At 42.9% G+C, this 72,089-nt stretch overlaps 1 protein-coding gene across 1 annotated transcript; it reads left to right on the top strand.

Annotated features, from left to right (window-relative positions):
* Positions 1–21,318: 21,318 nt before the first annotated feature.
* ercc6 (excision repair cross-complementation group 6) lies at positions 21,319–70,329 on the top strand. The gene is made up of 24 exons (XM_084153120.1): positions 21,319–21,555; positions 22,239–22,453; positions 22,540–22,768; positions 23,173–23,293; positions 23,541–23,646; positions 26,740–26,909; positions 26,987–27,094; positions 27,252–27,697; positions 40,438–40,569; positions 41,133–41,291; positions 46,010–46,145; positions 49,249–49,422; positions 49,658–49,834; positions 51,036–51,152; positions 54,056–54,151; positions 57,150–57,368; positions 57,538–57,648; positions 58,050–58,169; positions 58,377–58,471; positions 65,227–65,372; positions 65,468–66,142; positions 66,513–66,681; positions 67,448–67,526; positions 69,764–70,329. Exons 2-24 carry the CDS (start codon positions 22,249–22,251, stop codon positions 70,199–70,201), a joined length of 4,428 nt encoding a protein of 1,475 aa, XP_084009246.1. The 5' UTR covers positions 21,319–21,555; positions 22,239–22,248; the 3' UTR covers positions 70,202–70,329.
* The last annotated feature ends 1,760 nt before the right edge of the window (positions 70,330–72,089 follow it).

Here is a 72,089-nt window from a genome sequence, read left to right as displayed (position 1 = left end):
TATACAGTACCAGTCAAAGGTATGGACAGACCTACTCATTCAAGGGTTTTTCTTTATTTTTACTATTTTCTACATTGTAGAATAATAGTGAAGACATCAAAACTATGAAATAGCACATATGGAATCAAGTAGTAACAAATCAAAATATATTTTATATTTCAGATTATTCAAATAGCCACCCTTTGCCTTGATGACAGCTTTGCACACTCTTGGCATTATCTCAACCAGCTTCATGAGGTAGTTACCTGGAATGCATTTCAATTAACAGGTGTGCCTTCTTAAAAGTTAATTTGTCTAATTTATTTCCTTCTTAATATGTTTGAGCCAATCAGTTGTGTTGTGACAAGGTAGGGGGGTATACAGAAGATAGCCCTATTCGGTAAAAGACCAAGTCCATATTATGGAAAGAACAGCTCAAATGAGCAAAGAGAAACAACAGTCCATCATTACTTTAAGACATGAACGTCAGTCAATACGGAAAAGTTCAAGAACTTTGAAAGTTTATTGAAGTGTAGTCGCAAAAACCATCAAGCGCTGTGATGAAACTGGCTCTCATGAGGACTGCTACAGGAATGGAAGACCCAGACTTACCTCTGCTGCAGAGGATATGTTCATTAGAGATACCAGCCTCAGAAATTGCAGCCCAAATAAATGCTTCACAGAGTTCAAGTAACAGACCCATCTCAACATCAACTGTTCAGAGGGGACTGTGTGAATCAGGCCTTCATGGTCAAATTGCTGCAAAGAAACCACTACTAAAGGACACCAATAAGAAGAAGAGACCTGCTTGGGCCAAGAAACATGAGCAATGGACATTAGACTGGTGGAAATTTGTCCTTTGGTCTGGAGTCCAAATTTGAGATTTTTGGTTCCAACCGCCGTGTCTTTCTGAGACGCGGTGTGGGTGAACAGATGATCTCTGCATGTGTAGTTCCCACCATGAAGCATGGAGGAGGAGGTGTTATGGTGTGGGGGTGCTTTGCTGGTGACACTGTTGGTGATATATTTAGAATTCAAGGCACACTAACCAGCATGGCTACCACAGCATTCTGCAGCGATACGCCATCCCATCTGGCTTGGGCTTAGTGGGACTATCATTAGAGGACAGGACAATGACCCAAAACCATTAACAGGACAATGACCCAAAACACACCTCCAGGCTATGTAAGGGCTATTTGACCCAGAAGGAGAGTGATGGAGTGCTGCATCAGATGACCTGGCCTCCACAATCGCCCGAACTCAACCCAATTGAGATGGTTTGGGATGAGTCGGACCGCAAAGTGAAGGTTGAAGCTGGTTGAGAGAATGCCAAGAGTGTGCAAAGCTGTCATCAAGGCAAGGGATGGCTACTTTGAAGAATCTAAATAAAAATATATATATTTTGATTTGTTTGACACTTTTTTGGTTACTAGATGATTCCATAGTTTTGATGTCTTCACTATTATTCTACAATGTAAAAAATATTAAAAATAAAGAAAAACCCTTGAATGAGTAGGTGTGTCCAAACTTTTGACTGGTAATGTATGTTGAATCAGGGACCACGCTGTTGCAGAAATTCACACACGCATACGCACACGCACACGCACATACACATACACACAATCAGGCACACGTTCTTGCATACCCACACAAATGCTCGTGCACACACACACGCACACACACACACACTCAGTCTCATTTGTAGAAATAGAGCCATACTTCAGTGGTGTGTGTCTTGGTACTCTAAAACATCTTATTTCAAACAGGGATAATTCTCTGCTCTAATAGAAATCTGGACCATTCTATAAACATAATGGCCCAGTCAGAAATGGCTCACTGTTAAACTGGTGAGTGTGTGTTCATTGTCGTTTTCCACTGCGGACCACATGGTTGTGATTAAACCCAGAATAAACACACAAACAATAGAGCAGTTCTATTGAATTGTGTTCCAGGCAGTTCTGTTGGGCAGAGTAAATACCTAACATATCTACAACACCACTCAGCTACAACACACAAACCACCAGAGAAATGACTGAGACCGTTTCAAAGACTACAGACGACTCACTTGAAAAGTCCAAACTCGTTAAGAAACATAACTGGATGAATATAACAGCTATCTAATTTGACAGTCCAAATCTTTGAGGAGATGACAGTGCATGCTTATGCAGTATAGATCAAAGGTACCGGCCGCACATGGAGATCTCATGTGTCATTGAGTGTGACTTGTGTGTCACTGAATATTGATTAATGTTGATTGGTAGAGAGAGCTCTGTTGACAAGCTAAATCTTGTCGGCAGAAGAATAGACCACATTGTGAGTACTGATGTGGGTCCAGAGAAAGCACTGTTTGCAGAATGAATACTGTCCATCTCTCTTTCACACAGACACGTGCACACACAAGCACACACACACACACACACACACGTGCACACACACACACACACGACCATGTTGTTGAATGTTTACCTGAACCTGAAAAGACTGACTTGTGGATATATATATATATTTAATCAGTTCTTTATGGATTATATCTGTCCATCTCTCTTTCTGTGGTTTATTTAAATAAGCAGAGGAAGTCTCAGCAGACTAAAAGGGTTATCCCACTATGGTCCAAGGGCCCGAGGATGGGTTTCTAATAAGCTAACAAATGGAATTGTTTTAAGATGGTCATACCAAGCTATTCTATTTAGAATTTCAGGACCCCTGTAGGTATAAAAAAAAACATAAAAAATGTATTTGATGAAACATTGAATTTGGCCTTACAGCTATTAACCCATAGAAAGACATTGAATAACAGATTCATACATGGAAAAACAGATAGTCCAAAAATAAATCAAAAGGACGTGTCTGTCCTATATTTGAGAGATATAAGTAAGCTCAGGAAAAAAAGATGTATTATTTCTACGTGGAATTATCTGTATACCTTTGACATGGAAATGCCCCATTCACTTCCATTCATTTTTCGGCCCGGTACAGGGTTACCTACAGATGAGTCCCGTGACACTTGTGAGAGTCTCATCTTTCCCAAGAGGGGTCATATTAGTTGGTAGCCCAAGCCATTCAGACGCTACAGACGTTTTTGTGAGAAAACTGATTTTTGGGATGTCTCCTGGTTTGACAAAAAACAGATGCGGTAGGTCGACATCGGCGGATGCGGTGGATTGAGATGCTTAAACAGATGGATTTTGATGGGGATAGTACTTTTAGAGAGTACTCATGTTACTGTCCCCACTACAACAACAAAATACTTAAATACATGTAATTTTGTCCTTTAAACATTTAATTAAAATACTGTAGAATTAAATTCATTCATATGTCTGGGGGCGGGGGGGCCGAGGAGAGGGTTGGGAAACCTTGCTATGGAGGACTGCTCCTACTGGGGAGTGCCAATATGGCCGACCAGTGGCTTCAAAGCCTCTCAGTGGCCAATACCTAGCATCAGCAATTCAGGGTTTATATAAATCATTGGATCATCCCTGCTTCTGTGTCCATGGGGAATTATTCACGCATGCACACACCACTATCAGTATGGTATAAAACAAATGGCTCTCCTGAGTCATACATCATGTAGGCAGGTAGAGGGCGCTACAACAGCGGTTGTTTCTCTCCTCCCTAGTGACCCTCTCCCATCCTCTCTCATCCCCTTCTCCTCCCTCCTGCCAGACAGCCTACATTTCTCCTACAGGAACACACTAAAAAAAAATAACAGGAGGACAGAACACTGCTGCTGTGTGACTAACAGGAGGTGAGTTCATCCAGGTCAGAGCTATAGAGAGTTACAGGAGGGGAAAGGTGAAACAAACAACAGGAATATGTAAGGTTTCAAACAGGGCATTTTGGGGTGATAGATAACAACTACAGTACAAGCACGAACATAAAGGTGTGTGTGTGTTTCTATGGGTGCGTACAGTGCCTTTGGAAAGTATTCAGACCCCTTGACTTTTTCCACATTTTGTTACGTTACAGCCTTCTTCTGAAATTGATTAAATAGTTTTTCCCCCCTCATCAATCTACACACAATACCCCATAATGACAAAGCAAAAATAGGTTTTTAGACATTTCTGCAGATTTATTAAAAATAAAAAACGGATATATCACATTTACATAAGTATTCAGACACTTTACTCAGTATTTTGTTGAAGCACCTTTGGCAGCGATTACAGCCTCGAGTCTTATTGGGTGTGACGCTTCAAGCTTGGTACACCTGTATTTGGGGAGTTTATCCCATTCTTCTCTGCAGATGCTTTTAAGCTCTGTCAGGTTGGATGGGGAGCGTCGATGCACAGCTATTTTCAGGTCTCTCCAGAGATGTTTGATCGGGTTCAATTCCGGGCTCTGGCTGGGCCACTCAAGGACATTCAGAGACTTGTCCTGAAGCCACTCCTGCGTTGTCTTGGCTGTGTTCTGAGGGTCTTTGTGAACCTTTGGTCCAGTCTGAGGTCCTGAGCACTCTGGAGCAGGTTTTCATCAAGGATCTCTCTGTACTTTGCTCCGTTCATCATTCCCTCGATCCTGACTAGTCTCCCAGTCCCTGCTGCTGAAAAACATCCCCACAGCATGATGCTGCCACCACCATACTTCACCGTAGGGATGGTGCCAGGTTTCCTCCAGACATGGCGCTTGGCATTCAGGCCATAGAGTTCAGTCTTGGTTTCATTAGACCAGAGAATCTTGTCTTTAGGTGCCTTTTGGCAAACTCCAAGCGGGCTGTCATGTGCCTTTTATTGAGGAGTAGCTTCCGTCTGGCCACTCTACCATAAAGGCCTGATTGGTGGAGTGCTGCAGAGATGTTGTCCTTCTGGAAGTTTCTCCCATCTCCACAGAGGAACTCTGGAGCTCTGTCAGAGTGAACATCGGGTTCTTGGTCACCTCCCTGACCAAGGCCCTTCTCCCCCGATTACGCAGTTTGGCCGGGCGGCCAGCTCTAGGACGAGTCTTGGTGGTTCCAGACTTCTTCCGTTTAAGAATGATGGAGGCCACTGTGTTCTTGGGGACCTTCAATGCTGCAGAAATGTTTTGGTACCCTTCCCCAGATCTGTGCCTCGACACAATCCTGTCTCTGTGCTCTACAGACAATTCCTTCGACCTCATGGCTTGGTTTTTGCTCTGACATGCACTGTCAACTGTGGGACCTTATATAGACAGGTGTGTGCCTCTCCAAATCATGTCCAATCAATTGAATTTACCACAGGTGGACTCTAATCAAGTTGTAGATACATCTTAAGGATGATCAATGGAAACAGGGTACACCTGAGCAAAAGTTTATAAAAACCTGTTTTCGCTTTGTCATTATGGGGTATTGTGTGTAGATTGATGAGGAAAAAAATTAATTTAATCAATTTTAGAATGAGGCTGTAAAGTGACAAAATTTGGAAAAAGTCAAGGGGTCTGAATACTTTCTGAATGCATTGTTGTGTGTGTGTGTGTGTGTGTGTGTGTGTGTGTGTGTGTGTGTGTGTGTGTGTGTGTGTGTGTGTGCTTGTGTATACTGTGGAGGGAAAAAAGTATTTAGTCAGCCACGAATTGTGCAAGTTCTCCCACTTAAAAAGATGAGAGAGGCCTGTAATTTTCATCATAGGTACACGTCATCTATGACAGACAAAATGAGGAAAAAAATTCTAGAAAATCACATTGTTGGATTTTTAATGAATTTATTTGCAAATTATGGTGGAAAATAAGTATTTGGTCAATAACAAAAGTTTCTCAATACTTTGTTATATACCCTTTGTTGGCAATGACACAGGTCAAACGTTTTCTGTATGTCTTCACAAGGTTTTCACACACTGTTGCTGGTATTTTGGCCCATTCCTCCATGCAGATCTCCTCTAGAGCAGTGATGTTTTGGGGCTGTCGCTGGGCAACACAGACTTTCAACTCCCTCCAAAGATTTTCTATGGGGTTGAGATCTGGAGACTGGCTAGGCCACTCCAGGACCTTGAAATGCTTCTTACGAAGCCACTCCTTCGTTGCCCGGGCGGTGTGTTTGGGATCATTGTCATGCTGAAAGACCCAGCCACGTTTCATCTTCAATGCCCTTGCTGATGGAAGGAGGTTTTCACTCAAAATCTCACGATACATGGCCCCATTCATTCTTTCCTTTACACGGATCAGTCGTCCTGGTCCCTTTGCAGAAAAACAGCCCCAAAGCATGATGTTTCTACCCCCATGCTTCACAGTAGGTATGGTGTTCTTTGGATGCAACTCAGCATTCTTTGTCCTCCAAACACGACGAGTTGAGTTTTTACCAAAAAGTTTTATTTTGGTTTCATCTGACCATATGACATTCTCCCAATCCTCTTCTGGATCATCCAAATGCACTCTAGCAAACTTCAGACGGGCCTGGACATGTACTGGCTTAAGCAGGGGGACACGTCTTGCACTGCAGGATTTGAGTCCCTGGCGGCGTAGTGTGTTACTGATGGTAGGCTTTGTTACTTTGGTCCCAGCTCTCTGCAGGTCATTCACTAGGTCCCCCCGTATGGTTCTGGGATTTTTGCTCACCGTTCTTGTGATCATTTTGACCCCACGGGGTGAGATCTTGCGTGGAGCCCCAGATCGAGGGAGATTATCAGTGGTCTTGTATGACTTCCATTTCCTAATAATTGCTCCCACAGTTGATTTCTTCAAACCAAGCTGCTTGCCTATTGCAGATTCAGTCTTCCCAGCCTGGTGCAGGTCTACAATTTTGTTTCTGGTGTCCTTTGACAGCTCTTTGGTCTTGGCCATAGTGGAGTTTGGAGTGTGACTGTTTGAGGTTGTGGACAGGTGTCTTTTATACTGATAACAAGTTCAAACAGGTGCCATTAATACAGGTAACGAGTGGAGGACAGAGGAGCCTCTTAAAGAAGAAGTTACAGGTCTGTGAGAGCCAGAAATCTTGCTTGTTTGTAGGTGACCAAATACTTATTTTCCACCATAATTTGCAAATAAATTCATTAAAAATCCTACAATGTGATTTTCTGGAAAAAGAATTCTCAATTTGTCTGTCATAGTTGACGTGTACCTATGATGAAAATGACAGGCCTCTCTCATCTTTTTAAGTGGGAGAACTTGCACAATTGGTGGCTGACTAAATACTTTTTTCCCCCACTGTACAGGCTGTTGTATGGCTGGTGAAATGTGCAGAACATTAATCAGCTATGCCTGCCCCATACGTAAGGCCCTCTTTGAGTTGTTGCTGGTGCCGCTTTACTTTCTTGACTGTGTCATGGGACCTGCGCCTACGCTTGGCACACTCCATTGAAGCAGCATCAGCTCTCACAACACGCCTCGCATCCTCCTCTCTGATCGCTTCCAGTGTCATCAAAATGCTGTCAAGCCACAATTTGTCCATTAAGATCTTGTCTCATCGCTGCAACTCTCCAACGGAAACATGACCCGCCAAGCCACGCTTCTTAACACCTGCTCGCTTAACCCGGAAGCAAGCCGCACCAATGTGTCAGAGGAAACACTGTTCAACTGACGATCAAAGTCAGCTTGCAGGTGCCTGGCCCGCCACAAGGAGTCGCTAGAGCACAATGAGCCAAGTAAGCCCCCCCGGCCAAACCCTCCCCTAACCCGGACGACGCTGGGCCAATTGTGCGCCGCCCTATGGGACTCCCAGTCATGGCCGGTTGTGACACAGCCTGGGATCGAACCCCAGGCTGTAGTGACGCCGCAACACTGCGATGCAGTGCCTTAGACCGCTGCGCCACTCGGGAGGCCCTGTCCATCACATTTGATATAGCAGCGGCTCCCTCATTGAACGTGGCTATTGCCATACTGGCTGCTGTGTCAATGCAGCTTTTGCCCACGAATACTGTTTTGGGGCATCGCGACCATATTACAGAGTTCAGACATTAATTTGCATTCTGGGTTCCTCCGTGCTGCATTCTTTTGAGGAGGTTATCATTTGACATCCTATGACATGATATACAGGTACCATTTTCTGTGCAATCTCTCTATTAAAAAGTGTATGGCCTCCATGGTTTTTGTGACTGGGTGGATCTTTACCATTTTCTAGGGCTCGCTGGTACCAGCACCAAGATGACGAGCATCTACCGTGATTAGGGATTTTGTCTGTTGACATGGAATGGAAAAGACCAGCCCAGATACCATTCTTCATGCCCTCTACATCACCCTCGTTATCAATAATTGCCCCCCTGTAATAGTTTTGCAGACTCTTACATTTTTGTGTAGTGAGTTTCCCTACACCTCTCCCCACAAGATGTTTCTCTGAACTAAGTTTGCGAAGTGCTGTTCCCATCCTCTTGTGGGCATGATTGATGCATTCTAGTTTCCCAATCTCAATGCCTGGGTAGGGATCTAATTTGACAACTGCCTTGTATGTAGTACTGTCACCATCTGAAAGCATTTCGGTGTAACGAAAGCGGTGGCGACTGACTGATCTGTCCCACATTCGTTTAGTTGCTTCCTGCTGCATTGCTTTGCTTGAACCTGAGAGGTTTTGAGCGCAGTCATCTGGATGTGAATCCTTCCATTCCCTGAACTCCTTCGCAGTATTTCCACTTTTCCTTTTCATCACACATGCATGGCAGTATGAAGACAACACCTCATAGTCTATCACTAGACCTGTTGCAATGTCTATGCACACCCCTGTCCCGTAGTTGGAAGTGAATCCTCTCTTGTGCCAAGTGAAAGGAAAGGAAAAGGAAAGGGGGATACCTAGTCAGTTGTACAACTGAATGCATTCAACTGAAATGTGTCTTCCGCATTTTTACCTTGTCAGCTCGGGGATTTGATCCAGCAACCTTTGATGGCATCCTCCTTCAGCAACTCTGCTATGTCTGGGTCTATATCTGCGTATGCTCTTCTAATTAGCTTTGCAGCTCTCTCCATTGACTGTAGCCCTCTCTGAATCTCTGCAACTAAAGTGGGGGGGAAAAGTACTTATGATGTCTGTCGACATTACAGATAACTGCAGGACTAAATATCAGCATGTTACCCTATGTAAATATTAGCATATCAGCATGTATTTACTTTATGTAAAGCACATTTCTCAGTAATCACAGTAGACTACAGCCTTATGATACTGTAGGCCTATGTGACAGTCTCGTTGTATAGTTATGTTTTCCTATCACTCATTCCTATATTCACTTTGAATACATTTGCTGGAGCAAGAAAATACATATTATGTATACACAGCAAGTCACCTGACAATAATGGGCTACTCCCTTTTTATTTACCTGTCACTCTCCTGTCATGTCTCTGATATGAGCTCAGATGCAAGGATGGAATCCCTAGTACTTTGCTTATTTTCTTTAGAGCTGCATAACCAAGTCCAAGTTCGTGGGCTAGGAGAACCATCCTCACATTTATATAAAATACCACATATCCCCTGGAGCACTGCTGCAGTCTGGAGGAAGTGTAAACACTCCTCCTAAATCAGGGGTGTCAAACGTCCGGCCCGCGGGCCGGATCAGGCCCGCAAACGGGTTTAATCCGGCCCGCGAGATGATTTTGTAAAGTATAAAAATGCACTGCAATTTTTCAATAAAATAAACTGCTGTTCCAATTGCGTCCACTGGATGGCGCAATAGCAATTGTGTTAAGCAAGCAAACTGTTTATACCGGGGCAGAGCAAGTAGGTCAAGTCTGTGTTTACTCACAGCCGAGACATCAGTGACGCTGCAGTGAAAGCTAGCTACCTCATTGCTAATGAAATCGCAGTGGCTTCAAAACCATTTAGTGAGGGTGAATTTGTAAAAACATGCATGATGAAGGCAGCGGAGATTGTGTGCCCTGAAAAGCGTCAGGCTTTTGTAAATATCAGCCTGACAAGAAACACAGTTGCAGACAGGATTTCCGATCTTTCAGTGGATTTGGACAGCCAGTTGAAGCAAAAAGTAAAGTCATTTATTGCGTTTTCGGTTGCAATTGATGAAAGCACGGACATTACAGATGTTGCACAACTGGCCATTTTCATCCACGGAGTTGATGACACATTGACCGTCACCGAGGAGTTCGTGGAGTTGGTGCCGATGACAGATACAACGACAGCAGCTGATATTTTTACCGCACTCGCCGGCGCGCTGGACAGGGTCGGAGTGGACTGGTCCCGTGCTGTCAGCCTGGCTACAGATGGTGCGCCCTCAATGATCGAGAAAAAAGCAGGCGTTGTGACAAAGTTCAGAGAGAAAGTGCAATCTGCAAATGGAGGACGTGATTTTTTGACTTTTCACTGTATTTTGGACCAGGAGGCTTTGTGTTGCAAGTCATTAAAGATGGATAACGTCATGAAGGTGGTCATCCAAACTGTTAATTTCATCCGATCCAGAAGCCTGAATCACCGTCAGTTTGACAGCCTTCTCAGAGAGAAAGACCACATCTATGGCCTGCCATACCACACTGAGGTAAGATGGTTAAGCCGAGGTGCTGAGGCGTTTCTTTGATTTACGAGAAGAAATTGAACAGTTCATGGAAGAAAAGGGCAAACCAGTGGTAGAATTCCATTCCGCAGAATGGATGCAGGACCTTGCATTTATGGTGGATGTTACAGAGCACCTGAATAACTTGAACAAACAGCTGCAAGGGCGCAACAAAGTTGTCATGCAGTATTATGACAGCATACGTTCTTTCAAGTTGAAGCTGTCATTGTGGGAGACGCAACTTGCCGGTGGTGATGCAGCTCACTTCCCCTGTCTGAAAAATGTGTGCGCGACCCAACATGTGGCAGACATGAAGCGGTTCAAATATAAAATAACGGGACTGTTACGGGAGTTTGAGCAACGCTTTCAGATTTTTGGTGAACTGGAGAAAGACTTCAACGTTTTTTGCTCGCCATTCACCGTGAATCCCTTTGATCTGCCCGTCAGCATCCAACTTGAAATAATAGACTTGCAGTGTGACTCGGATTTGAAGGGCAAATTTGCCGCAGCTGGCTTGGACACATTAAATCAGAATCTCTTGCCAGGTTATCCCAACTTGACAGCCCTCGCTGCAAAACTGTTGTGCATGTTTGGAACCACATATCTTTGTGAGCAAGTTTTCTCTGTAATGAGCATAAATAAAACAAAGCTGCGCTCAAGGCTCACGCACAAGCACTTGAATCACATCCTGAAGTTGGCTGCCACTCAGGATGTGACGCCTGATATTGATGCGCTGGTGAAAGCTAAAAGATGCCAGGTATCAGGAGTCAAATAAACTATGCAACCCCACTTAAAGTGCTACATGAGACACCCTGATATAGTTCTGTGATCTGTGATATACTTCTGTGAATCACTGAGGCATTGTGTGTTTGTGTGTTCTTTGTCCTCAGAACTTTCAAATAACTTGAGGTGTTTTATGATTAATAGTGATGTTGTGCTTTTGGACACACTGTCCTCAGGCTCCAGCTTTATGTTTATATGTTTTTATGTTGATGTGCTATTGTTTTTAATTGATTTTATTTTCTTTGTATATTTAACCTATTCTTGACTCTGTGGTTCTTGCACTTGTTTGGGGAACAGGATTTCATTCTTTTTATCTACATTTCTGCCTGAGAAATGACCCCCTGATATAGTTCTGTGATCTGTGAAACAGTTCTGTTAATCACTGAGGCATTGTGTGTTTGTGTTCTTTTTCTTTAGAATGTTCAAATAAACTTGACGTGTTTTATGATTAATAGTGATGTTGTGCTTGTACTATTTTGGACACACTGTCCTCAGGCTCCAGCTTTATGTTGTATGTTGATCGTATTAAAACAAAGAAAACAATCTGAAGTTGTTGTTTTTAAGTTATATATACCATGATTTTTCCGGTCCGGCCCACTTGGGAATAGATTTTCCTCCATGTGGCCCCTGAGCTAAAATGAGTTTGACACCCCTGTCCTAAATGCATCACGATCACCTTCACAGTGTGCACATTCTATCATGACAGAATTACAGAATCCCTGGTTGGTGGTTTTCAGTCCAGTGTTTAGACACTTAGGGCAAATCAAATCATGTACAAGTTGGTTTATTTGTTACATGGAATAAAAGCCACTGTTGGCTGGCTGGCTGCTGTCTGGTTGATCTCTGCTAGCGGTCGTCTTCATCTCAACTAATTTGTGTCTCGACGCGCTGCTGCCGGCTTCCTCCTTTTCCTCCTCTACCTGTACTGCCACTGCCTCGATGGGCTGATCAGGCTAATTTTTTCTTTCATTCACTGCTTTTCTCGCATTGGCTAACTGAGTTTGCCTATTTTTATTCACATACTGTAGGCATTTTCTTCAAGATTTACTCATTTTTTTGTCTCTCTTTACGGGGATTCTTCGCGGGAGATATTTTCAAACGAGGAAGTGCTGTGCGGCACGTGAGGCATTTTAACCAATCAGGTTGCCGGAAAGGGCCTTTAAATGCTAGTAACCAATCGGATGTCAGGAAATTACTCATCTTTCAGCACGAAACACTACGTCTACAAAGGATATAGCCATGTATGGACTAACTAACGATATGCTCCGGAAAACAAGCTTTTGGATGATATATGATTCAACATGGAGAGTTTTAAAAAAAGTGGTTGAAGTTATACATGAAACATGCTAACAAGAATTACATTTATGCTAGGTGTAGTTGATGCAGTTGGGATAAAATTATACAAATCAAGTATTTATTTAAATTATTGCCGATTTATTTTTTACATTTTATGAAAGTATGGAAGTTATAGTTGCAAAATATCCCAAAAATGACAGATGGAAGCAAAATCACATGTTTTGCCTGTGGTGCCTGGCCTTAATTCAATAGGATGTCTGTGGGCCTAATCGTAAAGATTTGTCATTTAACTTTTATAATGTATTACCTTTTATTGTGGCATAAACACAACCAGTCATGATGTTTTCATCTGATTATCAAACAGTCACTTCAAAGGCTCTTTTACTATGCTACCTGTGAGTATAGTATATTTTTCTGGTTTTTTTAAGTTTGGGCGGGTTGGTTTAGTTATCAGTTGAGTTAAATGTAGCTCAGTACAAATATCTTTCAGTCTATCTGATACTGGCATCAACCAATCCAGGTTAAGATCACCCAATATTAATAATTCAGATTGACCATAGTTAGACAGCAAGTCAGACAATTTGCTAAGAGCAATTCGGAGGGCCAAGGGAGGTTGATAAACTCCCACTAACGTTAGTTGGGCATTATTACCAAGGCCCACATTTAGGAAAAGACATTCAAATTGCTTGGGGACAGAGGTGATAATACACACAGCAACATTCAAGTTGTTCTTTATGAATATGGCGACACCCCCACCTCTGCCAGCTCTGTCAGATCTATAAACATTTATCCATTCAGAGACACCTCAGAATCTGGCACATACTTTTTTAACCAAGTCTCAGTAATTGTCAAAATTACCGCGTTAGTTTGAGGAGCCAGAATTACAATAAGATCCATTTTCTAAATGAAACTTCTGACATTTACAACAATCAGTCCAAGGCCACAGCTGCGGGATTTCAGATCAGACAGAGTCTCTAACACAAACAGTAAGTAACCCTCTGTATGAAATAGCATGGGGTTGGCTTGAAATGGTATAGATGCAGGATTGCTTAGAACTGTGACATTTGGTCTATGCCTCGAATGAGGACGTAGATTAATATAAGACTCAATGAGGGTTACCTATTTCGGGCAAGGACTGATATCCCATCACTTTTTTAGTACCTTTTCAATGTTAGCACTCACCATCCAAGCTCCTCTCCTGTTCGGGTGCAGGTCGTCATTTATAAAGGAACCTATCCAACCCTGTTAAAGAACAACCCTAAAAATATATGGAAGTGAGAGGGGCATGTATGCTATTGTCAACATTTCATGCCCACCCTAGCCAGCCCTCCCCTGCCTCTGAGGAAGCCCCCTGCATCCCCTCTTGGCCCGCCCACACCATATCCTTCTCCTTCACTCCTATCTCTAAATAATATATCCTGAGCAGCCTGCAAGGGATTGAAGTGAAGAAGCATCCTGTAGCCGATGGAATCGAGCCCTTCTTCCTAAGAATATCTGCACCTATCATCTCCTCCCCACTCTCTCATCTCCTCAACCTATCCCTGGAGTCTGCCTCCATCCCCAAAAACTGGAAATCTGCATATGTTCACTCACTGTTCATGTGGTGACATTACTGATCCCATCTGCTACTGGCCTTTATCTATTCTTCCCTGCCTCTTCAAACTCCTGGAGCAGATAGTGAACACCCAGTTTACCCAGCTTACCCACTACCTGAGCCATAACAACATCCTCTCCAAGTTCCAGACTGGTTTCTGAAAAGGTCACAGCTGCATAGCTGCCACAACCAAGGTTCTCAATTACATCTTCTCCTCCCTGGACAAAAAGCATACCTCTCCAAAGCATTTGATACACTCCATTCTCATCATTCATCTCAAAGACATCAGCCTCTCTTACAGCCCCCTCTGCTGGTTATCCAACTACTTCACAAACATGTAAGCTTAAATTGTTGTCCAAAAGGTTTTGAAGAAAATAAAATGTTAAATCATGTTAATAAAACCTGTCTAGGTATTCATTTTATCTTACATAGGGTGTATTAAATACAATCAGAAGTCTCTAAACTGTGGCCTCTCTCTCTCAATCTCTCGCTCTCTCGCTCTATCTCTCTACAAATAATCATTATTCATTGACGGCCTCAGTGAGTCCTTGGTTGGGGAAGTTGTTGTATGTCTAATTGTTAAAGGTCTGTAGGTTTGTAATGCTGGGTAGTGTGTGTGTCTGTGTGTGTGTTTGTGTGTGCGCGCTGTAGCAGAACCTACATTGTGATATTTGTACATTGTACCAAACCATTAAACTATTCAACTACTAAATTAACCTTTAGCATTAAACTGGGCTCTGAGCTCAGCATGTTAAACATCCACATATACATGTAGGCCCTGTCCCCCAAACCCCCGTCCGTCCGTCCGTCCGTCCTCTCTCTCTCTCTCTCTCTCTCTCTCTCTCTCTCTCTCTCTCTCTCTCTCTCTCTCTCTCTCTCTCTCTCTCTCTCTCTCTCTCTCTCTCTCTCTCTCTCTCTCTCTCTCTCTGCCTATGGTTGTAATTCAGGGTAGTGAAGGCCCCAATATTGAGGACAAAGGGATATAAGCATGACAGATGTAAGGCCTTAGCTGGGACCTGACCTCAGCAGGTCATGTCCATCAAGCATCCTCATATACATTTTAACTTTCCCAAACCCCTTTACACCTCTTCAGCCCCCCCCTTAATTTAAGAGGGTCTAATTGTTAAGAAGATGTCTGCTTGGGGGATTCAGGATAGTCATTTCCTCAACGGTCTTAATAACATTACATTTTGGGGAATATTTAATTACTATATCATAGTTACTGAGATACATTCACAAACACAGGCACAAACAGGCCTAAAATGTTACACCCTTTTAACCCCTAGAGTCAATTTCCGTGGCCCTGCGGAAATCTACTTAACATAATAAATCATTCCCAATCAAAATCTGTCAGTTTAAGCTAGATATATCAGTTTTTTGCATTGGATGCGTCCCAATCCCACGTGTCCGCCGATGCATCTGCTGTGAAAAGTGGCAGAGCTAGAGCGGTGTTTGTCAGACCATGAGACATCCCGACAATCTGTCTTCTCACAAAATCATCTGTAGCATCTGAACAGCCCCCACAAGTATCTTGGGACACGTCTGAAGTCGGTACAGACCCCTTGTAATAGATAACCTGTTATTATTGCGGGTTACCCTGAGTTTCCTCAAGTAGTACTCAAGTCCTTGATTTATGAACAACCTGACGAGGCATCATCCAACAATTCAAAATCTCGATAAATCAGACGTCAGTCACATTTAAATATATTGAATGACCCTGCTGATCATGAACGTTTGAATGTCTTGAATAATGAGAAGGCCTCAATGGTCACATCTACTCTTAAATCTGCACCCAGCGCAGCCAGAAGAGGGCTAGCAACCCCTCGGAGCCTGGTTCCTCTCTTGGCTTAATCCTAGGTTTCTGTCTTCTAGGGAGTGTTTTCTAGAAACTGTGCTTCTGCATATGCATTGATTGCTCTTAGGGTTTTAGACTGGGTATCTGTAAAACACTTTGTGACTGCTGATGCAAAAATAGGTTTTATTTATTTATTATTAATTTTATTATGTTACAGGTGAGACATACCCAGAAATTGTCAACGTCTTGTCAAGTGCTTAAAACCGGGCCTTATGGATAAACCCCCAAAACGATTACATGAGCTTGGAGGAGTGAGTGATATTGAAAAAAAATATGATGTTTGTCCCCCCTTTGCTATTATAACAGCCTCCACTCTTCTGGGAAGGCTTTCCACTAGAACATTGCTGCGGGAACTTGCTTCCATTCAGCCACAAGAGCATTAGTGAGGTCGGGCACTGATGTTGGGCGATTAGGCCTGGCTCACAGTCGACGTTCCAATTCATCCCAAAGGTGTTCGATGGGGTTGAGGTCAGGGCACTGTGCAGGCAAGTCAAGTTCTTCCACACCGATTTCGACAAACCATTTCTGTATGGACCTCGCTTTGTGCACGGGGACATTGTCATACTGAAACAGGAAAGGGCCTTCCCCAAACTGTTGCCAAAGTTGGAAGCACAGAATTGTCTAGAATGTCATTGTATTATGTAGCATTAAGATTTCCCTTCAGTGGAACTAAGAGGCCTAGCCCGAACCATGAAAAACAGCCCCAGACCATGATTCCTCCTCCACCAAACTTTACAGTTGGCACTATGCATTGGGGCAGGTAGCGTTCTCCTGGCATCTGCCAAACCCAGACTGGGCCGTCAGACTGCCAGATGGTGAAGCGTGATTCATCACTGCAGAGAACGCATTTCCACTGCCCCAGATTCCAATGGCGGCGAGCTTTACACTACTCCAACCGACGCTTGGCATTGCGCATGGTGATCTTAGGCTTGTGTGCGGCTGCTCGGCCATGTAAACCCACTCCATGAAGCTCCTGACGAACAGTTATTGTGCTGACGTTGCTTCCAGAGGCAGTTTGGAACTCGGTAGTGAGTGTTGCAACCGAGGACAGACAATTTCTACACGCTTCAGCACTCAGCAGTCCCTTTCTATGAGCTTGTGTGGCCTACCACTTCGCGGCTGAGCCGTTGTTGCTCCTAGACAATTTCACTTCACAATAACAGCACTTAGAGTTGACTGGGTTAGGCCAGGGGTGTCCACTTACTTTTGTATATATAGTGTAATAAGAAGATCAAATAGAATCTAAGAGGGAATAATGTATTGTCTACAAACAGTTTGAAATAAAAACAATGGATATTGCTCAATGGATAAATAGCCATAATTTAAAAGAAAACATAAATGTCAATGAAAACAATTAATACATAGCAGTCTTAGATAATATATATATATATATATATATATATATATATATATATATATATATATATATATATATATATATATATATACACTGCTCAAAAAACTAAAGGGAACACTTAAACAACACATCCTAGATCTGAATGAATGAAATAATCTTATTAACTACTTTTTTCTTTACATAGTTGAATGTGCTGACAACAAAATCACACAAAAATTATCAATGGAAATCAAATATATCAACCCATGGAGGTCTGGATTTGGATTCACCCTCAAAATTAAAGTGGAAAACCACACTACAGGCTGATCCAACTTTGATGTAATGTCCTTAAAACAAGTCAAAATGAGGCTCAGTAGTGTGTGTGGCCTCCACGTGCCTGTATGACCTCCCTACAACGCCTGGGCATTCTCCTGATGAGGTGGCGGATGGTCTCCTGAGGGATCTCCTCCCAGACCTGGACTAAAGCATCCGCCAACTCCTGGACAGTCTGTGGTGCAACGTGGCGTTGGTGGATGGAGCGAGACATGATGTCCCAGATGTGCTCAATTGGATTCAGGTCTGGGGAACGGGCGGGCCAGTCCATAGCATCAATGCCTTCCTCTTGCAGGAACTGCTGACACACTCCAGCCACATGAGGTCTAGCATTGTCTTGCATCAGGAGGAACCCAGGGCCAACCGCACCAGCATATGGTCTCACAAGGGGTCTGAGGATCTCATCTCGGTACCAAATGGCAGTCAGGCTACCTCTGGCGAGCACATGGAGGGCTGTGCGGCCCCCTAAAGAAATGCCACCCAACACCATGACTGACCCACCGCCAAACCGGTCATGCTGGAGGATGTTGCAGGCAGCAGAACGTTCTCCACGGCGTCTCCAGACTCTGTCACGTCTGTCACATGTGCTCAGTGTGAACGTGCTTTCATCTGTGAAGAGCACAGGGCACCAGTGGTGAATTTGCCAATCTTGGTGTTCTCTGGCAAATGCCAAACGTCCTGCACGGTGTTGGGCTGTAAGCACAACCCCCACCTGTGGACGTCGGGCCCTCATACCACCCTCATGGAGTCTGTTTCTGACCGTTTGAGCAGACACATGCACATTTGTGGCCTGCTGGAGGTCATTTTGCAGGGCTCTGGCAGTGCTCCTCCTGCTCCTCCTTGCACAAAGGCGGAGGTAGCGGTCCTGCTGCTGGGTTGTTGCCCTCCTACGGCCTCCTCCACGTCTCCTGATGTACTGGCCTGTCTCCTGGTAGCGCCTCCATGCTCTGGACACTACGCTGACAGACACAGCAAACCTTCTTGCCACAGCTCGCATTGATGTGCCATCCTGGATGAGCTGCACTACCTGAGCCACTTGTGTGGGTTGTAGACTCCATCTCATGCTACCACTAGAGTGAAAGCACCGCCAGCATTCAAAAGTGACCAAAACATCAGCCAGGAAGCATAGGAACTGAGAAGTGGTCTGTGGTCACCACCTGCAGAACCACTTCTTTATTGGGGGTGTCTTGCTAATTGCCTATAATTTCCACCTGTTGTCTGAAATGTATTGTCAATCAGTGTTGCTTCCTAAGTGGACAGTTTGATTTCAGAGAAGTGTGATTGACTTGGAGTTACATTGTGTTGTTTAAGTGTTCCCTTAATTTTTTTGAGCAGTGTATATATATATATATATATATATATATATATATACTACCGTTCAAAAGTTTGGGTCACTTAGAAATGTCCTTGTTTTCAAAAGAAAATCCATTTTTTTGTCCATTAAAATAACATCAAATTGATCAGAAATACAGTGTAGACATTGTTAATGTTGTAAATGGCTATTGTAGTTGGAAATGGCTGATTTTTAATGGAATATCTACATAGGCGTACAGAGGCCCATTATCAGCAACCATCAGTCCTGTGTTCCAATGGCACTTTGTGTGTGCTAATCCAAGTTTATCATTTTAAAAGGCTAATTGATCATTAGAAAACCCTTTTGCAATTATGTTAGCACAGCTGAAAACTGTTGTGCTGATTAAAGAAGCGCTAAAACTGGCCTTCTTGAGACTAGTTGAGTATCTGGAGCATCAGCAATTGTGGGTTCGATTACAGGCTCAAAATGGCCAGAAACAAATAACTTTCTTCTGAAACTCGTCAGTCTATTCTTGTTCTGAGAAATGAAGGCTATTCCATGCGAGAAATTGCCAAGAAACTGAATATCTCGTACAACGCTGTGGACTACTCCCTTCACAAAACAGCGCAAACTGGCTCTAACCAGAATAGAAAGAGGAGTGGGAGGCCCCGGTGCACAACTGAGCAAGAGGACAAATACATTAGAGTGTCTATTTTGAGAAACAGGTGTCTCACAGGTCCTCAACTGGCAGCTTCATTAAATAGTATCCGCAAAACACCAGTCTCAACGTCAACAGTGTGGAGGCGACTCCGGGATGCTGACCTTCTAGTTGCAAAGAAAAAGCCATATCTCAGACTGCCCATCTTAATCTTTTATTTTTATTGGCCAGTCTGAGATATGGCTTTTTCTGTGCGAGACTTGACGTCAGGAGAGTTATAGGGCACTGTGTTACGTGATGGTGTTCCATCCTTTCAGGCTGTTGGCCTGAGGTAGGACTAAATAGATTTAAGTAGTGGAGTAGGGTGGTGGGTTTTTAGTGTAGGGATAGATGGTAGGGTATTTGTAGAATTTGTAAAATGTTTTTATTTTTATTTATTTAAGCAAAATATAAGGGAGTTATACTCCAGTCGAGTAGGTGGCGGGAGGTCATGAGAGGAAGATGGCGGAAGTGGTTGATGAGTTCGAATTAAGCAGCGCGTTGAGTAAATTTGGTGAAGATGAATGTTCTGAATGGACAACAGTAATATCAAAAACTGGAACAAAAAGGAAATTGTCTAAAATTGGAGTGGAGGATACGTGTGTGAATGATAATGAATCGCTTCTTGTTGGGATGCGTTTGTTGAGTAAGGATGCATATGTGGGAAACCCGTTTGAGGTGTCGAAAGTGGTGAATCATGCGCTGGGAAAAGTCTGTCAGAGTGACCAGGAGTGGTCTTCTTTTGATTAATTGTAGTTCTGAAGAACAGAGGAAGATTTCAGTGAGCCTCAAAAGAATCCGGACAACAGAAGTTTTGTGTTTTGAACTTCGGAGTAGACCACCTGTCAAAGGAGTCATCTCAGGGGTGACGACGGATGTTCAGGTTGAATACCTGAAGAGAATTTCTGGTGTGGTTGGTGCCCGGTGTCTGACCCACAGGGTGAATGTAAAAAAAGAAGAAAGTTGGTCCTGTTGTTTTTTGATAAATAGCATCTACCTACGCATGTGAAGCTTGGTTATGTAAGATACGCCATAAGAGTTTCGTCCCCAAACCACTGCAGTGTAAAAATTGTAAAGGATTTGGCCATGTTTCAAGTGTGTGCAGACGAACAGAGTATACTGAAGAACCGGTGTTGCAATTGTGGTGAGGATTATGATCCTGAGTTCCTGGAGTGCCCTGTAAGGGTGAAGGAGATTGAGGTGGCAAAAGTTAGAGCGGTCAATCGAATCTCCTATGCGGAGATGATCAAAAGAATTGAGAAAACAAGTGATGCCAGTGAAGAGATGGTAGTGGATGCACCACAGCCTGTAGTAAATGTTTGCTTCCAGACAAAAGATACCCTGTGTGTTAAAAAGGTGGATTTTGTTGCGTTCCTTGCCACAGTTATAAACTGTACAGCACAAGTCTCAAAGAAGTTGAATAAACTATACATTATTGTGGCTGTAGCAGAAAAGTTTTTGGGACTCAAGGATTTTACATCGGAAGACTTGCAAGGGGTACTGGTGCTGGAAGACCCGCCCTCCCATGTTCCCCTTGAGCCTGTGTAGGGTTCAGATCTGTTTTTTGTTTGTTTTTTGACAGAAAAGTTGTTTTGATTTTGGGTTGTTTTTTTGGTAGTTCAGTTTTTTTGGGGAATCCTGTTTCCATCCCGCATAGCAGGTGGCTGGATGCACATTAAATGGTGTAATCGCCAATATACCATAGAAGAAGAAGAAGAAAAAGAAGAGTAGGTGGCGGTAATGCAAAATGTATTGGATGCCAACCGCCGTTAAACCTCATTGAAGAAGAAGAAGAAGAAGAAGAAGAAGAAGAAGAAGAAGAATTTTAAAAAAGAAAGAAAAAAATGTATCTTCTTAAAATGTGATTTTAAACCTTACCTTAAATTAAGATTTAAAAAAGCAAATTTTTGTTTTCATACATTTGTACGATATAGCCAATTTTGACTTTGTGGCTGTGCTATCTAGTGGAAACCATCACAATAGGAGTAGCCAGCTAGCTATGTTGTGTAATTTCGCGTTTTGTAAGTATCATAGCTAGGCTAAAGACATTAACGTTAACATTACTTTTTGTATTTCACAATGTAAATGTAATGTAAGTGGTTAAATGGGCGAACTTTGAGACGTTATCTCAGCCTCGTTTTTTGATAGAGACTTAAAGAAGCCAGCTAGCTAGCTAACGTTAACCATCATAATCTTTGTTGATACTAGACTCTTATCTGTCGACAACGTGTCCGACACAACTATCTAGCTAATTCGATAGCTACTAGCTCGGGAATGCTAGCTAGTAAGGTTCTGACTTGTAGTTTCTCAATAAAACAAGATTGAACTGCTAACGTTAGTGATACTAGCTAGCAAACGTTACATAGCTAGCTAGTTAGCTAACGTTCAAATTATTAATCTGTAATCTAGCTAATGTTAGCTAGTGGTATAACTACAGCATCTAGAGAGAGCTAAATGGACTCTGGTCAAATCAAATCATGACATTCCATTTAGTTAGCTAGCTAATGTTAGTTCTACTAGCTACTGGTAAGTGTGTAACTTAGAGCTGAACTAGTCTTCAAAATAGATAGATAGATAGGTAGCTCTTTAATCTGTAGCTATGGCTATATGTTACACTGCAATATCTGTTGACATCTCTTTCCCCGTGTTTATCTGTGTGTTTGCACTGCAGTTGAATCAGATGGTTTCATCTTTCTGTCTCAAGATGTAACAGGATGCCAGTAGAAGGTAGTGAGGACCAGGTTCCTCCCCTCTCCAGCCCGGCGAGTGCTGCTCTCACCTCGGGAGGAATGGACGAGGATGGGGCCAACAGAGGAACCGCTGGACGCTCAATCTCCATCACTGGGACCAGCCAGGGGGACACTGAGCAGCCTGCCATGGCCTGCCCAGATAGCACTGGATCTGGGGAGGGCAGCAGTGGTAAGAATACGGATAGTCTGGGTTCATAAACCCCTCTGTTGTTCTTAGTGACAGTGACCATGTGTGTGTCTGTACTCTGTTCTTAGGCAGTAAGAAGTCTGGAGCCCTGCTACACATTGACCGCCAGCGTATCCAGGCTGTGAGTGCCAGCTCTGGGGCTGAAGAGCTGCAGGGTCTGGGCGTCGCTGTGTACGACCAGGATGTGTTGGAGCAGGGGGTCTTGCAGCAGGTGGACCAGGCCATACAGGAGGCCAGCCAGGCTGCAGCCAAGGCTGAGGCAGGGACGGAGTACCAGTCTGTACTGGACGATGTGAGGTATGGAGGGGTATGGCCAGGCTGGGTGAAGGGGAATCTAATAATAATAATAATAATTAGTCATTTAGCAGACGCTCTTATCCAGAGCGACTTACAGGAGTAATTAGGGTTAAGTGCCTTGCTCAAGGGCACATCGACAGATTTTTCACCTAGTCGTCTCGGGGATTAGAACCAGAGACCTTTCGGTTACTGGCACAACGCTCTTAACCACTAAGCTACCTGCCGCCAATCGCAATCTAGCTAGGTCTAAGGGTTAGAACTGGGTTGGTAGAGCAGTAGAGTACAGGAGAGGTGCTGGGGTATAATTGTAGTTGGAGAAGGTATCGGTCAGGCTGCACCTGTGTCAGTTCTGTACAGCTGTACTTATGTATGTATGTGTGCATGCATGTTTGTGTGTGTTCCAGGTCGTGTATGGCAGCTCTGAAGCACATTAATAAGATCATAGAGCAGCTGACTCCCTACGCTGACTCCAGTAAAGACATTAACAGGAAGATTGAGTCTGTCAGACGGCAGAAGGAGAACAAGGTGAGAAAAACTGCTGTAAGGAATGCTGCTGTGCTATGCTAGCCATGATCCACTGCTCATCAGTGGATTAGCTCTTGTTAAGTTACTAGTGTCCGCTTGTTGCAGAACCTCTTGTGGCCAGCACTTTCTGACACTTTATTTGATGCTCCCCCTGTCCTGTATAAGTGATGATGGTGCTAGTTATGATGAAGATTTTGTTGTTGGTGATGATGATGATATTCACAATGAAGATGATGTCTCTCTGCAGGAGAAGCAGTTGAAGAAGATCAGAGCAAAGCAGAGGAGACTACAGGCCATCCTGGGGGGAGAGGACACACAGAAGATAGAGGCTGAGATACTGCTGGAGGATGAAGGTGAGTTAATTCTCACTAGAGGGATCTTTTTGCCCTGTCCCATTCTCTGCAAATTCTCCGCACTCTATGGTCTCTAAATCTGGGTGTTCCGGTAATCCCTAAAAAAAAAAAAAAGGAGCCCGTTTTGCTCTCTACCAGTGCACTCGTTAGACCGCATGCATTGCACTCAGAAACACGTCAACAAAGTGTGGGAGTACTCAGTCGTTAGGGTTGAGGAAAATCTCTACAATGGGACAGGTCATGAGTGTGTGTGTATCCTACATAGAAGTTAAACTGGGGAGTCGAGAGAACTGGAAGCGGAACTTTTTGTCAGCGTCGACAGAGTGCAAGCCACTTTGTTCTCTGGCGTGAGCTACGTGTCAGAATCTTGAAAATAGAACAAGAGTGTAATTTTACACTTGAGCATCACAAGCCTCTCATGGAGCCGGCGAGTTTACGCCCAGGTTTCATTGAAATGAATAGGAGCATTTCGCGCTCTGCAAAATGTAAGCATCCGGTGTAGCAGGCCAGTTACTATTGTATGTTCTAACAAAGGGCGGCTCATTCACTTTGGGCCTTATCTCAAACATATACACACACACAAATCAAAGTCTGTTGGTCGCACACAGATTTGCATGTGTTATTGCAGGTGCAGTGAAATGCTTGTGTTTCTAGCTCCAAGAGTGCAGTAATACCTAGCAATACAAAACAATACAGACATAATCCAAGAAGTAAGAAAATAAGACATCACTTATTCAAGGGTTTTTCTTTATTTTTACTATTTTCTACATTGTAGAAATAATAGTGAAGACATCAAAACTATGAAATAACACATGTAATCATGTAGTAACAAAAAAAGTGTTAAACAAAAAAATATTTTATATTTCTTCAAATAGCCACCCTTTGCCTTGATGACAGCTTTGCACACACTTGGCATTCTCTCAACCAGCTTCATGAGGTAGTCACCTGGAATGCATTTCAATTAACAGGTGTGCCTTCTTAAAAGTTAGTTTGTGGAATTTATTTCCTTCTTAATGCGTTTGAGCCAATCAGTTGTGTTGTGACAAGGTAGGGGGGTATACAGAAGATGACCCTATTTGGTAAAATACCAAGTCCATATTATGGCAAGAACAGCTCAAATAAGCAAAGAGAAACAACAGTCAATCATTACTTTAAGACATGAAGGTCAGTCAATACGGAACATTTCAAGAACTTTGAAAGTTTCTTCAAGTGCAGTCGCAAAAACCATCAAGCGCTATGATGAAATTGGCTCTCATGAGGACCGCAACAGGAATGGAAGACCCAGAGTTAACTCTGCTGCAGAGGATAAGTTCAAGTAACAGACACATCTCAACATCAGCTGTTCAGAAGAGACTGTGTGAATCAGGCCTTCATGGTCGAATTGCTTTAAAGAAACCACTACTAAAGGACACCAATAATAAGAAGAGACTTGCTTGGGCCAAGAAACACGAGCAATGGACATTAGACCAGTGGAAATGTGTCCTTTTTGGAACCACCAAGACTCTTCCGAGAGCTGGCCGCCCAGCCAGACTGAGCAATCGGGGGAGAAGTGCCTTGGTCAGGGAGGTGACCAAGAACCCGACGGTCACTCTGACAGAGCTCCAGAGTTCCTCTGTGGAGATGGGAGAACCTTCCAGAAGGACAACCATCTCTGCAGCACTCCACCAATCAGGCCTTTATGGTAGAGTGGCGAGACGGAAGCCACTCCTCAGTAAAAGGCACATGACCACCCGCTTGGAGTTTGCCAAAAGGCACTTAAAGGACTCTCTGACCATGAGAAACAAGATTCTCTGGTCTGATGAAACCAAGATTGAAGTCTTTGGCCTAAATGCCAAGCGTCACGTCTGGAGGAAACCTGGCACCATCCCTACAGTGAAGCGTGGTGGCAGCATCATACCGTGGGGATGTTTTTAAGCGACAGGGACTGGGAGTCTAGTCAGGATCGAGGGACAGATGAACAGAGCAAAGTACAGAGAGATCCTTGATGAAAACCTGCTCAGGACCTCAGACTGGGGCGAAGGGTCATTTTCCAACAGGACAACAATCCTAAGTACACAGCCAAGACAACGCAGGATGGCTTCGGGACAAGTCTCTGAATGTCCTTGAGTGGCCCAGCCAGAATCCGGTCTTGAACCCGATCAAACATCTCTGGAGAGACCTGCAAATACCTGTGCTCCCCATCCAACCTGAGGATCTGCTGAGAAGAATGGGAGACACTCCCCAAACAATTTAATCAATTTTAGAATAAGGCTGTAACAAAATGTGGAAAAATTAAGGGGTCTGAATACTTTCCGAATGAACTGTATATATCACACAGTGCGTTCGGAAAGTATTCAGACCCCTTTTTCCACATTTTGTTACTTTTCCCTCCCTGTGTAATGATCATACTGTTTAATCAGTTTCTTGATATGCCACACTTTTCAGGTGGATGGATTATCTTGGCAAAGGAGAAATGCTCACTAACAGGGATGTAAACACATTTGGGAGAAATAAGCTTTTTGTGCGTATGGAACATTTCTGTGATTTTTTTATTTCAGCTCATGAAACATGGGACCAACACTTTACATTACATTTACATTTTAGTTATTTAGCAGACACTCTTATCCAGAGAGATTTACAGGAGCAATTAGGGTTAAGTGCCTTGCTCAAGGGCACAGACAGATTTTCCACCTAGTCGGCTATGGGGATTAGAACCAGCGACCTTTCGGTTACTGGCACAAAGCTCTTAACCAGTAAGCTACCTGCGCTGTTGCATTTATATTTTTGTTCAGTGTAGTTTAAAGATGTGGTTTGCAGTATTGCTTCTTCATCCTTTAATGTATTTCATGTGAATCTGGTAATGTTTTTTTTCCCGCCTGTTTAGAGAAATCAGCCATTGAAATCGCTTGCATTATTTACCATAAATTAGTGTTTATATTTTTGTTCAGTGTATCTATAATGGTGTGTATGTACAGTATATGAATAGAAAATGTGTACAGCAGTAGTTATATAGGATGAGCCATGACTAGAATACAGTATATACATATCAAGTGGGTAAAACAGTATGTAAACATTTATTAAAATATCAATATCGAACCTATTTTGTTCTAACAGAGCCCGGCCCATCTACTCTGGGCAGTATGCTAATGCCGGCCCAGGAGACGGAGTGGGAGGAGCTAATCCGGACGGGTCACATGACGCCGTTTGGAACGAGGGTCCCTCGGAAGCAGGAGAAGAAGGAACCACGCAAGTTCATGCTGTCTGAAAACTCTGGCTTCGACGCTGTAGGTGGATACTTTTTTCATTGATTGGTTGATTGGTTGATGGGTTGGTTGATGTGTTTATTATTGTTATTCTTCAGTACCTGGCAGACCAAGCTAAGATGGCGGTGGACAGGAAGAGACCTGCACCCCTGAAGCAGAAGAAGAAGACTGCTGTGGGCGAGGGAGGAAAAAAGACCAACGGAGCGGTGGGTGATGTGTGTGTGTGTGTGTGTGTGGAGATGTAGGTACCATCAATTCCAGAATCTGTGACTCTATGGCTACTTATGGTGAAAAGCGTTATTATATCTTAATGCATTTCATGATTATTATTATGACTATGCTTATCATTCATACCATTACTAGGCTCTCCCCTCCAACTCTGTGGATAAGAAGCTCCAGAAGCGAATGCATAAGCTGCAGAGGACCGCTCTGAAGGCCCACCCTAAGGCCCAGGCTAAGAGGGTCATGCTGATCCCCAAGCCCAGGAGGAAGCATCAAGCTGGGGGAGATGAGACGGACAGCGAGGGGTCTGAGTACCTGCCCAGTGATGATCTGATGGACCCCGAGAGAGAAGAGAGGGAGGACCGAGATGAGGGCTGGGGAGAGGAGGATGAGGTGGAGTACTATGAGTTGAAGCCCTACAGGAAGAAGAGTGAAGGAAAAGGGGGGAAGAAGGGGAAAAGGGGAGAGCGTGACGAGGAGGAGTATTACCCCGACAGCTCAGACGAAGACGAGGGTTCAGGGAAAAAGGGAAAAGAGAAGATGAACAAAGACGATGGAGATGTGGAGTTCTACAAACAGAGGATACGGTAAAAAAAACACGCCTTCACAAACAGAGTTTATGGTAAACACGCACTTTCTACCTGTAAATGTACCTTATCAGCATCCAGGCTGCCAACATTGGAACATTCCTATGAAAACACATTCAAACATAGAAGAGCTGGGCAGGGCAGATTGCCCCATCTAAGTAACATTGGTAGTAGTGGAAAAACTGATGTTAAAGGTGTAGCCTAATCACTAGTAGGTTAGTCCTTACCTCTTAATTGCCCCCAGGGGCATAGGTTAAATTAAATCAATTGAATTGAATTTCAAGGGAAATTAAAACGACAGGACTAACCTACTATTGACTAGCTACTCCTTTAACATCAGTGTTATTGTAATGTAGGCCTAATTGGGAGGGAGGTTTTGGAGAGACACAGACACACCTTTGGTTCACCTGGCTGTATAATCATCAGAATAGAGCCTAGGCCGTGTTGTGTACTCACTTATAGGTTACTACTGCTGGGTTGCACTGTTAATGCTGTAGTCAGTATATCCTGCTGGTGTGAGGATGGGAAGTGTTTTGGGGATATCTAGTCCCAGATGAGATTGGCAGCTGTTTCTTGACTAAGCACTTTGTCTCTATTCTACTCTCTCCCTCCTAATTATCCTCCTGTGTGTGTGTGTGTGTGTGTGTGTGTGTGCGCGTGCGTGCGTGCGTGCGCCTGCTCTAATACACTAATTCTACTACAGCACACTAGGCCGATTTATATGATTAAATCGAATTTCGTGAAAATTGACATTGACAATATATCGTAACGTTCAAGATGAAGATATATTGTGACGTGCAAGACGATATGTCATGATGTGCAAGACTATACTCTATTTCAACTTTTCAAATCAAAACGGTGTAGTTTTATCAGTTAGGCCAGGGGTGTCAAACTCATTTTAGCTCAGGGGCCACATGGAGGAAAATCTATTCCCAAGTGGGCCGGACCGGAAAAATCATGGTATATATAACTTAAAAACAACAACTTCAGATTGTTTTCTTTGTTTTAATACGATCAACATACAACATAAAGCTGGAGCCTGAGGACAGTGTGTCCAAAATAGTACAAGCACAACATCACTATTAATCATAAAACACGTCAAGTTTATTTGAAAATTCTAAAGAAAAAGAACACACAAACACACAATGCCTCAGTGATTAACAGAACTGTTTCACAGATCACAGAACTATATCAGGGTGTCATTTCTCAGGCAGAAATGTAGATAAAAAATAATGAAATCCTGTTCCCCAAACAAGTGCAAGAACCACAGAGTCAAGAATAGGTTAAATATACAAATAAAATCAATTAAAAACAATAGCACATCAACATAAAAACATATAAACATAAATCTGAAAGCGTTGCTCAAACTCCCGTAACAGTCCCGTTATTTTATCTTTGAACCGCTTCATGTCTGCCACATGTTGGGTCGCGCACACATTTTTCAGACAGGGGAAGTGAGCTGCATCACCACCGGCAAGTTGCGTCTCCCACAATGACAGCTTCAACTTGAAAGAACGTATGCTGTCATAATACTGCGTGACAACTTTGTTGCGCCCTTGCAGCTGTTTGTTCAAGTTATTCAGGTGCTCTGTAACATCCACCATAAATGCAAGGTCCTGCATCCATTCTGCGGAATGAAATTCTAACACTGGTTTGCCCTTTTCTTCCATGAACTGTTCAATTTCTTCTCGTAAATCAAAGAAACGCCTCAGCACAGCACCTCGGCTTAACCATCTTACCTCAGTGTGGTATGGCAGGCCATAGATGTGGTCTTTCTCTCTGAGAAGGCTGTCAAACTGACGGTGATTCAGGCTTCTGGATCGGATGAAATTAACAGTTTGGATGACCACCTTCATGACGTTATCCATCTTTTAATGACTTGCAACACAAAGCCTCCTGGTCCAAAATACAGTGAAAAGTCAAAAAATCACGTCCTCCATTTGCAGATTGCACTTTCTCTCTGAACTTTGTCACAACGCCTGCTTTTTTCTCGATCATTGAGGGCGCACCATCTGTAGCCAGGCTGACAGCACGGGACCAGTCCACTCCGACCCTGTCCAGCGCGCCGGCGAGTGCAGTAAAAATATCAGCTGCTGTCGTTGTATCTGTCATCGGCACCAACTCCACGAACTCCTCGGTGACGGTCAATGTGTCATCAACTCCGTGGATGAAAATGGCCAGTTGTGCAACATCTGTAATGTCCGTGCTTTCATCAATTGCAACCGAAAACGGAATAAATGACTTTACTTTTTGCTTCAACTGGCTGTCCAAATCCACTGAATGATCGGAAATCCTGTCTGCAACTGTGTTTCTTGTCAGGCTGATATTTGCAAAAGCCTGCCGCTTTTCAGGGCACACAATCTCCGCTGCCTTCATCATGCATGTTTTTACAAATTCACCCTCACTAAATGGTTTTGAAGCCACTGCGATTTCATTAGCAATGAGGTAGCTAGCTTTCACTGCAGCGTCACTGATGTCTCGGCTGTGAGTAAACACAGACTGCTGTTTCTTCAGACCCGCCAACAGTTCATTCACCTTCTCTCATCTCCGCTGTCCTTGAAAGTTGTCATATTTGTCGGCATGAAGACTCACATAGTGGCGACGAAGGTTATATTCTTTCAGCACTGCAACATGCTCTGAACACACCAAACATACAGCTTTCCCATTCAATTCCGTGAATAAATAGGATGACCATTTTTCTTGGAACACTCTGCGTCCACTTTTCTCTTTTTTGACAGAGACATATTGGGGCAATGAGGGTGCCAAAGCACATCATGTTAAAAGTAGAAGCCGTAATAAATATCGCGGGCAAAACAAAGTAGCTCATTGGCTGCACGTGCTTGACCTACTTGCTCTGCCCCGGTATAAACAGTTTGCTTGCTTAACACAATTGCTATTGTGCCATCCAGTGGACGCAATTGGAACAGCAGTTTATTTTATTGAAAAATTGCAGCGCATTTTTATACTTTACCAAAAAAAAAAAAAAAAAAATGTTTTTTTTATTATATATTTTTTCTTTTTTCGAAATCATATCGCGGGCCGGATTAAACCCGTTTGCGGGCCTGATCCGGCCCGCGGGCCGGACGTTTGACACCCCTGAGTTAGGCTGTATCAATATGTTGAATAGTAAGTCTAAATGAATGAACTACATTTCATTTTACATTTCAGTCATTTAGCAGACGCTCTTATCCAGAGCGACTTAGTGAGTGCATACATTTTTCATACTGGCCCCCAGTGGGAAACGAACCCACAACCCTGGCGTTGCAAGCACCATGCTCTACCAACTGAGCTACAGGGGACTAAGCCTTATTGTTTTGCCATACTAAGTTTACTTAATTAGAATACGACTATAATATCGTAAATAAGTCTGTAGTTATCTAGTCATTAACGGTGCGAAACGATTATATCGGATATCGCGGTATTTGGAGTAGCATATCGTAGAAGAGGTCTCCCCATACACCACCCAACCCTACTGCACACATTCATATTAACACAGTGCTAATAAGATTACATATTTATAGACACTAACTAAATAGTGTTGGCATGTGTCCTTTCTCTGCGCTACACGGCTACACAGTTGTAATGATAATACAACATCACTGCTCTGGGTACTGATGGTAGGGGGCTCATTCCATGTAATTTCAGCAAGCCATGACACCCACCATCTCGGATTGTTCTTAAATAGTTTCTGTATTTAGAAACAAATAAGATTTGCATTCTTTAAGCATTATTTTGTTGTTATTTGATCTGCACCCAAATTGTCCATTTAAACTTATAGGATACATATAATCTTCAATAAATAGTACTGAACATTCGATTTGGACCATAATTCTTCCTAACAATGAGTAAGCAGGGTTCTACACTAACTTTTTCCACCTGGTGGCACTGGTACTACCAACTTTTTCAGTTGGTGGCACCAGCACATGATTTGGTCGGACCATAAAAAAAAAAAATATATATTTATATATATACATATACATATATATATATATATATATATATATATATATATATATATATATATATATATATATACATATATATATATATATATATATATATAATTGATAATGACTTGGCCTGTGTCCTATAATGTGCTTGCATTCCATACAGAACCAGGCTAATAATGACTAGCCATATTTTTTTAATTAGCATGGCCTTGTGTTCTTACATTGATTTGGATAGATTTACTGTAATGGCAAAGAAAAGAGTGTTAAAATAAAGTGCAAAATCTATTACAGATTTCTAAGTGCCATGTGTTCTTTTCTGCGAAATCCTCTAGAGGGCAGAATTGGAAAAAACGATACCACAGCAAAAAAAAATACAAATAATCAACAGGGAGAAGGACTGTGATTTTCCCCCCAGTTTTTTTCAGGTTTTTGTTCTCAAAACACAATTGCATGTTCTAAGTCCACAATAATGCTTAAACCACATCAGGGGACCATTTTTTAGGTCTTGGAAAAAGCTAAGAAATGTAGAATTTGTTTGTCCAGTTACCCTTCAGTTCAGGTGTGCACCAGCCAGACAGTTGTGTTTGGCTAGAGGTGTTTCTATAGCGCGCTTGTGATGGAGTTTTGAAAACAAATGGCCACCGGATTGATTCAAATGATCATGATTCTGCCAGGTAGGAATAGGCTACTTTCTAGTTACCTTTTAATTGCCTTTCCATCTAGACGAAAACGGTTATGCTATCATTCGCATCGCTAACGGTTACACAAAGTGGAAGACATAGGCCCTACGCAAACAGCACTCAGGCTCTGACAGGAAAGAGAATGATGCGTGTATAATTTAAATAGCAGGTGATTTTGTGGCGAAATCCTGCACGGAGCCTTCACTGTGCGCTGCCACTTTAAGAGCAGTCAGGAAGGAGAAGATAAAGATAGCTCTTCCGCCTCTGTGTGGGAGCTCTCGGTTGGCGCGGCAGTTTGACAGTGTGTGCAACTCTGCAGAAGTGTCGTTTATTTTCAGCGCGCTTAGTTGTGAAGTGTTTAAGTCGATCGCGGGGTCACCGCTCTAGGTCGTGGTTGTAATCATTTGGGACTGATCCTGACATTGTTCGCATGGAGTAATAGCAACATTGTTGCGAAGCTTTGAAAAGCAAACCATCAGGTGTATCAGACAGACAGTGCAATTGCAAGCAGACTTTCTTTTTCCCCTATGTGCTCCTTTTGATGTTTGTGTCGCTGGACTATTATTCCCCTGCCAGTCGTATTTGGTGTGACATTTGAGTTAAAGGGAGTTTGCGTGAGTTGTTGTTTGAACTGTATTGATTTTGTGTGGGACTATTTACATTTTGACATTTTAAGTCCTTTGTTTTGTCTATGAACACACCCATTCATACCTCACTCACTCCTCCACTGGGAGGTAATACAGAATATTGCAAATCCTCTAAGGGTTATGACTGGGTTCTTTCTTGTCAATTGTTTCTATGAAGTTGCCTTTGAATTCCTCTGCCATTATTCTTGTATGAGGTATTATTGGTTGGGTTACTCCTGTACCTTTGACGTATGTTTTTAGATGCTGTCTCTTATCCTTTCTCTCCACTGGCTATCTGGCAAACAGGCTACACTCTAGGTAGTCTCTTCTGCTGGTGTGTGTGTGTGTCTGGTTGCGGTACTCTATCTGTCCTACTCGTTTCCTTTCTGCAGGGTTAATACTTGCCTGGCGCCCAAACAAATCTTTGTCTTTACCCCTCTCTAACAATACCGCTATAATTTGATCTTTCATTTGCGGGCTGATCAAGTAGCCTATGCAGGGTTCATGCAGACATTGGCGAGTCAAATTCAAGGACTTTAAAGGACTTTTTCAAGCACTTCATTGTAATTTTCTATTGAATTGTTGTAATATCCTATAATAGCCCCAAAATATATTTTTTTAAAAACATATGCATATTTATATTTTTAATAGGCCTACCCAATGGAAATATGCATTGACATTCACACTATTTTTACATTCTAAAATATGTTGGAATAATGTGGGCATTGCCTGACTATATAGACTGCATGCTCCCGACACACACTAATGAAGTCTGTCCATATGGTAGCTAGTCAGTCTCACCATTTGAGATATTGAAGAGTTATTGAGGGGTTACTGTATCGTGTTAAAACGAAATGCGATCAAAAACCCGGTTCCCTTTTGTAATGGAACGCATTGTAATGAAAACCATTCGATGTTGTCTTGCTCATAATAACCGTATATGGTTTTACCGCAACAGACCAGCACAACACCCTTCATTTGAAACGGCGGAAAATAAATGAAAGTGCCCATCTCTCATAAAAACTGATCAGAAATTAAATCACAGAATAATTATATTGGAGCAGTAAAACTTCTAAATTGGCTACCATAAATGTTTACTTTTCAAGTACCAAAGAGCCTAGAGGTAATGTCTGATTTTCATGGTAGGCTATTCAATGATGATTGAATTGCGCATCACAAATATTCAACCGAGACTTTGAACTTTTTAAATACCTGATTTGCATACTCATTCTTGCCTCGGCATTTACTGGTAGATATTACAACTCGGAGCATCTGTCCTACCCCTACCACTGTCGGTCTTCGCACAACACAACAACCAACTGTTTGAGAGCTAGCACGCTTTCTCTGCCCAACAGAGTATCTATAGGCTATGTGTGTACAGCGTGCGTATGATAAATAATCGATATAACGAACAAACCCACTGGGGACAGACGTCAATTCAATGTCTATTGCATGTTGGTTCAACATCGAGCCACTGCCATGGGCATTCCCGTGCTGTTGTTGCCTGTTCAGAAAGTTGGTTTATTTTTGGTCAATTGCACATTACTGTTTCATGATGATTAAAAAAAGCAAATTGTGAACCAAAAACTAACATGACCAGGTAAAACATTATTCACTGGCACCCTTGCGACCAATTATAAATGTTTGATCACAGTATCGAAACCTGGTAAGACATGAGGAATCCAATAAAATGTTAAAAGCCAACCACGGACCCCCCACCCCAACAAGCAGTATACAGTATCAGTTCTCTATGTTTAACAAGTATACTGAACAAAAATATGAACACAACATGCAACAATTTCAAAGATTTTACTGAGTTACAGTTCATATAAGGAAATCAGTCAATTGAAATAAATTCATTAGGCCCTAAACTATGGATTTCGCATGACTGGGAATACAGATATGCATCTGTTGGTCACAGATACCGTAAAAAAAAAAGTAGGGCATGGATCAGAAAAACAGTCAGTATCTGGTGTGACCACCATTTGCCTAATGCAGCTCGACACATCTCCTTCGCATATAGTTAATCAGGCTGTTGATTGTGGTCTGTGGAATGTTGTCCCACTCCTCTTCAATGGCTGCGTGATGTTGCTGGATATTGGCGGGAACTGGAACACGCTGTCGTACACGTCGATCCAGAGCATCCCAAACATGCTCAATGGGTGACATGTCTGGTGAGTATGCACGCCATGGAAGAACTGGGACATTTTCAGCTTCCAGGAATTGTGTTCAGATCCTTGTATCTCTGTGCATTCAAATCGCCATCGATTAAAATGCAATTGTGTTTGTTGTCCGTAGCTTATGCATGCCCATACCATAACCCCACCGCCACCATGTGGCACTCTGTTCACAACGTTGACATCAGCAAACCGCTCGCCCACACGACGCCATACACGTGGTCTGCGGTTGTGAGGCCGGTTGGACGTACTGGCAAATTCTCTAAAACAACGTTGGGATGTGGCTTATGGTAGGGAAATGAACATTACATTCTCTGGCAACAACTCTGGTGGACAGTCCTGCAGTCAGCATGCCAATTGCACGCTCCCTCAAAACTTGAGACCTCTGTGGCATTGTGTTATGTGACAAAACTGCGCGTTTTAGAGTGGCCTTTTGTTGTCCCCAGCACAAGGTACACCTGTGTAATGACCATGCTGTTTAATCAGCTTCTTGATATGCCACACCTGTCAGGTGGATGGATTATCTTGGCAAAGGTGAAATGCTCACTAACACGGATGTAAACAAATTTGTGCACAACATTTTAGAGAAATAAGCTTTTTGTGTGTATGTTACATTTCTGGGATCTGTTATTTCAGCTCATGAAACATGGGACCAACACTTTACATGTTGCATTTATCTTTTTATTCAGTGTAGTTTAAAGATGTGGTTTGCAGTATTGATTCTTCATACTTTGTAATGTATTTCCTGTGAATCTGGTGATGTTTTTTTCCCCCCTTGTTTAGAGAAATTAGCCATTTGAAGTCACTTGCATTATTTACCATAAATGAGTATGAAAGTACCAGGTTTTGCCCACTAGATGCCACTTTTCCTGCTGCTGCCTGCACACCTTTTATACCTTTATGGTCTCTTGTGTTTATTAAATGGATCACAACATTTTCTTTGCAACTTTGGGTAGAAAACCAATAGTTTTTGCTCATGATGAAAATAAATTGTGTGGTCAAGCAATTCAGTTGGTCCTTAGCAACCTAATGCTTCAACCCAACTCTCCTGAAATAGTCCAAATGGCAGCTGTCTGAGAGGGCTATATGTATGGTGCAATTCTCATATGAAGTATTTTCCTACAAGCCCAAAACTTTGATGGAGAAATTTGCTAGTGACTAAAATGTTGTGACAGCCCTGATAAAATAATACAATTATAAACCATTGCATGGCAGTCGTATGTTTTTCAATACAGTTATTAGAAAACATCTCTATATATAGTGTGATTAGTGACATTTACCGTTAAACCCAGCCCAATACCATTACCCTTGCAGAACAGTGTGTGTTTGGGACTTTAATCATTTGAAGACCATTCGAGATCATAACATTGAAACCATTGGAACTGCTGTAGGTCTAACTAATCCGTACCTTTTTTTAAAGGGAATAAACCACACACAGAGGGACCTTTTCCTGGACACAAATTAAGCCTAAGAGAAGGACAAACTGAATGGCTTTCATAAAGGACTGGCTTGAATTGTGAGGATGACCGCACAATTTATTTTCACCATGAGCAAAATATATTGGTTTTCTACCTAAAGTTGCTAATAAAATGTTTTATTCATTTAATAAGCACAAGAGACCAGCAAAATTGATAAAAGTATCAGAAACGTTGTACTTTCACACTAATTTCGGATAAATAATGGAAGCAGGAGTTTTCCATTAGCGCCGGCTGCGGCTAATCAGCCGGTTAAAGACTACTTTTTCCCCTTCATATAAACTACTCTACTTTTTTATTAAAGTTTCAATTCGCTAGTCCGTCAAGCCCTCTCCTGATAGAATGAACGATATGCATCTTCTAACGATTATTATTGTTTTCTGGAACATTTCCTTTCGCGTGTTACACGTAGCCAGCCACGCGGAGTCATAGCCTACTGTGCTTTAATTGACAACTGAACAGCAAGTGTTGACTAGTTTATAAAAGGTCCCGAACTGACCGAATAAAGTTGATCTCCTATATCCATTTGCCATGTACATAATATCTCATCGGGACAAGTAAACCAAACGATTTAATAGGTTTCCTTTCCTAGTATGTCGGGGCTTGCCAGACATTGACGCTAAAGTCAGTGCAGCTTACTGAATCTCATCGGTGAGAGAGCCGCTCATTTGGCTCCCTAAATTGCGTAGGCCTAGCTTTTTGGCGATTATCTGCAGATCAATTACGAAAACAACATTCGATGAAGATAGTGAATCATCACTGCAGCAATAAGTAGTTGAGAGCCTCATTCTGGTCCAAATATGATCATTAGGGCCCTCACAGAATCCAAGCATTAAAAAGGAATTCAAACAATATTCAAAAATGTACTGACCTTAGTAGGGAATCAACTAAATGTATTGAATTAATTCATTAGCCCAAGTTTATCATAAGACATGAACAGAATGCATCAGTGAGCCGTATTTCCTGCAACTTTTTCTGAAGAGTCAACGAGAATGCCCCTGTCTGTGTGTGTGTGCGTCAACCACTTTGTGTAGCTGTTAGCGTTGATACCTAATGAAAACATTATTCTGGTAGATGGAAAGGCTTTCCCAAAAAAAATCTCAATTCAATGTTAACTACAAATTAGCCTATGCTTACCTGGCAGAATGATATCATGATTATTTTCGTCAATCCAGTGGGTATTTGTTTAGCAAACTCTACCATCACATGCACGCTACAAAAACACAGCTAAACAAGTCCTCTTGCTATGTGCACACTTGAATTAAAAGGTGTCTACACCCAAAAATCTAAACAGAATTTGGGAAAGAACAAAATGGAATCAGGCAAAAAATATAACTGATTTTATAGGGCCCTACTTAATGAACATTTTACATTAATTTAGGCAATGTAAAATCAGAAAGATATAATACTTAAAGGCCCGGTGCAGTCAGAAACGTGATTTTCCTGTGTTTGATATATATTTCCACACTATGAAGTTGGAATAATATTGTGAAAATTATCATGGCCCTTTTAGTGTAAGTGCTGTTTGAAAAGGCCGCCTGAATTTTCAGCCTGTTTTGGTGGGATGGAGTTTTGGTCTGCCCGGTAAATTAGTTAATAGACCAATAACAAAGAGTTCCAATCCTCTTTGCCAATAACAGCTAGATTTCAGTTTTCCCCTCCCCACTCAGACCACTCCCAGACAGTCCTAGCGAAATTCTTGCTTGAGAAATTGCTCTTTGCTAAGAAGCTATTTTTGTTTATTTTCAACCATTTTAATTGAGAACAATCACAGTAAGGTACTTAATTGTTACCCAGAAATGATATGATAATGAGATAAAAACGGCTGCATTGGACCTTTTAAGATGTATATAACCCTTTTTATTTTTCAATTTAACCTTGAATTTATTTTTCAAGGTAATGTGGGCTATTTACTTCATTATTCTGTTTTTAATAAAATACATAATTTGAACAAACATCATTGTGGCAATTCATATCTTTCAGTAAAACTGTAAATAAGACTTTAATCTCAAGAGAAGACGGGTTAAAGGTTTAATGTTCTCTTACTTAGAAAATAGTCCTGATCATACAGACCTAGACAATATCCAAACAATAGACTGAATTCATACATTTTCAGTCATTTAAATTGTAAAGTCATGTCTTACACAATACCACAACAAATGTTTCCAATCTGGGAGGTAAACTCGATAAAGTATTCAATAATTTCGCTGTGTATTTCAGATGGAATCAAAGCATTAGTATGTACCAGAGGCTACCAAAAATAGAGCTCCTTCGACAAAGAAATTAGAACCGGGTACTTGTGGAAAACGCTGATGCAAGCGACTTCATTGGCTAATTTCTCTGAACAGGGGAAAAAAAACATCACTAAATTCACAGAGAATACATTATAAAAGATGAAGAAGCAATACTCCAAGCAGCAGCGCCGTACTACTTGTCAAACATAGAGAAATTATACTGTATACTGGTTGTTGGCGTGTGCTGTGGGTGGTCCGTAGGTGGCTTTTGACCATTTTATTAGATTCCTCATGTCTTACTCATTGTTAGGAAGAATTATGGTCCAAATCAGATTTGTTGATTATGAATCCTATAGATTAAAATTGACAATTTGGGTGCAATCAAATAGCTTAATTTCTCAGATCAAATAATATTTCAATAAAATAATGTTTCAGGAATGCTTATCTTATCCGTTTCTAACTCTACAGAAACAATTTCAGTACAATCTAAATTGGTGGGTGTCAATCCTCTTTCTTGTGCTTTTTGAGGTGGAATGACTCGGGCTGTGGGAGAGAGATGGAGAGAGAGGTTAAGAGGGAGAGGAAAAGATGAGCGAGAGGGACGGGAAGGGAGTGAGAAAGGAGGAAGGGAGAGAAAGGAGAGGAGTGGAGAGAGAGCGAGGAAGGGAAGTGTGTAGAGAGAAAAGAGTAATAAACTGAACCAATGCCTTGACTTAATTAGTGTGGCTGGTCTCAGCAGGCCAGCATAGAGCAGCAGTCTCCCAGCCTTAGTGACAGGACCAGGACCAAATGAAGATGGATTCTGGTCCTCTCCCTCTTACACCTTTCCTAGGGAACCCACTCCACTAATTGTCTGTATCAATCTTCATTTGCTGTGTGACGACTCTGCCACTAACTGCCCTCTCGCTCTATGCAGCTAGTCTATTAAAAATACACGTGTCCTGGCTGGTCTAGCGGTAATCCCGCAGCCTCCGGCACACATGTCTATGGCATAGGTTTGAATCCGGCCTACTGCCCTTTGACACAACCTCTATCTTTCCATAAAAGACTAAACAAATCTATATAAAAATTTAACTGCCTTAGATTGCCCTCCTTAAAACGGCTTAAGAATTCCCTCTGCTAACTGATGGTGATAACACCAATTACTCACACATCCCTTTGGGTTTTAAAGAGCAAGGTTTGGGCTGCAAGTGTCTAGTGGTCTTGTGTCAGCAAGGGACATCTCTGCTGCTCAGATGCACATAAGGGTCTGGGCCCTTATTCATAAAGGGTCTCATAGTAGGAGTGCTGATCTACGATCAGTTTAATGAATAAGAGGTGGGACCTAATCCTAGATCGGCACTCCTACTCTGAGACACTTTGTGTTATGGGCCAAAGTGTTGTAGGGAGAGAGATCCAGATGGGGCTGTCGGGTCTTGGGGAGATGGCTGAGGGAGATTTTGCTGATTCAATACAAGAGTGTGTAGAGGGGGGTGAGGGGCTGCAGTGACTGTTCTCTGACAGTAGCACCTGTTCCCCTGTAGGAGGAGGAAGATGAAAGGGAGAGGAGAAAAGAGGGGAGAGGATGAGAGTAGTGATGACTGTTTTCTCTTTTACAGGAGGTGGAGGAGGCAGCGGCTGAGAGAGAGGGAGGAGAAAAGAGAGAGAGGAGAGGAGGAGAGTGACGAGAGTGATGCTGAGTTTGATGAAGGATTCAAGGTGCCTGGATTCCTCTGGAATAAACTCTTCAAGTAAGTAACAAAGAAACAGCTTTTCCCAATTGTTACTGTATTTTGTACATTTCACTCCCTTCCCTGACTAGATGTTTAACTTGATACCTGTTGAATATGAACTCTGATATAGTGAAAATTATCATATACATAAAGTATGATCATACTTGTGTGTGGACCAGTTTATAAAAATAAATGATTCAGTTTTAGATTGGTTTTTATCATTACTTCGGAAAGTCATTGTCAGTATAATTGAAGCATATTGAACTCAAAGCAGGCAGATCGTTTCGGACTGTATTCAGTTGAGTGTCTGAGTTGAGTAAAAGTACTCAAGTAGAAAGTGAGTAAAGTGGCTCACAGCTGATCAGTCTACACTTCCGGTCTCTTTATCTGGAATCATTACTGATAATGACCTAATGACCTAATGATTAATTTCCCACTACACACATTACGCTCTTTGTGTTTGGGCGGGGGGTGGATTTTTGAACGACAGGGATGTTTGTGTGTGTATATTAACAGCTGTGTGCGCGCGTATGCTTGCATTTGTGTCTTTGTCTCTGTGTGTGTGTGGGGGTGTGTTCCAGGTACCAGCAGACAGGTGTGAGGTGGCTGTGGGAGCTACACTGCCAGCAGGCAGGGGGGATCCTGGGGGATGAGATGGGTCTGGGTAAAACCATCCAAGTCATCGCATTCCTGGCTGGCCTCAGCTACAGCAAACTACGCACACGAGGTTCCAACTACAGGTACACATGGACACACGCATGCACACACGTACACCTGACCTGGGTTCAGTTATTATTTGAAATCTTTCAAATACTTTGAGCATTTGCTTTAGCCTGCCTAGAGGGCCAGGTGGGTGGGGTCTGCATTTTTGGGACTTTTCTATTGGTTCCGTTGCAACAGGCAAGCTCAATCAGGCACAGATAAAGTATTTGGACCATAGAGCTAGATGGAGATCATTACTTGGATAGAACCCGTTTTTGCATGGACATTGCCATTGAGGACTTCCACCATTTTAAAGTAGTCAACTGGGTGGGGACTTCCTATGGGTTAAAGAAGGATCACACAATTCCATCCAGCTCGTCAGCAGGGATCAGCCAAAGAATTATACTTGTGAGCAAACATTCCATAACTGCAGGTGGGTTAAATCGCCAACCTTGGCTTTATACCTGTTCAAACAACAGACTCCAGGTGGCAGTATGCACCCTTTCAGTTTGTTTACCAATTCATAGAAGTAGGAGAAGAAGAAAATTAACTAGTTTATAATGGAGATGGCCTCAATCGCACTGCCCATGCCCTCACAGACGCCATAATGGGACAGTTAAAAAGATGTCATCTAACTAAGTCTATGATTTGGACCCAGGTCTGACACATGCACGAACACACACAAACTTTAGCCGTTACGGTGCGTTCAGACTGGGAGTCTGTGTAGTAATGAATATTTCATTAGGGTGATTTGTGCTGGAGAGTTTTAGTCTGAATTATTAAACATGTTTCAATTATTAGACTTCTCTCATTCTCTACTGCAGACACCAAAGGAAATGCGGACATGACACGGGGTCTGTGTGTGTGCGCGCATGTGTGTAATTCTTAGTGGATGTGGTCACAGGGGCAGAGGGGGCCAATTAAACGTGAAACACATTAAAGCACATTGAAGGCAGGGCCCACTGGTTCCACACACACACACACACTCCGGAGGGATTGAACCTCTCTGATGGTCAATACTCTGTCTGCTGTGAACGTCCACAAATTGATTGTTTGCAAACTCAATTATGCCTCTATCAATGGTTTCCACCAAGCAGAGATTCATGGCTGTGACGATAATTTAATAACCGTGTAACTGACGGTTATTGATGAAGACCGTCATGGAAATAAAATAACCGCCAAAACTGTTGAAATAGGCCTACATTCATTTTAGGATTTTAAAAAAGTGTATTAACTTTATTGTCATGTAGATAAACTTTACCTAATAGCGGGAGTGTTTATTAATGATTACAAGCAATTGTTTTGCTAACTTAGTCTATTAAAGTTTCTACATCCTCCGCTTTCCAACTGTCCTTTGATGCTCGAGCAGCTGTAGAGCGCTATAGGCTATGACACTTCAGTAAAAAATGTTTTGATGTGTCAACTTTCTTTTATACAATGCACATTCTCATTGCTTGCATCTGTCTTTAAAAAAGGTAGGATGTTTCTGACTATTCATTAATTATTCAACAGCAGTTGACAAGGTTGTTCTGGCTCTGAGGCCTATAATGCGCTAATGTTGTGTGAAATGGACAATGTGCCAATCCTCTCCAACGCTGATCAGGCCCGGTCCTGGTCGATTTGCCGGCGTATGCGAGACAAAAAAAATGTTGACGCCGCTTATCCCCGCAAAGTAGAATAGCAATGCACTTTTATGAATGCCCATGTGGTAGCCTACCATTTGTAAAATAGCCGATTTACCGTTAAACCCTGTCATTATTTCTGTTAATGCATTTATTAATTAGTAATTTACAGTTCTCAAATGTTGTTTGCAGAGTTCACAACCTGCTACACTTATGAAAAACACGTTTTGGTTTATTTCATAGCATAATTGACATGCTCCATGTGAGCAATGAGCATGTGTCTGGTTTCTCTTTCCTGTTAATGTTGACAGGGGGCGCGCGCCTGAGCACACATAGAAGTACCTGGTCTGCTTCTCGCAAATGTAGGAAAGTGCCCATTTGGGGATGTCTGATTTTCTTCACTCACCTCCACTAATAAGCTGGGCTTCTCAGTCATTTTTTCTTTACCTCTCACAGTAAGTCAACGAAGTCCGTTTCTTTTTACATCCATTCACACTGAGCAAAAATATAAACGCAACATGTAAAGGGTTGGTCCCATGTTTCATGAGCTGAAATCAAAGATCCCAGAAAATAAGCACAGAAAGCTTATTTCTCAAAAATGTTGGGCACACAATTTGTTTTCCACCCTGTTAGTGAGCATTTCTCCTTTGCCAAGATAATCCACACACCTGACAGGTGTGGCATATCAAGAAGCTGATTAAACAGCATGACCTTTACACAGGTGCACCCTGTGCTGGGGACAATAAAAGGCCACTCTAAAATGTGCAGTTTTGTCACACAACACAATGCCACAGATGTCTCAAGTTTTGAGGGAGCGTGCAATTGGCATGCTGACTGAAGGAATGTCTACCAGAGCTGTTGCCAGAGAATTTAATGTTAATTTCTCTACCATAAGCCCACATAGTTTTAGAGAATTTGTCTGTACGTCCAACCGGCCTCACAACCGCAGACCAAATGTAACCACGCCAGCCCAGGACCTCCACATCCGGCTTCTTCACCTGCGGGATCATCTGAGACCAGCCACCCGGACATCTGATGAAACTGTGGGTTTGCACAACCGAATAATATTTGCATCTGCGTGCTCGTCGTCCTCATCAGTGTCTTGACCTGACTGCAGTTCGACGTCATAACTGACTTCAGTTGGCAAATTCTCACCTTTTATGGCCACTGGCATGCTGGAGAAGTGTGCTCTTCACGGATGAATCCCAGTTTCAACTGTAGATTGGCAGATGGCAGACCATTCATCCGCCGCCGCACACCTCATGTTTCAGCATGATAATGCACTGCCCCATGTCGCAAGGATCTGTACACAATTCCTGGAAGCTGAAAATGTCCCTGTTCTTCCATGGCCTGCATACTCACCAGACATGTCATCCATTGAGCATGTTTGGGATGCTCTGGATCAACGTGTACGACAGTGTGTTCCAGGTCCCGCCAATATCCAGCAACTTAGCACAGCCATTGAAGAGGAGTGGGACAACATTCCACAGACCGCAATCAACAGCCTGATCAACTCTGTGCGAAGGAGATGTGTCACGCTGCATGAGGCAAATGGTGGTCACACCAGATACTGACTGGTTTTCTGATCCACACCCCAACTTTTTTTTTTGGTATCTGTGACCAACAGATGCGTATCTTGTATTCCCAGTCATATGAAATCCACAGATTAGGGCCTAATTTATTTATTTAAGTTGACTGATTTCCTTATATGAACTGTAAATTGTTGAATGTTGCATTTATATTTTTGTTTAGTGTATAATCGCTCCTCACGGTATTTGAAAAATCTTTCCAACACACTCCCCCTCGATAATCAGCATCGCTGATAAATAGGCTATGGACATGTTGCGTGTATTTATTTCTATTTTAATGGTTGTCAATTTCATCTTCATACTATAGCATAGCTGTCCCCTTCATGCTTTCCTTGTCAATTCATTATCTAATAGCCTACCTTCGAAAAGCCTATGGTAGGCCTAGGTTTTTTAAATACATTTTAAGGAAAGGATAAATATTTGCTCTTGTGTCTGACATATGCTGGTGGCTTTGATTGACGGGTGCTTTTACAGGGGTGTGCGTGTGAGTTCGCTGATACTATTTCCATTCAGAAAGTTTCCTAAAGTAGCCTGTCTGGACTCAATCTCTTTAATAAGAATCAAATGCTCCTGTCATGATTTAATCTTGGAAGATGCCTATTTTCAGTAGCTTAGGCTACATTACTTCTCTCATTACGGTGTCCTCTCTTTGAAGAACATATTTTTGTGCCACTGCCATCGAATGACCGCAGCAGCAGGGTTTGTGACATTATAAGACTATTTCGGGAAAAGTAGGAGAAAACCCATCGAATTTCGTTTGAATGGTTTTGTGCATCAAAATAGGATGTGTGTTTCATTATTTTTTTTATTGCAGGAAAGCCAACCGACAGGGTAGGCATATCTTTCTTTTGACTCCGTTTTAATGTTGTGTCAATACGAAAATGTGACAGATCCTCCAACCTGGCATTTCTGAATTTGTAATAACCTGAATAATAAGAATGAAATGCCATGATGATAATAAAGAAGTGTTAATGGCTTGTTTCAAATAGGATTTATTAAGAAGCATATCCAAGTAAACAAGTGTACGAACCTGAACGGTTATGTCAGTGACAGTGTACATTGGCCTGGCCAGTTACCGTAACCTCAAATTCCAAGACTGTCACAGCCCTAATGGCAGTGTGTGTGTCCGTGTGTCTCCGTTAATGCTTCCACAGACATTTAGTGTGTTCTGTCCACTTATCTCAGTCAGTGTGCAGGCACAAACACGCTCTGGGAGCATCGTAATGGCCTAACATCAGCGCTCCATTCATACTGTCATACTCAGAAGGATCTGTTACACCCTGTTCTAGTTTACTGAACTCGTTAGTAACACTTAATGTGAGGGAATTGATGTCCCTGCACCCTTCACCCCTAAAACCCCATTCCTCATCCTACAGTCCCTTGTGACATCATTCGCTTATTTTCTGTCAGTATTAACACGGTGTGAATGAACCATAACATGCCAGCAGCCTGACTTAAACACAAACCCTGAACTTTACCTGATCCTAACCGTGTGTGTGTGTGTGTGTGTGTGTGTGTGTGTGTGTGTGTGTGTGTGTATTCCAGGTACCAAGGACTGGGTCCTACAGTGATAGTGTGTCCAGCTACTGTCATGCACCAGTGGGTCAGTGAGTTTCACACCTGGTGGCCCCCATTCAGAGTGGCTGTCCTACACGACACGGGATCCTTCACCCAAACAAAGGTAGGGGGTTTACTGCTGCTGTATCTTTTCTCCTGTCAGCATTGTGTGGAGGATTTAGCTCTGAGGGAGGTGTAAATTAATTAGTGGTACACTAGTAGATATTAATTACTTTACACTGTAGAGCGCACCCGGCAAGTTGTGTGGGTGTGACATGGTGATTAATGGGAGTTTTTATTTTTTAAGGTGTTTCCCTTTGGGGGGGGGCACCAAAGACCTGTTTTATGCAGAGTTGGCTCCTCATGCCTCCCCCTTTCATAGTGATGAGGTGCAAACTCCACATGCACTTTTAATTAACCAGTCTCTATGGTACTGAGAAATAATGTGTCACCATCAGCTGGCGACGTGAGGACCGGGGTTCAGTGAGGTGACGTTCAGTGATGTTCTCAATGATATAAATGTAATGAGTAGAGCTGACACAATTCCCTATTCTACCTGAAAGACGAGCATATCTGTTCTACACAATACATTTCTACTTTTATATTTATTCTCAGTAATACCAATTTACCCCACTGAAGACATTCTTTAAAAAAGTAAACTCTGCCATAAGACTTTATGATTGCAAATAAAAAGGAACATCTGAGTCTGAGGGTGGTTTTAACCTTCCAGACTTAGAATTGTATCAACTCACCACCCAGGGCTTTTACTTGGGACATGTAGTTAAATGCACTAAAGAGGAACAATGGGTACATATACAGTACCAGTCAAAAGTTTGGACACCTACTCATTCCAGGGGTTTTCTTTATTTTTACTATGTTCTACATGGTAGAATAATAGTGAAGACAAAACTATGAAATAACACATATGGAATCATGTAGTAACCAAAAAAGTGTTAAACAAATCAAAATATATTTTATATTTGAGATTCTTCAAAGTAGCCACCCTTTGCCTTGATGACAGCTTTGCACACTCTTGGCATTCTCTCAACCAGCTTCATGAGGTAGTCACTTGGAATGCATTTCAATTAACAGGTGTGTCTTGTTAATTTGTGGAATTTCTTTCCTTCTTAATGCATTTGAGCCAATAAGTTGTGTTGTGACAAGGTGGGGTGGGGGGGGGGGGGTATACAGAAGATAGCCCTATTTGGTAAAAGACCAAATCCATATTATGGCAAGAACAGCTCAAATAAGCAAAGAGAAACGACAGTCCATCATTACTTTAAGACATGAACGTCAGTCAATCCGAAACATTTCAAGAACTTTGAATGTTTCTTCAAGTGCAGTTGCAAAAACCATCAAGCGCTGATGAAACTGGCTCTCATGAGGGCCGCCACAGGAAAGGAAGACCCAGAGTTACCTCAGCTGCAGAGGATAAATTCATTAGCATTAACTGCTCCTCAGATTGCAGCCCAAATAAATGCTTCACAGAGTTCAAGTAACAGACACATCTCAACATCAACTGTTCAGAGGACACTGCGTGAATCAGGCCTTCATGGTTGAATTGCTGCAAAGAAAACACTATTAAAGGACACCAACAATAAGAAGAGACTTGCTTGGGCCAAGAAACACGAGCAATGGACATTAGACCTGTGAAAATCTGTCCTTTGGTCTGATGAGTCCAAATTTGAGATTTTTGGTTTCAACCGCCGTGTCTTTGTGAGACGCAGAGTAGGTGAACGGATAATCTCTGCATGTGTTGTTCCCACCGTGAAGCATGGAGGAGGAGGTGTTATGGTGTGGAGGTGCTTTGCTGGTGACACTGTCTGTGATTTTATTTAGAATAAAGGCACACTTAACCAGCATGGCTACCACAGCATTCTGCAGCGATACGCCATCCCATCTGGTTTGGGCTTAGTGGGACTATCATTTTGTTTTTAAACAGGACAATGACCCAAACACATCTCCAGGCTGTGTAAGGGCTATTTGACCAAGAAGTAGAGTGATGGAGTGCTGCATCAGATGACCTGGCCTCCACAATCACCCGACCTCAACCCAATTGAGATGGTTTGGGATAAGTTGGACCGCAGAGTGAAGGAAAAGCAGCCTACAAGTGCTCAGCATATGTGGGAACTCCTTCAAGACTGTTGGAAAAGCATTCCAGGTGACTCCTCATGAAGCTGGTTGAGAGAATGCAAACTGTCATCAAGGCCAAAGGGTGGCTACTTTGAAGAATCTAATATATATTTTGATTTGTTTAACACTTTTTTGGTTACTACATGATTCCATATGTAATATTTCATAGTTTTGATGGCTTCACTATTATTCTACAATATAGTTAAAATAAAGAAAAACCCTTGAATGAGTAGGTGTGTCCAAACTTTTGACTGGTACTGTAGAAGATGCTCATCCCCAGAATATGTGTACGTGCTTATTTTCTAAGGATAAAGCTAAGAACATTAACAACTTCATAGTTAAGAACACTATAACAATATGGAAGAAATTGAAATGTATTCTACAATAACCAATATCACTCACTAAAAACACCCCTATTGAACAATCCTTGGATAGCTTTTCAGAATTCACAGATAAATTGGTCTACATGGAAAACTAAAGGCATAGAAAAGTAATAGGAAATACATTTATTCCATGACAGAATTAAAAAGCAATTTTGGTCTGACCAATGTAGATATTCTCAAATACATGCAACTTAAGTTTAATTTCAAGAAATTTCGATTTTAAGTTCTTTCAACATTTGAGCAATCTTGAGGGAATCCTATTTGAGTCAGAAAATACTATTCATATGATAGGTAAGATATACCAAACCTTGCAGAGCATATCCAACTGACAATCTCTTAGAAAAAAATAGAAACTACTGGAACCAAGACTTAAAAATAACTGATATTGGCACAAGATGGAGGGAATGTTGGAACATAACTAACATACAGTTAATGAAAATGTACGCTGAATAAACTAATAGAATTTATTACACCAGACAATATTCACAAATTCTACAGTACAACTAACAATGTCTCAATAATCCATGCCTTCTGGGAATGCTATAAAGTCCGAAATCGTTAACACAATGGAAAGGTTAAATGCTTTATCTAAATGTGGAAAGTGTGTGGGCAATGGAGAGAAACAAAATGGTGCAGTTTGCGGCCGTGTGGTGGAGAGTAATTTGGGCACTGGAGAGTGATGCGGGGCTGACTCTCTCTCGCTCTCTCTAGGAGAAGTTGATATCAGAGATGGCAGCATGTCATGGTGTCTTGATAACGTCGTATTCAGCCGTGAGGATCATGCAGGAGACCCTGCAGAGATACGACGGCTGGCACTACGTTATACTGGACGAGGGACACAAGATCCGCAACCCTCACGCTGGAGTTACCACTGCCTGCAAGCAGGTACGCTCACACAGCTCAATAAACCGTTGGTCAACAACCCTGGTTCTGGATAGCTACAGTATAAGTATGTAGGCCCTATAGTGTTTTGTTCCACCCAAGCTGCTAATCAATATTTTTCGTCCCTTCACCTGCTCTCTCTCTCTCGCTCGCTCTCTCACTCACCCCCCCCCCCCCCCTCTCACCCTCTACCTCTCGCCTCACCTCTCACTCTTTCACTCCCTTTCTCCATCTCTAGTTCCGTACTCCTCATAGGTTCATTCTATCTGGCAGTCCTATGCAGAACAACCTGAAGGAGCTGTGGAGTCTATTTGACTTTGTCTTCCCTGGCAAACTGGGCACGCTGCCTATTTTTATGGAACAGTTTTCTGTACCCATCACGATGGGGGGCTACAGCAACGCTTCACCTGTACAGGTAACATACAGATACACGCGCACACACACACAATTTGGCATCAAAGAAGCTCTCGTCATTTTCGGAAGCAGGGAGTTGATCTTAGGATTGTTAAAAGGTCATTTCTCAGGATTTGACTTCAGAATTTGATTCACATTTGTATTCACATGGAGGGGATGGAAGAGAGGGGGAAGGAGGAGGTAGGGGATGGATAGAGGGGAAAGAGAGGGAGGTAGAGGATGGACGAAAGGGGAGCGAGAGAAGGGAAGGACAGAGAAAGAGGTGGTGAGCTGCTAAACGATGATCCTCAGTCATTAGTGTCCAGTCGTTAATAACTCGCCGACTGGATTTAATTATTTAACTGGCTATAGAGGTAACACACACATTGACGGGATTTAATTATTTAGCTGCTTTTAGATGGCCATCCGTGTTTCCGCTGTCGATAATAAAAAAACCTTGACTAATTATTGAAGTTATTAAATGATGAGAGCGGGCAAAGCACTCTTTCTCTCTATAGCTCCCCCCGTTCCCTGTCTCTCTCCTGTCTGTCTCTCTACCCACCTGTCTCTATCTTCCATCTCCCCTCCCTCAACTCTCTCCCTCGCTCTTTCTTTCCATAGTCCTATATTTCTTTCTCTCTCCCTCCCTCCCCCTCTGCCCTGCAGCTACAACACTTTTTGCCCACTGCTGGCTGTCCCTCTGATCTCACCCCCCAGTGAGGTGGATGACTGATGAATGAATGGTTAATGGTCAACGAACGGTTAAAGGGTTAAATCGTGACCCTGGGCTGAGGCCGTTTACTGGATCACACACTATAGGCAGCTGATGAAAGAGAGAGAGGTCCCCCTCTAGAGACCACTATAAGCACTCTGATCAATGTTTAATGGCCCAATCTGCTGAGATAGAGGGAGGTGGGGGGAGGGGAGGAGAGGGGAGGAGAGGGGCTAAACGACAAACATGCCCCAGGACAAATGTTCCATTATAGCATTATAGGTGTCGTAGTCAATTGTTTGTTCATCTGACCCTTCAGAAGGCGTGTGTGTGTCATGTATGTTTACCCAAGGGGCTGTTGAACCATTGTGCTGGTGTCTTTGTTGTCATTTGTTCTTGTTGTCAACTGTAATTGTTTGTTGTGTGTCTTGGTTGTTATAGGTCCAGACTGTGTACAATTGTGAGTGTGTCTTTAATTGGTGTGTGTGTGTGTGTCTTTGTGTTTTTCTAGGTCCAGACAGCTTATAAGTGTGCGTGTGTTCTGAGGGATACCATTAACCCTTACCTGCTCAGACGGATGAAGGCTGACGTGAAGGCCAACCTCTCTTTACCTGACAAGAATGAACAGGTGCGCATCTCTTTCTGTCCCTCCCTCCATCTCTACGCCCTTCTGTCCCTCTTGTAGCGGATACCAAAAGATGCAATAGTCTTCAAGTTTACAATTCTACATTTTTGGGGAAAGGAAATGGGAATAATAGCATAAAGAATATGATATATAATATTACACAACAGACCTGTTCCTGCACAATGCCAAACAAACCTCAAAGAGCCACAGGTATGTAGAATCTGCTCATTATGAGTGGTACCGGGCGTGATGCGTCTAGATCTGCGCTGTCCACCCGCCGTAACTGAACCCGCAGTCAGCGCTGTTTTCGCGGTGACTGTCCGTGTTCCTGTGCGCCATTTGAATAGCAAGGCTCAAGCCACGCCCACCTGAATACGTCACTCTTAACCATTATTTGGCTGTGTTTTAGAAGTGGATAATCCATTTTTCAACTAATTGTCACTTCACCGATTGCTTTCAAAATAGAAACTGACAATATTCATACCTGTGCAAACCACAATTTCTGCTGGACTTTCCACTATCGGGGAAAAGTGTGAAACAGTACTGTATCTCAAAAGGATGGGGGTACCATCAGACATTGTAGACATGGAACAACATGGTTTTGACCATGGAACAACATGGTTTTGTTTATCAAAGTTGATATCTAAATGGGCAACTACATGAGGAGAGAATAGAAAACGGTCTCTTTCCAGTAAGTGTTCCCCTTGCCGGATAGAAAAAATTTTTTTATTAGATGATAATGAAAACAAAGTGCAATATATGGTTTAAAAATCTTGGCATGTGTGGTTTCAAATAAGAACATTTTTATATTTGACATTCAGTTGAATACCTGAATTCCCAACAAAATGTCTAGAATCCATTGATTTTCTTTTTCTCATTATACAATTGTTTATGTGCTATAACACAGTCAATATTTGATGGGTTTTTAAAATTCAAGTTGAGTTGCGTGTCTTACTTCATTATGCAGCTGTTACATTTATCAGAACTGTTTTGTACCTTTTCAATTTTGACGACCGTTGCTAGTTTTAATGGGTACATCTTGGGGTTTACCAAAGGTTTTATATACGTGTCTCTATTTTACTCAGGGTTTCTCCCAATTAATTACAACACCACCCGCCCTATTCTCTATCCTGACTTTCTCCCTGTGAATAGTGCTGGCTGTGCTACAGTACCTGTGCACACTATTAATTAGTGTCATTAGTATCTCCTCACTAGTTTCTCCACTGACTAGAGGAGCAGGTATTCATTAGGGTGGCTGGTTAATATCTGGCTCATATCTGCTTGGATCACACACACACACACACACACCAGGGTTTCCGTTAGCCGGATGTATTATAAACAAAAAAAAATGTTTTAGCTAATAAATAAAATTGCCGCTGGCCAATTGTCCAGGGAGAAAAATACAGATATAGAGCCTATGTGCGGAAAATCTGTCAGACTGAGCGACCGCTTCTCAAACAGCTCATTCAATGCTGCTGGACTGAAAATATGTGCTTTTAGAAGCCCAATCAGTGCGTTACAAGTCTAAATGCAATCGCGTGTTAAAAGCAGTTTTGATGGCCACGATTTAAAAAGAGCTACTATTTTTATTTCTCAACTGGTAATTGAAGCACGCTTCCCATTCGCCATTCAAGTGCATATAGGCAACTGTAGGCAGGCTTCAGCGTGTCACACACCACTTTGCAATGAGCTGGAGGCAGAATGCATTTTGAAAACATACTTAATTGTTTGAAACCTGAACGTTTTACGTCATATTATGAGGCATGTCTTACCTTGGTTCAAAATAAAGTCAGACCATAGAAACGTGTTATCAATTATTTTATGAAGACTTCCATATGCCATTGAAACCAGTAGCCTATTTCTCTCATGTTCTATTTGTTTTCAAATCAACTTTATTTTATTGTCCAGAAGCCAAGGGCACAAGCCTAGTCATATTAGCAACCCATGCTAGTTGTTGCATCTTTAGATCTCCCCTCTTTCAAATTTCTAAAGGATATTTTCATCCGCTCACATGTGTGGTGCGCTTTTGACAATGGGTTTTCCACTAATTGCGTTATGGAACGAACATTCACATGTAGTCTACTGCCTTGTGCTCATTGCTGTGTTTATAATGTGAAGAAATAATAGTTTATCAACGTTTTAAACTAAACGTTCTGATCTGTTGTATCAGACTCATTGCTTTTTACAATTTTATTTTACTGGTTATATGAATTTGGGATCTATCGTCCCAGAACTGTCCCAAAGTCTATTTGGAATAGGCTATTTATTTTTCGCACAGAACAACAAGCTGACCAATAGGTAAACTTTTCTACTATGGGGGATATTAGATTGACATAGGCTAGTGATTTTGATGTTCATTACTCGTCTTGTTGGCTGAGGAAAAGTACATTGTGGCAGTTATTCCAACATCTTCAAAGTGCGCATCGGAATTCGGTAAGAAGGATGCCCGCCGTTGCATGTTCTGTTAAGATGAATAACCATGGGCCTCCCGAGTGGCGCAGCGGTCTAAGACACTGCATCGCAGTATTGCTGCGTCACTACAGCCTGGGGTTCGATCCCAGGCTGTGTCACAACCGGCCGTGACCTGGAGTCCCATAGGGCGGCGCACAATTGGATTTCTGTCATTCTGAGCACCGTGAGTGGACGCCCTAATCAGGTTCCGCACCCAATGCATATGGGTCTGGTAAATTTCTCAAATGTCCATTAAATTCAAATGCTGCCGGTCAAATGTCCGGCGCAACTGAAACCCTGACACACACACACACTATTCTGATCAGTTCATTAATTGTCTCCCTCGGGACAGAGCCCCTAGGCCGATACCTCTTGTCTTTGATTTCTGCTCACTCACTTGTTTCATCAAGGGGTTTTAAAGTGAAGGCTTAATACGTGCGCGTTTGTTTCTCCAGGTTTTGTTTTGCAGGCTAACAGAGGAACAGCGTGAGGTGTATCAGGGCTTTCTGGACTCCAAAGAGGTCTACCAAATACTGAATGGAGATATGCAGGTGAGTCTCACTCCCTCTCCATTTCCTCTAATCTACCTCTTAGCTCACTCTGCTCCTCCTCTTTCTGCACTGAGGCTCTTTTGTACTGAATGGAGATACAGTGAGGGGAAAAAAGTATTTGATCCCCTGCTGATTTTGTATGTTTGCCCACTGACAAAGACATGATCAGTCTATAATTTTAATGGTAGGTTTATTTGAACAGTGAGAGACAGAATAACACACAAAAAAATCCAGAAAAATGCATGTAAAATATGTTATCAATTGATTTGTATTTTAATGAGAGAAATAAGTATTTGACCCCTCTGCAAAACATGACTTAGTACTTGGTGGCAAAACCCTTGTTGGCAATCACAGAGGTCAGATGTTTCTTGCAGTTGGCCACCAGGTTTGCACACATCTCAGGAGGGATTTTGTCCCACTCCTCTTTGCAGATCTTCTCCAAGTCATTAAGGTTTCGAGCGTGACGTTTGGCAACTCGAACCTTCAGCTCCCTCCACAGATTTTCTATGGGATTAAGGTCTGGAGACTGGCTAGGCCACTCCAGGACCTTAATGTGCTGCTTCTTGAGCCATTCCTTTGTTGCATTGGCCGTGTGTTTTGGGTGATTGTCATGCTGGAATACCCATCCACGACCCATTTTCAATGCCCTGGCTGAGGGAAGGAGGTTCTCACCCAAGATTTGACAGTACATGGCCTCGTCCATCGTCCCTTTGATGCGGTGAAGTTGTCCTGTCCCCTTAGCAGAAAAACACCCCCAAAGTATAATGTTTCCACCTCCATGTTTGACGGTGGGGATGGTGTTCTTGGGGTCATAGGCAGCATTCCTCCTCCTCCAAACACGGCGAGTTGAGTTGATGCCAAAGAGCTCGATTTTGGTCTCATCTGACCACAACACTTTCACACAGTTCTCCTCTGAATCATTGATGTTCATTGGCAAACTTCAGACGGGCCTGTATATGTGCTTTCTTGAGCAGGGGGACCTTGCGGGCGCTGCAGGATTTCAGTCCTTCACGGCGTAGTGTGTTACCAATTGTTTTCTTGGTGACTATGGTCCCAGCTGCCTTGACATCATTGACAAGATCCTCCCGTGTAGTTCTGGGCTGATTCCTCACCGTTCTCATGATCATTGCAACTCCACGAGGTGAGATCTTGCATGGAGCCCCAGGCCGAGGGAGATTGACAGTTATTTTGTGTTAATTCCATTTGCGAATAATTGCACCAACTGTTGTTACCTTCTCACCAAGCTGCTTGGCGATGGTCTTGTATTCCATTCCAGCCTTGTGTAGGTCTACAATCTTGTCCCTGACATCCTTGGAGAGCTTGTTGGTCTTGGCCATGGTGGAGAGTTTGGAATCTGATTGATTGATTGCTTCTGTGGACAGGTGTCTTTTATAGAGGTAACAAACTGAGATTAGGAGCACTCCCTTTAAGAGTGTGCTCCTAATCTCAGCTCGTTACCTGTATAAAAGACACCTGGGAGCCAGAAATCTTTCTGATTGAGAGGGGGTCAAATACTTATTTCCCTCATTAAAATGCAAATCAATTTATAACATTTTTGACATGCATTTTTCTGGATTTTATTGTTGTTATTCTGTCTCTCACTGTTCAAATAAACCTACCATTAAAATTATAGACTGATCATGTCTTTGTCAGTGGGCAAATGTACAAAATCAGCAGGGGATCAAATACTTTTTTCCCTCACTGTATGCAGGTGAGTCTCACTCCCTCCTCTCCATTTCCTCATCTAACTCTTAGCTCACTCTCCTCCTCCTCTTTCTGCACTGAGGCTCTTTTGTTATTGATCAGAGAATGGGTTCTATCAACATTTTGATTGATTGCCCTTTTAGCTTTGAACAGTCAAGTCCATTGTCTGTCTATACAGATTATTGTCCTGTAACCACTGGCTGATGTATTTTCATTTAAGGCCTATATAAATATATAGCCTCGTTCGACCATCCTGATCTCGCGAGCTTACATTCTGATTCACTGTGAAAACAAAACAAAAGTGCAGTGGTCAGGATGGTGGAGCAAGCTAATACATCTCAAGTTATGATCTGGATTGGAAATATACATTCTGGCATCCCACTGAAAGATGAGTATCTAGTTCCGGTTATTCTTCCAGGAATAAGACGGGCCTTATTCATTATTTAACACTAACACTGGAGTACTACCCGAGATGGTCTATAATGTTGAGATATGCCAATCAATGAATTTACAATGGGTTTTGCTAGACATGATGCATGTATAAAGCTTTCTATAGGGACCTGTATGTTATCTCACAGTGTCATTCACATTAGGATATGTAAGGTCAGTGGTATGATAACTGATGCCTGGTCAGAGGAATCGGGCTCTACAGTTGTTCTTTAGTGTATCTCTGACCCGTGGAAAGGCTTTTACACACCAACCATTCTTCATCACTGCTCTATATGTACGCGTGCCCCCCCCCCCCCCCCCCCCCCTGTGGTCAGTCTCTCCTTGATGTGGTCTCTGAATCCATTAACCCACATTACTAATGCAGCACTTGGCTAGTGCACTGCAAACACACAACACACACTCTTTGTCTTCTGCAGGGAATGAGTTATGTAGGACCATTCATTAGGACCCTTAAGGAAATAATTCGTCTGAAAATTGGTTTGTTTAAAGGGACAACATCAATGTGATCATAGAAATACAATGAAATTGATTATATTTCTATGATTGTGATACTTAATGTTGTTGACTGAAAGGTATATATTTTCTAGCTTGCTTCTTTTTGTAGAACCTAACAAGGTAGCTGTAAAAATCAATCAATGCTTTGATGGATTATTTGATTGGTGTTTACCAAATGTGTTTGTGCTATGATCAACCTGAAGTTATGTGAGCTATCTTGTGACATATCAACTGAAAAATCAAAAAATTCTACCACAACCTCCATTTGGGGAACACTATCCTCCTAGTTCACGGTGACTGTTTTATTTATTAATGCATTTATTAATTTATTTTGATCCTTCATTTCCAGGTGTTCTCGGGCCTGATAGCGCTGCGTAAGATGTGTAACCACCCGGACCTGTTCTCTGGAGGTCCCAAGATCCTGAAGGGTATACCAGATGACCAACTGACTGAAGAGGAACACTTTGGCTTCTGGAAACGCTCCGGAAAACTGATGGTGGTGGAATCACTGCTCCGACTTTGGTTTAAACAGCAACACAGAGTCCTGCTGTTCACACAGTCCAGACAGGTGTGTGTTTGTGTGTTGGGGGAGAGACAGAGACACTGACTGGGTGGGTCTCAGGTTCCATGGAAAATTAATCGGACGATGTTGTTAGGCCTAATCCACAACTCTCTCTCTCTCTCGCTCTCTCTTTCTTCCTCTCTCCCTCTCGCGCTGTCACTCTTTCGCTGTCTAGATGTTGGGGATATTGGAGGTGTTTGTGAGGGAGAATGGCTACACCTATGTGAAGATGGATGGTACCACCACCATCGCCTCCAGACAGCCTCTCATCGCTCGATACAACGAAGTAAGGGTCTACAATTATACCCTTTTCACACTTTCTTGCTTACCTGAACCAAACTGTGCTGGCTCAGATATTTTCTTTTCACATTGTCTTTTTCAGCCTGCTTCCAGCAACTATGGTTGATGTGTAACCAGGCCTGCTCAGTACGGCTTGGCTCGATTTGGCTCAGTAGTGTGAAAAGACCTTTCAGTGAAAATCTCAACCCTGTGGGTTAGATTACTAGTGTGAAAACAGCCTATTGTCCAGCCTGCTGCCCAGTGCCTTTAGGTGTCTTCGCATATGGACCCATGATCAGATATGTTCTGATGAGTGATGAAAAAATAGTAATAAGAAATAGTTCTATATATGCTTTGACCACCATTCTATCATATTTTCCCTCTCCTCCCCTCCTCTCGTCTCTCCAGGACAAGTCTATCTTTGTGTTCTTGTTGACCACAAGAGTGGGGGGGCTGGGAGTCAACCTGACCGGAGCTAACAGAGTCATCATCTATGACCCCGACTGGAACCCTAGCACTGATACACAGGTACACACACACACACACACACCACTGACCATAGGGTCGACAGACTCCATGGTACATAGACATATCTGTAACTAGTCAGTCGTTGCTTAACCGTTAATCTCCTGGTATTGTGTTGTCCCCTAGGCTCGAGAGCATATGTGGAGGATCATACACACACACTCTTATCACACTCTCACCCCATGTCCCTGTGTTGTTGTTGTCGTCTAGGCTCGAGAGCGAGCTTGGAGGATTGGTCAGAAAAAGGAGGTGACTGTCTACAGACTACTGACCGCTGGGACCATCGAGGAGAAGATCTACCACAGGTACACTTTATTCATACCACTATATTCATACCACTACTCATTCACCGAGGTACAGTCCTCACTTACTGAGGGGTTAAAATACCGACTTTGCATAGATCTGAGCTCGCTGCATTTTGCAAAAGGCATCAAGAAGTGTAACATTTACTTTCTCAGGTACTATTATGATATAATATGCCATTTAGCAGATGCTTTCATCCAAAACAATTTACAGTATTGCATGCATACATTTTCGTATGGATTTCCCAACAAACCCACGATCCTGACGTTGCAAGCTCTCTAGTTTCAAGTTTTATTTGTCACATGCACAAGTACAGTGAAATGCTTAACCTGCCCTTCTCAACAGTGCTGTATTCAATATCAAAATAGTATAGCTAAAAATCAAACACGAGAAATACATTTTATGTGCAGGGATACTGGAGTAGTTGAGGTAGATATGTACATGTAGGCAGGGATTAGGAGAAAGTGACTGGTAACAGGATGGATAAATAATAATAATAATAATAGTAAACAATATAGCATCAGTGGTAGGTGAGTGTCAGTGTAGGCGTGTGTGGGTAGAGGCCTGTGAGCGTGCATATTGTCAGTGCATATAGTCCTTGGTGGGGGTAGAGGCTCTCGCTCTCTTGGAGCCTGTTGGTCCGAGACCTGATACTCTGGTACCGCCTGCCAGGTGGAAGCAGAGAGAACAGTACATGTCAGGGGTGGCAGGAGTCTTTGGCAATCTTTCGGGCCTTCCTCAGACACCGCTTGGTGTGTATGTCCTGAATGGCTGGGAGCTCGCCCACAGTGATGTGCTGGGCTGTCCGCACCACCCTCTGTAGGGCCTTGCGGACGAGGGTGGAGCAGTTGCCATACCAGGCAGTGATACAGCCAGTCAAGGCAGGATCCAGTTGCAGAGGGAGGTGTTCAGTCCCAGGGTCCCGAGCTTGGTGACAATCTTGGAGGGGACTATGGTGTTGAACGCGAAGCTGTAGTCGATGAACAGCATTCTCACATAGGTATTTCCCCTCATGTCTAAGTGGGAAGGGCAGTGTGGAGTGCAATTGAGATGGCATCGTCTGTGGATCTGTTGGGGCGGTATGCAAACTGGAGTGGCTCCAGGGTGTCTGGGGTGATCGTGTTGATGTGTCATGGCCAGCCTTTCTAAGCATTTCCAAGATGGCGCCGGAGGAGATGGCTGCCGTTTTATTTGTTATTTATTCTGTACATAATGTTTCTGCCACCGTCTCTTATGACCAAAAATAGTTTCTGGATATCAGGACAGCGATTACTCACCTCGTATTGGACAAAGATTTTTTCTTGAACGAGTTGGACGCAAAGGATATTCTACAGACACCCGACAAGGCCCAAATCCCCGTCATTCGCATGAGAAAGAGACAGAGATATCGTGGATGTAGGTCGGGGTGCCTTGTAAGGATCCGACGGCGAGAGAGTAATCTGCCTCTTCCATCAATCCTATTAGCCAACGTACAATCATTTGAAAACAAAATGGACGAACTAAGATCAAGAATATCCTACCAACGGGACATTAAAAACTGTAATATCTTATGTTTCACTGAGTCGTGGCTGAACGACGACATGGATAACATACAGCTGGCGGGATATACGCTACATCGGCAGGATAGGAGGGCTGACTCCGGTAAGACAAGGGTGGCGGTCTGTGTATATTTGTAAACAACAGTTGGTGCATAAAATCTAATACTAAGGAAGTATCAAGGTTTTGCTCGCCTGAGGTAGAGTATGTCATGATAAGCTGTAGAACACACTATTTACCACACTATATTTTTCGGAGCTGTCTATTTACCACTACAAACCGATGCTGGCGCTAAGATTGCACTCAATGAGCTGTATAAGGCCATAAGCAAACAGGAAAAAGCTCATCCAGAGGCAGCGCCCCTAGTGGCCGGGGACTTTAATGCAGGGAAACTTAAATCCGTTCTACTTAATTTCTACCAGCATGTTAAATGTGCAACCAGAGGAGAAAAAAACTAGGTAGGTAACAACACATCTGCCACGCTGATCCTCAACACGGGGGCCCCTCAGGGTACTCCCTGTTCACCCATGACTGCATGGCCAGGCACGACTCCAACACCATCATTAAGTTTGCCGATGACACAACAGCGGTAGGCCTGATCACCGACAACGATGAGACAGCCTATAGGGAGAAGGTCAGTGACCTGGCCGTGTGGTGCCAGGATAACAACCTCTCCCTCAACGTGATCAAGACAAAGGAGATGATTGTGGACTACAGGAAAAAATTGAGGACTGAGCTCGCCCCCATTCTCATCAACAGGGATGTAGTGGAACAGGTTGAGAGCTTCAAGTTCCTTGGTGTCCACATCACCAACAAACTATCATGGTCCAAACACACCAAGACAGTCGTGAAGAGGGCACGACAAAGCCTATTCCCCCTCAGGAGACTGAAAAAATTTGGCTTGGGTCCTCAGATCCTCAAAATGTTCTACAGCTGCACCATCGAGAGCATCCTGACTGGTTGCATCACCGCCTGGTATGGCAACTGCTCGGCATCCGACCGCAAGGCACTACAGAGGGTAGTGCGTACGGCCCAGTACATCACTGGGGCCAAGCTTCCTGTCATCCAGGACCTCTATACCAGATGGTGTCAGAGGAAGGCCCTACAAATTGTCAAAGACTCCAGCCACCCTAGTCATAGACTGTTCTCTCTGCTACCGCACGGCAAGCGGTACCGGAGCGCCAAGTCTAGGTCCAAAAGGCTTCTTAACAGCTTCTACCCCCAAGCCATAAGACTCCTGAACAGCTAATCATGGCTACCCAGACTATTTGCATTGTCCCCCCCCACCCCCTCTTTTACGCTGCTGCTACTCTGTTTATTATCTATGCATAGTCACTTTAACTCTACCCACATGTACATATTACCTCAATTACCTCGACTAACCGGTGCCCCCGCACATTGACTCTGTAACGGTACCCCCTGTATATAGCCTCCCTACTGTTATTTTATTTTACTGCTGCTCTTTAATTATTTTTAATTTTTTACTTAACACTTTTTTTCTTCTTCTTAAAACTGCGTTGTTGGTTAAAGATTGTAAGTAAGCATTTCACTGTAGGGTCTACACCGGTTGTATTCGGCGCATGTGCCAAATTAAATTGTATTTTATTTGATGATTACAGATGTGAGTGCTATAAGGCGGTTGTCATTGTGGCAAGTTACCTTAGATTTCTTGTGAACAGGAACGATGATGGTCAATTTGAGACATGTGGAGATTACAGACTAGGACAGGGAGAGGTTGAAAATGGCCGTAAAGATGCCTGCCAGCTGGTCTGCGCATGCCCTGAGGATGTGCCCTGGTATTCTTTCTTGCCCAGCGGCCTTATGAGCGTTGACACGTTTAAAGGTCTTACTCACGTCAGCCTCGGAGAGCGAGTAATCCGAAACAGCGGGAGCCTTTATGCAAAGCTCTGTGGTGTTGTCATTGAAGAGTACATAAAAGGCTTTAAGTTGGTCTGGTAGAGTGGCATTGTAGGGCAGCTCACAGCTGGGTTGTCCTTTATAATCCATTTTCATCCTTGCGTTGAGCATTGGAGCCAGTGCAGTAGGATTCCACCTTATTCCTGTATTGTCTTTGCATGTTTGGTGGTTCTACGGAGGTTGTAGTGGGACTTCTTGTATGTGACTATGGCTACTTCCTTAGCCTCAGGGTTAGCTACGTTGGCTGCGATAGCCCTATGTGTGGTGTGTCTGTCCTTTTAGTTTAGCATGTGTCTCAGTGTTAATCCTGGGCCTTTGGTTGGGAAACATCTGACCTTTACTGTAGGGACAACGTCATCGGTGCATTTACTGATGAAGCCGGTGATGGTGGTGGTAAACTTGGCGACGTTGGCGGAGTCCCGAAACATATTTCAGTCTGCACTAGCAAAGCAGTCCCGTAATGTAGCATCTGCTTCGTCGGACCACTTCTCCACTGAGCGTGTCACAGGCACGTCTTGTGAAGGGAGGCCAAGGGAGTGACTTATAAGCGTGCTTGTTTGTCGTATAACAGTAGCGCCCCTAGTGGCACAGGACACTTGCTGGGAAAAGTTAGGCAGAAAGAATAATGTCTGAGTTTAATTCAATAAGAGAGAACCTGTGAAATGGAGGGTTGAAAATAAAGAGAAGGGAGGGACAGAAAAGTAATGTTTGGGAAAGATTTGGTGAAGTGGTAAAAAAGGCAGCTATGTTATGTGTGATGACTGTGAGGCGCTATACAAATTCCACAGTCACAAGACGGGACTTCAAACAAGCCTATGGCACGTCAAGGGAACTGGAGCCTACTATTCAGATGGGTTAAATGGAAACACTGACTGTATGTCTATAACCTCTCACATAGCCTTAATATAAACTCCTGCAGAATTAAAATGATACACCAAATGTAGGCTAAATGTTGACTAGGGAACAGGTTTTTCTTTCCTTTCCCATCTTGAGAGAATGCAAATGCCAGTTAGCACCTCTACAGATGGTATCTATGTTCATCAGCATCATAAAATATGCATCCAAGCCGAACTGAAATCTTATCAGAAACATGTTGGGTCGTTTTCACAGCTTTATATTTCCTTACAACTGGTCAAAATGATATCATGTAAAAAAAAATTTGCACATGAAATATTTCCAGTTTTAATTTTCTCCCCAGTCCCTAAATTTCTTTGCTCTGTGAAAGAAGCAGAGATGACAGAACTTTACCGATGTCAGCTATATTGAAGCATTCATTCTATTGATTTATGACATTGTTCTGGTGAGCAAGGGTTTATTTAGTCTACTAGGGCAACATAATGACAGAAGAGAAGCTGCATGTATCTAATTATAGACAAGTTGACTAACAAATAGCCTACCAAAAAGTTGGAAATTATAAGCAGAAACCTATCTAAATCTGTCAAAAAATTGTTACGCCATCTATGACTGTAGCCTAGAGCGCATTTTCTATATTAGCGGGTTAGGGTCGGGTGGTGGCCTCAGATTTTTACTTTGTCAGATACAGTGGGGGGAAAAAAGTTTTTAGTCAGCCACCAATTGTGCAAGTTCTCCCACTTTAAAAGATGAGAGAGGCCTGTAATTTTCATCATAGGTACACGTCAACTATGACAGACAAATTGAGAATTTTTTTCTCCAGAAAATCACATTGTAGGATTTTTAATGAATATATTTGCAAATTATGGTGGAAAATAAGTATTTGATCACCTACAAACAAGCAAGATTTCTGGCTCTCACAGACCTGTAACTTCTTCTTAAAGAGGCTCCTCTGTCATCCACTCGTTACCTGTATTAATGGCACCTGTTTGAACTTGTTATCAGTATAAAAGACACCTGTCCACAACCTCAAACAGTCACACTCCAAACTCCACTATGGCCAAGACCAAAGAGCTGTCAAAGGACACCAGAAACAAAATTGTAGACCTGCACCAGGCTGGGAAGAATGAATCTGCAATAGGTAAGCAGCTTGGTTTGAAGAAATCAACTGTGGGAGCAATTATTAGGAAATGGAAGACATACAAGACCACTGATAATCTCCCTTGATCTGGGGCTCCACGCAAGATCTCACCCCGTGGGGTCAAAATGATCACAAGAACGGTGAGCAGAAATCCCAGAACCACACGGGGGGACCTAGTGAATGACCTGCAGAGAGCTGGGACCAAAGTAACAAATCCTACCATCAGTAACACACTATGCCGCCAGGGACTCAAATCCTGCAGTGCCAGACGTGTCCCCCTGCTTAAGCCAGTACATGTCCAGGCCCGTCTGAAGTTTGCTAGAGTGCATTTGGATGATCCAGAAGAGGATTGGGAGAATGTCATATGGTCAGATGAAACCAAAATATAACTTTTTGGTAAAACCTCAACTCGTCGTGTTTGGAGGACAAAGAATGCTGAGTTGCATCCAAAGAACACCATACCTACTGTGAAGCATGGGGGTGGAAACATCATGCTTTGGGGCTGTTTTTCTGCAAAGGGACCAGGACGACTGATCCGTGTAAAGGAAAGAATGAATGGGGCCATGTATCGTGAGATTTTGAGTGAAAACCTCCTTCCATCAGCAAGGGCATTGAAGATGAAACGTGGCTGGGTCTTTCAGCATGACAATGATCCCAAACACACTGCCCGGGCAATGAAGGAGTGGCTTCGTAAGAAGCATTTCAAGGTCCTGGAGTGGCCTAGCCAGTCTCCAGATCTCAACCCCATAGAAAATCTTTGGAGGGAGTTGAAAGTCCGTGTTGCCCAGCGACAGCCCCAAAACATCACTGCTCTAGAGGAGATCTGCATGGAGGAATGGGCCAAAATACCAGCAACAGTGTGTGAAAACCTTGTGAAGACTTACAGAAAACGTTTGACCTGTGTCATTGCCAACAAAGGGTATATAACAAAGTATTGAGAAACTTTTCTTATTGACCAAATAAATTCATAAAAAATCCTACAATGTGATTTTCTGGAGAAAAAAAATCTCATTTTGTCTGTCATAGTTGACGTGTACCTATGATGAAAATTACAGGCCTCTCTCATCTTTTTAAGTGGGAGAACTTGCACAATTGGTGGCTGACTAAATACTTTTTTTCCCCACTGTATAGTCAGGCGATTGCGGATAAGTTATTAGCAATTGCGGGTGAACAAACAGCTGACCGACTACAGGATTACGTCCACGTTTCAAGTAGCTCTTCATCTATGATAAACTGAACTATTGAGATTCTCCTCCCAACACCATCAGGAGAGACTGTGTTAATATTCACCTCTGGTGTTTTTCCCTTCAGGCAAATCTTCAAACAGTTCCTGACCAACCGCATTCTGAAGGACCCTAAACAGCGACGCTTCTTCAAGTCCAACGACATCTACGAGCTGTTTACCTTATCTAACCCTGACGGGACGCAGGGCACAGAGACCAGCGCTATATTCGCAGGTACACACACACACAAACACACACACACAAGTGGTTCCGACTGTCTGTTCCTATTGGTTTTGTGTCTGATGTTTTTATTTCCCCTCGTTGTGTAGGTACGGGTTCTGATGTCCAAGCTCCTAAGAAACCAGTCAGACCAAGGTCTAACCACAGACACTCTGTAACCAATCACAATGTTAGCTCCACTGGAGGTGGAACCATCCCTTCCCCATCGCCTGGAGACAGGACCACCCCCCTTCGCAGTAACATCTCTCTCGATAGGAACAACAGGCTGACGGACAGCCAGGAAGCCAACCAGGGCGAGGCAAGGGAGGGACCAGATATTCCTATTGACCAGTCCAAGACAGACTGTGACACACAGCACTCTAGGGAGGAGGGAAGCAACGCTCATATACACACAGACCCCGACAGAGACACAAACTCCAATCTGCCCCACAAACACAGAGAACATTCACACACTAACTCCCCCAGTCCCAGCACACAGAAGCACAGAGAAAAAAAACACAGTTCACACAAACACAGAGACTCTCAAGGACCCGGCTCCAGTCCCTACAAACACAGGGAGAAGAGGAAGCACTGTGACTCGACAGCAGAAGGACCTAAAAACAAACACGGGAAACAGAAACAGGCCAAGGTCGAGGGTCATCGCATCTCCTACCTGGTGAAGAAGAGGAGCTACAAAGGACAGGAGGAGCGCGAGGAGCAGCCGGAAAAACAGGACCAGAGACAGAGCGACGACTATGTACTGGCCAAACTCTTCAAGAAGTCGGGTATGTTTTTATGTTAATACATGTTTACAAGTAATTAAATATATTTGTATTGGTAGTTTGTATATCGCTTTAATTCTTATTCATGAAAGTTATTTTAAAGTGTTACCGTACTTTTCTTTACGTGTTTCAAGAAATCGGGTACCTCTGCACATGAGGCGTTAGTTGCCAGGTTAAGTTTTGGTGGACTGAGGGAGAAGCTCTTTGTTTAAACGGTAGAAGAAGATGAACTAGCATGAACCAAACAGTGTTTTTGTGTGTGTTTGTTTTGTGTTGTTTAACCACAATTGTGTTAGTGATTTTGTCCTATAATCACAGGGGAAAGTAAAGCCTCACAGTGCATCTTGAACCATTTTCTCTCTCTCCTCTCCAGGTATCCACAGTGTGATGCAGCATGACTCCATCATGGAGGCGTCTAACCCAGACTTTGTCCTGGTGGAAGCTGAAGCTAACAGAGTAGCTAAAGACGCTTTGAAAGCTCTGAAGGTCTCCAGACAACACTGTAGACTGCCCTACAACCGACCTGCCCCAGCTCCAACCAGGTACACACACACACACGTACACGCAGGCTAACACGCACACAGCCTAGCACATACAGAGGGTAGTGCGTACGGCCCAGTACATCACTGGGGCCAAGCTTCCTGCCATCCAGGACCTCTATACCAGGCGGTGTCAGAGGAAGGCCCTCAAAATTGTCAAAGACTCCAGCCACCCTAGTCATAGACTGTTCTCTCTGCTACCGCACGGCAAGCGGTACCGGATTGCCAAGTATAGGTCCAAAAGGCTTCTCAACAGCTTCTACCCCCAGGCCATAAGACTCCTGAACAGCTAATCATGGCTACCCGGACTATTTGCACTGCCCCCCCACCTCCACCCCCCACCACATCTTTTTACGCTGCTGCTACTCTGTTAATTATTTATGCATAGTCACTTTAACTCTACCCACATGTACATATTACTTCAACTACCTCAACTAGCCGGTGCCCCCGCACATTGACTCAGCACCGGTACCCCCCTGTATATAACCTCCCTACTGTTATTTTATTTTACTTCTGCTCTTTTTTTCTCAACACTTTTTTTGTTTTATTTTACTTTTTTATTTAAAAATAAATGCACTGTTGGTTAAGGGCTGTAAGTAAGCATTTCACTGTAATGTCTGCACCTGTTGTATTCGGCGCATGTGGCCAATAAAATTTGATTTGATTTGATACACAGGCTAGCACACACAGGCTAACACTGTAGACTTCCACATTGAGTGGAGGATTATGGGTAGTGTAGTTTAATGTGTGTGTGGTTGTGTGTCTACAGGAAGAGGTTTGGTCAGAAGAAGAATCCTTTGCTGTCTGCTCCTCCTTCTACAGCTGCCCCAGCTCAGGACAAATGCAAGGTAACTACACACCTCAACACCACAGAGGTAGAAAACATATTTGTATTCATTGTGTTCATTAGGGCGCACAAAGGAAAATGTTATAAGAAAAATTCACAGGGTGTCTGCAGGTCCTTAAAAGGTCTTAAGTCTTAAATTCATTTATCTAAATTAAAGGCTTTAAAATGTCTTAAATTCAGTTTTCAATGGTCTTAAAAAATGCAACCTGAGATGACTACAGTGTTTCCCCTATGTTGTGCAGCTGCTTAATTGTTGCCACCACGGCAAAATAAAAAATTCACATCAAATTATAGCCTACTCCTACCAAGGCGCATTTTCAAGATGCTAGAGAGCTCCACATGTATAGCCTACGACTCTGTGTGTGTGTGTGCCACTGCAAGTAGACTGTTGCCAGATGAGAGAGCACAGCGAGTAAGGTAGCCTACAAAATAGATAGCCAATTCGAAACATTGCTTGTAGCTTAGCTAGTTGGCTCACTCATTAGCTAGCTTGTTAACTATTTAGCTATTAAATGATTTGGTCAAACAGTATAGTGCATTATCGTCATCATTCCTCTAATGGAAGTGTCTGCCCTGCCCATGTGCCTGTTTCGCCGGGACCTGCTGCAGTGATAATGAGCGAGCCATTTTTTACTGCCTTTCCCACTGCACTTCTGTAGAAAAAAAATGTGTTCTGATTTTAGCTATAAGAAAAACACAGCTATCCTGTGTAATAACACCCGCCACCTGACAAACGCAGGTGGGTAAGAATGTCTAATTCACCAGATTAGTTTTTAGAAGCAATGGGCACAGGCATAAAAGTAGATCTAATTTACTCTGAAGTCTACTAAAGTGAGACTTTGTCCTCGTGTTTCTTGGCAATTTACATTGTTTTGTTGACAAGCTAGGTTGCTTTTCAATGTTTGAGTTTGCTACAACTGCTAGCAAATAGAGACATTGTTGGCCTCTACTAGTGACATTCTCACAGGCACATGTGATGACTCCATTGGCCCTGTTACCAAGGTAACCTTAAAGGGGCAGCTAAAATGTTTTGTCTGTGATATTTTTGTTAAAATACTCAGGTCACAGAATATTAAATTAAATCGAGCAATATACCACATTACTTCTTACTAGTAATACATGTATTGTTTTATAAACATTACTAAGCATGCTCATAATTTTTGTGTGTTTCTTTGTGTAACAAATCGGAGTTGCTGCTAGGTTTTTTTATCTACCTGCCACAGTGGCTGGTATACAAAAAAAGTTAGTTTTAGGCCCTCGTAATACTTGTTGTCACTGTTGAAGAGAGGAGGTTCTCAGCTTTGTGCAGGTATATTTTTTTATTTCTCAGCTGTCTATTTTACAACCAAGATATTGATATGGATTTGAGAGATGGAGCACACAAAATGAGCATTGGCCATTGCGAGCACATCGGCCTCATTGGGTATTAGGCTATGACAGCAACGTTTTTTAGGGCATTAATAATTACTTTACTGTTAGATTAAAACATGGTTACTTCCAGTAAAAATTATATTTCGAGGTAGTCCTCTAGCTAATGTGTTTTGAGTTTCCACTTACTCAGCTGGTGAATTAGCACCAAATATTTGTCTGTGATATTAGTGTAGGCAAATTCATCTCTATTGAACAAAAAATATAGAGTCCTATTTTAACACTAAATAGAACAATGGCCTAATTGTCAAACTAAAATTCATTACAATCACTGGATTAGGTTGCAGTGCATATAAGAATATCTTGAATCATGCATTCCTGCTTAGATAAAACACGTTATTTGAGTACCATCTCAGTAGTCTATTGCACTTCTTTATTAAAGCACTGTGAATGCCATTAGAAGATGATTAGCCTACTATTTGTTTTCGATTAGTGACTGTGTGAAGAAATAGGGAATATAAGCAGGTTTGTGGCGCACGCAGACCTCAAAGTCGGTATTAAATTGCATTTCAATTGGCATTAAAAAGGTATTTCAAAGTCGGTATTAAATTGCATTTCAATTGGCATTAAAAAGGTATTTTAAAAAGTCTTAAATTCAACTTGATGGAACCTGCAGATAACCTGTTTCAATGGAAATGGAAATTAGTGTTTCCTATTGGACACATCCAGGTAGTCTCTCCATGTTTCGGTCAGTTTTCCACTGTTTGGTGCTTAATGACATGACCCTGCTGAAACATATAGTCAGATATTCTCTGTTCTTCATTATTCTGTTCTCTGTTGTAACCCAGTGTGTCTGCTTTGTCTGTGTAGGATGCTTCCATCATCAAGAAAACCATTGCCAGGAAACCCATCCCAGGGGGTCACTTCAGTGGAGAAGGGGTAGGGGTGGGAGGCTCTTCCTCCGCTCTGCTGGCCCGCATGAAAGCTAGGAACCACCTCAGCCTGCCTCAGAGAGAAGTGGATGGAGGAGGAGAGGAAGAGGAAGAGGAGGAGGGGGGGCATACCACCTCGGGCACTCCTGCCCCCCCTACGGAACACGATGAGCTCCTGGTGGAGCTGAGGAACTTTGTGGCATTCCAGGGAGCTGTGGATGGACAAGCCAGCACCAAGGAGGTCCTGGACCACTTCACCCCCAGACTGAACCAGACCCAGACCCCTGTCTTCAGAGAACTACTCCGAAACATCTGTAACTTCCACAGGGCAGAGGGGCAGGAGGGGACGTGGAGACTTAAACCTGACTACAGATAATGGGAGTAGGGAGAAGGGGAGAGGAGACTCACATCTGACTACTTGTACTGTGAGGAAAAAGGAGTGTAAAGAGGGTGAGGCAGAGGAGGAGAAGTGTGGGTTGATGGAGCAAGAGAGGAACTTGAGACAAAAAAAAAACTTCACCTTGCGGAGAGAACAGAGAGGGAGGAGAGGGGGACCTGAGTTACTGTAGTAGTTGTTGGGTTGGGGGGGGTTGGGTTGGTGCTATTAATGTCCACTGGTGGAATTCCAGACATTTTTTGTTTTGTTTATTTGTTTGTTTAGTTGTTTGTACCTGGGATCTACTTGAATTCAGACATTTTACATGTAATTGAAGTTGTAACAGAAATTGATTACCGTTCTCGTGGCAGCAGGATATTATGCTGGCAGCGCGATCGCAGATTTTTAAAATTCAAAATAAGAGTCCCCCTACAAAGACATGCTAAACTTTGGGAATATCGCTTTATTTTTTGCACTCTAGTGCAGTACAACTGTTTTTCACAGCATTGCAACCACATTTAAGAAGATGTCTTAGTCCACCGCATCCACCGATGTTGCACTTCCACATGAAAGGTGTGCAGAGCTAGAGCGGTGTTTGTCAGACCATGAGACATCCCGAAAATCGGTCTTCTCACTAAAATGTCTGTAGCGTCCGAACGGCCTTCAAACTGTTATGACCCCTCTATGGAAAGATGACGATGGTGTTCTTCTCTCTACGACCCACACAAGCGTCTTGGGACTCGTCTGAAGTCAGTACAGCTGATCTGCCAACTTCTTTCTGTAGAGTCAAACAGTTTGGGCTACACACTAATATCTGTCACGAACACATACAGTACCAGTGAAAAGTGTTAAACAAATCAAAATATATTTTATATTTGAGATTCTTCAAATAGCCACCGTTTGCCTTGATGACAGCTTTGCACACTCTTGGCATTCTCTCAACCAGCTTCACCTGGAATGCTTTGCCAACAGTCTTGAAGGAGTTCCCATATATGCTGAGCACTTGTTGGCTGCTTTGCCTAAACTCTGCGGTCCAACTCATCCCAAACCATCTCGATTGGGTTGAGGTAGGGGGATTGTGGAGGCCAGATCAACTGATACAGCACTCCATCACTCTCCTTATAATAATAATAATATAATATGCCATTTAGCAGACGCTTTTTATCCAAAGCGACTTACAGTCGTGCGTGCATACATTTTTGTGTATGGGTGGTCCCGGGGATCGAACCCACTACCTTGGCGTTACAAGCGCCGTGCTCTACCAGCTGAGCTACAGAGGACCTTCTTGGTAAAATAGCCCTTACACAGCCTGGAGGTGTGTTGGGTCATTGTCCTGCTGAAAAACAAATGATAGTCCCACTAAGCGCAAATCAGATGGGATGGCGTATCGCTGCAGAATGCTGTGGTAGCCATGCCGGTTAAGTGTGCCTTGAATTCTAAATAAATCACAGTCAGTGTCACCAGCAAAGCACCCCCCCACCTCCTCCATGCTTTACGGTGGGAAATACATATAAGGAGATAATCCATTCACCCACACGCGTCTCACAAAGCCACGGCGGTTGGAACCAGAAATCTCAAATTTGGACTCCAGACCAAAGGACAAATTTCCACCGGTTTAATGTCCGTTGCTCGTGTTTCTTGGTCCAAGCAAGTCTCTTCTTATTGGTGTCCTTTAGTAGTGGTTTCTTTGCAGCAATTTGACCGTGAAGGCCTGATTCAGACTGTCTCCTATGAAGAGTTGATGTTGATATGTGTCTGTTACTTGAACTCTGTGAAGCATTTATTTGGGCTGCAATTTCTGAGCCTGGTTACTCTAATGAACTTATCCTCTGCTGCAGATGTAACTGGCTCTTCCATTCCTGTGGCGGTCCTCATGAGAGCCAGTTTC

This window comes from Coregonus lavaretus (assembly GCF_964263955.1).
Source record: "Coregonus lavaretus genome assembly, chromosome: 36".
NCBI lineage: Eukaryota > Metazoa > Chordata > Actinopteri > Salmoniformes > Salmonidae > Coregonus > Coregonus lavaretus.
The sequence above is the reverse complement of the archived record's forward strand: the minus strand, read 5'-3'. Positions and strand labels throughout refer to the sequence as shown.

Bases quoted from the DNA above. Each gene is read 5' to 3' on its own strand.
- ercc6 (XM_084153120.1), top strand. From the start codon at position 22,249: ATGCCAGTAGAAGGTAGTGAGGACCAGGTTCCTCCCCTCTCCAGCCCG. The intron at 27,698-40,437 runs GTAAAAAAAACA...TCTCTTTTACAG, and splicing joins TTCTACAAACAGAGGATACG to GAGGTGGAGGAGGCAGCGGC. The intron at 57,649-58,049 runs GTAAGGGTCTAC...TCGTCTCTCCAG, and splicing joins TCATCGCTCGATACAACGAA to GACAAGTCTATCTTTGTGTT.